The sequence below is a fragment of the Aegilops tauschii genome, chromosome 5 (assembly GCF_002575655.3).
Source record: "Aegilops tauschii subsp. strangulata cultivar AL8/78 chromosome 5, Aet v6.0, whole genome shotgun sequence".
NCBI lineage: Eukaryota > Viridiplantae > Streptophyta > Magnoliopsida > Poales > Poaceae > Aegilops > Aegilops tauschii.
Window position 1 is genome coordinate 355064707 of NC_053039.3, and position 72089 is coordinate 355136795.

Sequence of the window (72089 nt, forward strand, 5' to 3'; positions counted from 1 at the left end):
TATGGTGCGATCTATGATGTCTCTTGCCGTTTTACCACTATCGTTTTGGGGTTATGCATTAGAGACGGCTGCATTCACGTTACATAGGGCACCATCTAAATCCGTTGAGATGACACCGTATGAACTGTGGTTTGGCAAGAAACCTAAGTTGTCGTTTCTTAAAGTTTGGGGTTGCGATGCTTATGTGAAAAAGCTTCAACCTGATAAGCTCGAATCCAAATTGGAGAAGTGTGTCTTCATAGGATACCCAAAAGGAACTCTTGGGTACACCTTCTATCATAGATCTGAAGGCAAGATCTTTGTTGCTAAAAATGGATCCTTTTTAGAGAAGGAGTTTCTCTTGAAAGAAGTGAGTGGGAGGAAAGTAGAACATGATGAGGTAATTGTACCTTCTCTCGAATTGGAAAGTAGCTCATCACAGAAAACCGTTCCCGTGATGCCTACACCAATTAGTGAGGAAGCTAATGATGATGATCATGAAACTTCAGATCAAGTTACTACCGAACCTCGTAGGTCAACCAGAGTACATTCCGCACTAGAGTGGTACGGTAATCCTATTCTGGAAGCCATGTTACTAGACCATGGTGAACCTATGAACTATGAGGAAGCGATGATGAGCCCAGATTCCGTGAAATGGCTTGAGGCCATGAAATCTGAGATCGGATCCATGTATGAGAACAAAGTATGGACTTTGGTTGACTTGCCTGATTATTGGCAAGCCATTGATAATAAATGGATCTTCAAGAAGAAGACTGACGCTGATGGTAATATTACTGTCTACAAAGCTCGACTTGTTGCAAAAGGTTTTCGACAAGTTCAAGGAGTTGACTACGATGAGACATTCTCACCCGTAGCGATGCTTAAGTCTTTCTGAATCATGTTAGCAATTGCCGCATTTTATGATTATGAAATCTGGCAAATGGACGTCAAAACTGCATTCCTTAATGGATTTCTTAAAGAAGAGTTGTATATGATGCAACCAGAAGGTTTTATCGACCCTAAAGGTGCTAACAAAGTGTGCAAGCTCCAGTGATCCATTTATGGACTGGTGCAAGCATCTCGGAGTTGGAATATACGATTTGATGAAGTGATCAAAGCATATGGTTTTATACAGACTTTTGGAGAAGCCTGTATTTACAAGAAAGTGAGTGGGAGATCTGTAGCATTTCTAATATTATATGTGGATGACATATTGTTGATTGGAAATAATATAGAATTTCTGGATAGCATAAAAGGATACTTGAATAAGAGTTTTTCAACGAAAGACCTCGGTGAAGCTGCTTATATATTGGGCATCAAGATCTATAGAGATAGATCAAGACGCTTAATTGGACTTTCACAAAGCACATACCTTGATAAAGTTTTGAAGAAGTTCAAAATGGATCAGTCAAAGAAAGGGTTCTTGCCTGTGTTACAAGGTGTGAAGTTGAGTCAGACTCAATGCCCGAACACTGCAGAAGATAGAGAGAAAATGAAAGTCATTCCCTATGCCTCAGCCATAGGTTCTATCATGTATGCAATGTTGTGTACCAGACCTGATGTGTGCCTTGCTATAAGTCTAGCAGGGAGGTACCAAAGTAATCCAGGAGTGGATCACTGGACAGCGGTCAAGAACATCCTGAAGTACCTGAAAAGGACTAAGGATATGTTTCTCGTTTATGGAGGTGGCAAAGAGCTCGTTGTAAATGGTTACGTCGATGCTAGCTTTGACACTGATCCAGATGACTCTAAGGTGCAAACCGGATAAGTATTTATATTGAATGGTGGAGCTATCAGTTGGTGCAGTTCCAAGCAAAGCGTCGTGGCAGGATCTACGTGTGAAGCGGAGTATATAGCTGCTTCGGAAGCAGCAAATGAAGGAGTCTGGATGAAGGCGTTCATATCCGATCTAGGTGTTATACCTAGTGCATCGGGTCTAATGAAAATCTTTTGTCGTAATGCTGGAACAATTGCCTTGGCGAAGGAATCCAGATTTCACAAGAGAACCAAACACATCAAGAGACGCTTCAACTCCATCCGTGATCAAGTCAAGGAGGGAGACATAGAGATTTGAAAAATACATATGGATCTGAATGTGGCAGACCCGTTGACTAAGCCTCTTCCACGAGCAAAACATGATCAGCACCAAGACTCCATGGGTGTTAGAATCATTACAATATAATCTAGATTATTGACTCTAGTGCAAGTGGGAGACTGAAGGAAATATGCCCTAGAGGCAATAATAAAGTTGTTATTTATATTTCCTTATTTCGTGATAAATGTTTATTATTCATGCTAGAATTGTATTAACCGGAAACTTGATACATGTGTGGATACATAGACAAAGCACGGCGTCCCTAGTATGCCTCTACTAGACTAGCTCGTTAATCAAAGATGGTTAAGTTTCCTAACCATAGACATGTGTTGTCATTTGATGAACGGGATCACATCATTAGGAGAATGATGTGATGGACAAGACCCATCCATTAGCTTAGCATAATGATCATTAAGTCTTATTGCTATTGCTTTCTTCATGACTTATACATATTCCTTTGACTATGAGATTATGCAACTCCCGGATACCGGAGGAATACCTTGTGTGCTATCAAACGTCACAACGTAACTGGGTGATTATAAAGATGCTCTACAGGTATCTCCAAAGGTGTTTGTTAGGTTGGCATAGATCAAGATTAGGATTTGTCACTCCGAGTATCGGAGAGGTATCTCTGGGCCCTCTCGGTAATGCACATCATGATAAGCCTTGCAAGCAATGTGACTAAGGAGTTAGTTGTGGGATGATGCATTACGGAACGAGTAAATAGACTTGCCGATAATGAGATTGAACTAGGTATGAAGATACCGACGATCAAATCTCGGGCAAGTAACATACCGATGACAAAGGGAATGACGTATGTTGTCATTACGGTTTGACCGATAAAGATCTTTGTAGAATATGTAGGAACCAATATGAGAATCCAGATTCCGCTATTGGTTATTGACTGGAGAGGTGTCTCGGTCATGTCTAAATAGTTCTCGGACCCGTAGGGTCCGCTCGCTTAACGTTCGATGACGATTTGTATTATGAGTTATGTGTTTTGGTGACCGAAGATTGTTCGGAGTCCCGGATGAGATCACGGACATGACGAGGAGTATCGAAATGGTCGAGAGGTAAAGATTTATATATTGGACGATAGTATTCGGACACCGGAAGTGTTTCGGAATGTATCGGGTACATATCGGAGTACCGGGGGGTTACTGGAACCCCCCGGGGGAAGATATGGGCCATATGGGCCATAGGAGGGAGGCAACCCAGCCCACAAGGGGTCCCCCCCAAGGGAGGAGTCCGAATTGGACAGGGGGAGGGGTGGCGCCCCCCTTTCCTTCTCCTCCTCTCTCTTCTTCCCCCTTTCCCCTTCCGGTAAAAGGAAAGGGGGGCGAATTGGACTAGGAGCCCAAGTGGGACTCCTCCCACTTGGGGCGCGCCGAAGCCGGCCTCCTCCCCTCTCCCTCCTTTATATACGGGGGCTGGGGCGCCTCTAACACACATCAATTGTACCAAGTCGTGTGCGGCGCCCCCTCCACATTTTACTCCTCCGGTCATATTCACGTAGTGCTTAGGCGAAGCCCTGCGCGGATCACTTCACCATCACCGTCACCACGCCGTCGTGCTGACGGAACTCTCCCTAGATGTTTTGCTGGATCAAGAGTTCGAGGGACGTCATCGAGCTAAACATGTGCTGAATTCGGAGGTGACGTATGTTCGGTACTTGATCGATTGAATCGCGAAGACGTTCGACTACATCAACCGTGTTAAACTGACGCTTCCGCTTTCAGTCTACAAGGGTACGTAGACACACTCTCCCCCTCCCGTTGCTATGCATCGTCTAGATAGATCTTGCGTGAGCGTAGGAAATTTTTTGAAATTGCATGCTACATTCTCCAACACAAGGTAGACAATAGGTCTGGTATACAGCATGGTATACTTTATAGAACCTATGGCTGAGGCATAGGGAATGACTTTCATTCTCTCTCTATCTTCTGCCGTGGTCGGGTTTTGAGTCTTACTCAACTTCATACCTTACAATTCAGGCAAGAACTCCTTTGACTGGTCCATTTTGAACTCCTTCAAAATCTTATCAAGGTATGTACTCATCAAAAGTCTTATCAAGCATCTTGATCTATCTCTATAGATCTTGATGCCCAATATTTAAGCAGGTTCACCAAGGTCTTTCTTTGAAAAACTCCTTTCACACACTCCTTTATGCTTTCAAGAAAATTCTACATCATTTTCGATCAACAATATGCCATTCACATATACTTATCAGAAAGGTTGTAGTGCTCCCACTCACTTTCTTGTAAATACAGGCTTCACCGCAAGTCTGTATAAAACTATATGCTTTGATCAACTCATGAAAGCGTATATTCCAACTCCGAGATGCTTGCACCAGTCCATAGATGGATCGATAGAGCTTGCACATTTTGTTAGCACCTTTAGGATTGACAAAACCTTCTGGTTGCATCATATACAACTCTTCTTTAATAAATCAATTAAGGAATGCAGTTTTGATATCCATTTTCCAGATTTCATAAAATGCGGCAATTGCTAACTTGATTCGGACAGACTTAAGCATCGATACGAGTGAGAAAATCTCATTGTAGTCAACACCTTGAACTTGTCGAAAAACTTTTGCGACAATTCGAGCTTTGTAGATAGTAGCACTACCATCAGCGTCCGTCTTCCTCTTGAACATCCATTTATTCTAAATGGCTTGCCGATCATCGGGCAAGTCCACCAAAGTCCACACTTTGTTCTTGTATATGGATCCTATCTCAGATTTCATGGCCTCAAGCCATTTATCGGAATCTGGGCTCATCATAGCTTCTTCATAGTTCGTAGGTTCGCCTTGGTCTAGTAACATGACTTCCAAGATAGGATTACCGTACCACTCAGGTCCGGATCGTGCTCTGGTTGACCTACGAGGTTCAGTAGTAACTTGATCTGAAATTTCATGATCATCATCATTAGCTTCCTCTCTAGTTGGTGTAGGCATCACGGGAACAGTTTTCTGTGATGAGCTACTTTCCACTCCGAGAGAAGGTACAATTACCTCATCAAGTTCTACTTTCCTCCCACTCACTTCTTTCGAGAGAAACTCCTTCTCTAGAGAGTTTCCATTCTTGGCAACAAAGATCTTGCCTTCAGATCTGTGGTAGAAGGTGTACCCAATTGTTTCCTTAGGGTATCCTATGAAGACGCACTTCTCCGATTTGGGTTCGAGCTTATCAGGCTAAAGCCTTTTGACATAAGTGTCGCAACCCCAAACTTTAAGAAACGACAACTTAGGTTTCTTGCCAAACCACAGTTCATACGGTGTCGTCTGAACGGATTTAGACGGTGCCCTATTTAACGTGAATGCAGCTGTCTCTAATGCATAACCCCAAAATGATAGTGGTAAACGGTAAGAGACATCATAGATCGCACCATATCTAATAAAGTACAGTTACAATATTCGGACACGCCATTACGCTGTGGTGTTCCATGTGGCGTGAGGTTTGAAACTATTCCACATTGTTTTAAATGAATGCCAAACCCGTAACTCAAATATTCGCCTCCGCGATCAGATCGTAGAAACTTTGTTTTCTTGTTATGATGATTCTCCACTTCACTCTGAAATTCTTTTAATTTTTCAAATGTTTCAGACTTGTATTTCATTAAGTAGATATACCCATATCTGCTCAAATCATCTGTGAAGGTTAGAAAATAATGATACCCGCCGCGTGCCTCAACACTCATTGGACCGCATACATCGGTATGTATTATTTCCAATAAGTCATTGGCTCGCTCCATTGTTCCGGAGAACGGAGTTTTAGTCATCTTGCCCATGAGGCATGGTTCGCAAGTACCAAATGATTCATAATCAAGTAATTTCAAAAATCCATCCGTATGGAGTTTCTTCATGTGCTTTACACCAATATGACCTAAACGGCAGTGCCACAAATATGTTGCACTATCATTATCAACTTTGCATCTTTTGGCATCAATATTATGAATATGTGTATCACTTACGGTCGAGATTCAATAAACCATTTACATTGGGTGTATGACCATAGAAGGTTTTATTCATGTAAACAGAACAACAATTATTCTCTGACTTAAATGAATAACTGTGTCACAATAAACATGATCCAATCATATTCATGCTCAGCGCAAACACAAAATAACATTTATTTAGGTCCAACACTAATACCGAAGATAGAGGGAGTATGCGATGGTGATCTTATCAACCTTGGAATCACTTCCAACACACATCGTCACCTCGCCCTTAACTAGTCTCTGTTCATTTTGCAACTCCTGTTTTAAGTTGCTAATCTTAGCAACTGAATCGGTATCAAATACCATGGGGTTACTATGAACACTAGTAAAGTACCTTTGTTCACTTTGCCATCCTTCTTATCCGCCAAGTATTTGGGGTAGTTCCGCTTCCAGTGACCATTCCCTTTGCAGTAGAAGCACTCAGTTTAAGGCTTAGGTCTAGCTTTGGGCTTCTTCACGGGAGTGGCAACTTGCTTGTCATTCTTCTTGAAGTCCCCTTTCTTTTCCTTTGCCCTTTTTCTTGAAACTAGTGGTCTTGTTAACCATCAACACTTGATGCTCTTTCTTGATTTCTACCTTCGCCGATTTCAGCATCGCGAAGAGCTCGAGAATATTTTACATTATCCCTTGCACATTATAGTTCATCACGAAGCTATAGTAGCTTGGTGATAGTGACTAGAGAACTCTGTCAATCACTATCTTATCTGGAAGATTAACTCCCACTTGATTCAAGTGATTGTAGTACCCCAGACATTCTGAGCACATGCTCACTGGTTGAGCTATTCTCCTCCATCTTGTAGGCAAAGTACTTGTCAGAGGTCCCATACCTCTCGACATGGGCATAAGTCTGAAATACCAATTTCAACTCTTGGAACATCTCATATGCTCCGTGGCGTTCAAAATGTTTTTGAAGTCCCGGCTCTAAGTCGTAAAGTATGGCGCATTAAACTATCAAGTAGTCATCATAGAGCTTGCCAAACGTTCGTAATGTCTGCATCTGCTCCTGCAATAGGTCTGTCACCTAGCGGTGCATCAAAGACATAATTCTTCTGTGCAGCAATGAGGATAATCCTCAGATCACGGACCCAGTCCGCATCATTGCTACTATCATATTTCAACTTAGTTTTCTCTAGGAACATATCAAAAACATAGGGGAGCTATAACGCGAGCTACTGATCTACAACATAGATATGAAAATACTATCAGGACTAAGTTCATGATAAATTAAGTTCAATTAATCAAATTACTTAAGAACTCCCACTTAGATAGACATCCCTCAAGTCATCTAAGTGATACGTGATCCAAATCAACTAAACCATGTCCAATCACCATGTGAGATGGAGTAGTCATCAATGGTGAACATCTCTATGTTGGTCATATCTACTATATGATTCACGTTCGACCTTTCAGTCTCCAGTGTTCTGAGGCCATGTCTGTACATGCCAGGCTGATACATCCATTTTGCATCATGTTTTCTTACTATTATTTATAATGTTTTTATCCATAATAATGCTTTTTGGAGTAATTCTAATGCCTTTTCTCTCATAATTTGCAAGGTGCACACCAAGAGGGAGAATTCCGGCAGCTGGAAATCTGGACCTGAAAAAGCTACGTCAGGCCACCTATTCTGCACAACTCCAAATGAGCTGAAACTCCACAAGGATTTTTTATGGAATATTTAAGAAATACTGGAGCCAATAAACACCAGAGGGGGGCACCAGGTGGGCACAACCCACCTGGGCGTGCCAGGCCCCCCTGGCGCGCCCTGGTGGGTTGTGGCCTCCTCGGCCCACCTCCGGTGCCCATATTTTGGTATATAAGTCATTTTGATCTAGAAAAAAATAAGAGGAAGGCTTTCGGGACGAAGCGCCGCCGTCTCGAGGCGGAACTTGGGCAGGAGCACTTTTGCCCTCCGGCGGAGCGATTCTGCCGGGGGAACTTCCCTCCCGGAGGGGGAAATCATCGTCATCATCATCACCAACAAATCTCCCATCTTGGGGAGGGCAACTCCATGAACATCTTCACCAGTACCATCTCATCTCAAACCCTAGTTCATCTCTTGTATTCAATCTTGTTACCGAAACTATAGATTGTTGCTAGGGGGTGACTAGTAGTGTTGATTACATGCATCTTGTAGTTGATTACTATATGGTTTATTTGGTGGAAGATTATATGTTCAGATCCATTATGCATATTAATACCCCTCTGACCATGAGCATGTTTATCGTTTGTGAGTAGTTACTTTTGTTCTTGAGGTCACGGGAGAAACCATGTTGCAAATAATCATGTGAACTTGATATGTGTTCAATATTTTGCTGGTATGAATGTTGTGATTCCCTTAGTGATGTCATGTGAACGTCGACTACATGACACTTCACCATATTTGGGCCTAAGGGAATGCATTGTGGAGTAGTAAATAGATGGTGGGTTGCGAGAGTGACAGAAACTTAAACCCCAGTTTATGCACTACTTCGTAAGGGACCGATTGGATCCTAGAGTTTAATTCTATGGCTAGAATTTATTCTTAATACTTTTCTCGTAGTTGTGGATGCTTGCGGGAGGGTTAATCATAATTAGGAGGTTTGTTCAAGTAAGAACAGCACCTAAGCACCGGTCCACCCACATATCAAATCATCAAAGTAGCGAACACAAATCAAACCAACATGATGAAAGTGACTAGATGAAATTTCCATGTACCCTCAAGAACGCTTTGCTCAATGGGGCTACCTTGCTGCATACTTGTTACTATTATCGTTACTTGCTCGTTACAAATTATCTTGCTATCAAATTACTCGCTACTTACAATTTCAGCACTTGCAGACAATACCTTACTGAAAACTACTTGTCATTTCCTTCCGCTCCTCGTTGGGTTCGACACTCTTACTTATCGAAAAGAGCTACAATTGATCCCCTATACTTGTGGTTCATCACAGGCTCGTCAAGTTTAACCCGAGTATTCTGCATGTGCAAAACTGTTTTGCACCCGTTGTATGTGAACGTAGAGTCTATCACACCCGATCATCACGTGGTGTCTCGAAACGAAGAACTGTAGCAACGGCGCATACTCATGGAGAACACTTCTACCTTGAAATTTAGTGAAGGGATCATCTTATAATGCTACCGCCGTACTAAGCAAAATAAGATGTAAATAAGATAAACATCACATGCAATCAAAATATGTGACATGATATGGCCATCATCATCTTGTGCTTTTGATCTCCATCTCCAAAGCATCGTCATGATCTCCATCATCACCGGATCGACACATTGATCTCTATCATAGCGTCGTGGTCACCTCGCCAACTATTGCTTCTACAACTATCGCTAACTCATAATGATAAAGTAAAGCAATTACATGGTGTTCGCATTTCATACAATAAAGAGACAACCATAAGGCTCCTATCGGTTGCCGATAACTTATACAAAACATGATCATCTCATACAACAACGTATATCACATCATGTTTTGACCATATCACATCACAACAAGCCCTGCAAAAACAAGTTAGACGTCCTCTACTTTGTTGTTGCAAGTTTTGCGTGGCTGATACGGGCTTCTAGCAAGAACCATTCTTATCTACGCATCAAAACAACAACGGTGATTTATCAAGTTTGTTGTTTTAACCTTCAACAAGGACCGGCCGCAGTCAAATTCGATTCAACTAAAGTAGGAGAAACAAACACCCGCCACCCACCTTTATGCAAAACTAGGTGCATGTCTGTCGGTGGAACCAGTCTCATGAACGTGGTCATGTAAGGTTGGTCCGGGCCGCTTCATCCAACAATACCGCCGAATCAAAATAAGACATTGGTGGTAAGCAGTATGACTATCACCGCACACAACTCTTTGTGTTCTATGTTGGAAATATGCCCTAGAGGCAATAATAAATGGTTATTATTATATTTCTTTGTTCATGATAATTGTCTATTATTCATGCTATAATTGTGTTATCCGGAAATCGTAATACATGTGTGACTACATAGACCACAACGTGTCCCTAGTAAGCCTCTAGTTGACTAGCTCGTTGATCAACAGATAGTCATGGTTTCCTGACTATGGACATTGGATGTCATTGATAACGGGATCACATCATTGGGAGAATGATGTGATGGACAAGACCCAATCCTAAGCATAGCTCGAAGATCGTGTAGTTCGTTTGCTAGAGCTTTTCCAATGTCAAGTATCTTTTCCTTAGACCATGAGATCGTGCAACTCCCGGATACCGTAGGAGTGCTTTGGGTGTGCCAAACGTCACAACGTAACTGGGTGACTATAAAGGTACACTACGGGTATCTCTGAAACTGTCTGCTGGGTTGGCACGGATCGAGACTGGGATTTGTCACTCCGTGTGACGGAGAGGTATCTCTGGGCCCACTCGGTAGTGCATCATCATAATTAGCTCAATGTGACTAAGGAGTTAGTCACGGGATCATGCATTACGGTACGAGTAAAGAGACTTGCCGGTAACGAGATTGAACAAGGTATTGGGATACCGACGATCGAATCTCGGGCAAGTAACATACCGATTGACAAAGGGAATTGTATACGGGATTGATTGAATCCTCGACATCGTGGTTCATCCGATGAGATCATCGTGGAACATGTGGGAGCCAACATGGGTATCTAGATCCCGCTGTTGGTTATTGACCGGAGAGGCGTCTCGGTCATGTCTGCATGTCTCCCGAACCCGTAGGGTCTACACACTTAAGGTTCGGTGACGCTATGGTTGTAGAGATATGAGTATGCGGAAACCCGAAAGTTTTTCAGAGTCCCGGATGAGATCCCGGATGTCACGAGGTGTTCCGGAATGGTCCGGAGGTGAAGAATTATATATAGGAAGTCCAGTTTCGGCCACCGGGAAAGTTTTGGGGGTTATCGGTATTGTACCGGGACCACCGGAAGGGTCCCAGGGGTCCACCGGGTGGGGCCACCTATCCCAGAGGGCCCCATGGGCTGAAAGGGGAAGGGAACCAGCCCTTAGTGGGCTGGGGCGCCCCCCTTGGGCCTCCCCCTGCGCCTAGGGTTGGAAACCCTGGGGTGGGGGCGCCCCACTTGACTTGGGGGGGAAGCCACCCCCCTTCCCCCTTGGCCGCCGCCCCCCCTTGGAGATCCCATCTCCCAGGGCCGGCGCCCCCCCCCCCAGGGGTCCTATAAATAGTGGGGGGAGGGAGGGCAGCAGCACCATAGCCCCTGGCGCCTCCCTCTCCCCCTGCAACACCTCTTCCTCCCGCTAGTGCTTGGCGAAGCCCTGCCGGGATCCCGCTACATCCACCACCACGCCGTCGTGCTGCTGGATCTCCATCAACCTCTCCTTCCCCCTTGCTGGATCAAGAAGGAGGATACATCGCTGCTCCGTACGTGTGTTGAACGCGGAGGTGTCGTCCGTTCGGCACTCGGTCATCGGTGATTTGGATCACGGCGAGTACGACTCCATCAACCCCGTTCATTGGAACGCTTCCGCTCGCGATCTACAAGGGTATGTAGATGCACTCCTTTCCCCTCGTTGCTAGTATACTCCATAGATGGATCTTGGTGATGCGTAGGAAATTTTAAAATTCTGCTACGATCCCCAACATTCTACTCGTGCATATCATCTACGCATAGACCTGGCTCGGATACCACTGTTCAGAAACGTAGCATGCAATTTCAAAAAATTCCTACGCTCACGCAAGATATATCTAGGAGATGCATAGCAACGATGGGGGAAGAGTGTGTCCACGTACCCTCGTAGACCGAAAGCAGAAGCGTTTGACAACGCAGTTGATGTAGTCGAACTTCTTCTAGCTCCGACCAATCAAGCATCGAACGTACGGCACCTCCGAGTTATGCACACATTCAGTGCGATGACGTCCCTCGGCCTCTTGATCCAGCAAGGTGTCGAGGAAGTAGATGAGTTCCGTCAGCACAACGGCGTGGTGACGGTGATGGTGATGTGATCCGCGCAGGGCTTCGCCTAAGCACTACGAAGATATGACCGGAGGTGTAAACTATGGAGGGGGGTACCACACACGGCTAGGAATAGATGTTGTGTGTTCTAGCGGTGCCCCCCCCCCCCCACACACACACATATATATATATATGTAGGTTGGAGGGGAGGAGAGGCACCAATGGGGCGCCCCAAGTAGGAGGAAAGAGGGGTGAGGGAAGGAAGTGGGAATCCTAATTCACACTTTCATTTCCCTTCTCCCCTTTCCTTCTCCTCCTCCTATAGCCTTATAGGGCGCACCAGCCCCTTGTGGGCTGGTGTGTTCCTTCACAAGGCCCATATGGCCCATAGGATTGCCAGGGGTACCCGAAACACCTCCCGGTGACCTGATAAGTACTCGATACCCTCCGGAACACTTCCGGTGTCCGAATACCATCGCCTTGTATATTAATATTTACCTCTCGACCATTTCGAGACTCCTCGTCATGTCCATGATCTCATCCGGGACTCCGAGCAACATTGGTCAACAAATCACATAACTCATATAATACTATATCGCCATCGAACGTTAAGCGTGTGGACCCTACGGGTTCGAGAACTATGTAGACATGACCGAGACACCTCTTCGGTCAATAACCAATAGCGGAACCTAGATGCTCATATTGGCTCCTACATATTCTACGGAGATATTTATCAGTCGAACCGTTTATGACAGCATACGTTATTCCCTTTGTCATCGGTATGTTACTTGCCCGAGATTCGATCCTCAGTATCTTCATACCTAGTTCAATCTCATTACCGGCAAGTCTCTTTACTCGTTCCGTAATACATCATCCTGCAACTAACTCATTAGTCACTTTGCTTGCAAGGCTTCTTATGATGTGTATTACCGAGAGGGCCTAGAGATACCTCTCCGAAACTCGGAGTGACAAAACCTAATCTCGATCTATGCCAACTCAACAAACACCTTCGGAGATACCTATAGAGCATCTTTATAATCACCTAGTTATGTTGTGACATTTGATAGCACACAAGGTATTCCTCCAGTATCCGGGAGTTGCATAATCTGATAGTCGAAGGAATATATATTTGACATGAAGAAAGCAATAGCAATAAAACTGAACGATCATAATGCTTAGCTAACGGATGGGTCTTGTCCATCACATCATTCTCCTAATGATTTGATCCCGTTCATCAAATGACAACACATGTCTATAGTTAGGAAACTTAACCATCTTTGATTAACGAGCTAGTCTAGTAGAGGCTTACTAGGGACATGGTGTTTTCTCTATGTATCCACACATGTATCAAGTTTCCGGTTAATACAATTCTAGCGTGAATAATAAACATTTATCATCATATAAGGAAATATAAAATAACGACTTTATTATTGCCTCTAGGGCATATTTCCTTCATCATATTGCATCATATGAAATGATTGCATCATTTACTTTGTTCAAATTGTGTAGGACAAAATTGCCCAACAAAGATACAAAGACATGGAAGCTTCGGAGGGCAAATTCTTCAAACTAGAGCATTGTTGGGACTTGCTCAAAGAGTGCGAGAAGTGGAAGTTGATTGACAAAGAATCCCCACCGAAGAGAGGTTCACTTACAAACATGGATGAAGATGAGGATGGCCCAAGAAACTTGAACAAGCCCGATGGCGACAAGAAGACTAAGGAGAAGATAAAGAGAGAGCACGAAGCGTCGAGCTTGCAGGAGAAGATTGATGTCATGGTGCAATCAAATGAGTTGATGTTAGCGAAGACGTTGGAGATTAAGAAAGAGTTGGCCGAGAAGAAGGCACGGGAGAAGCAAGGAAAATGGCAAATGCTCAAGGAAGAGGGGTTGCGCAAAGCGGCCATTGAGGAGAGAAGAGCACGTGTCGCTGAAAACAAAGCCATGTCCAAGTTGCTCGCCGAAGAGAACAAGATCATGACAATGAACCACAATGACATGGACGACCTCACCAAAGAATGGCATGATATGGCAAGAAGAGAAATCTTGAAGAGGGGAATGGTTGCGTCGGCCAGCGCGTGTTACAGTGTCGGAGATGTTTTCTCAGCGGGGTTTGGAACCAGTGTCGTCGATGCGTTCAGTGCACCAGCCGATGATTTCGGTGCGGGAGTTGAAACAAGCGCCGGAGGTGGATTCGGTGGTTCCGATGAACTCCATGGACTCGATGGCGTGGAGTGAAGATCGGCCAAGATGATGCCGGACATGGTCGTCACTTTTGCAAGACCCTCTTTTGCGTTTGTCCTACAAAACTTAAGCTTTTATTTGCGCGTGAACTGTGTTCTATTGTTTGAATTTGAACTTATTTGTTGGAATCAATGTCAAATTCGATAATTGGGCGTCTCCGGTTTGCAGGTCGAAGCAGACCCCGCGTAGCCGACCCGTAAAAGAGCATATTCACCGAATATCATTTTTTACGGGTCCGTTTTGCAGGGTCTGAGTCTGACCTCGCCTGCGCCGGCCTGCATATACCCTTTTCCGCGAACTGCAAAAGTCATATGCGGGTCAGGATTTTGCGGGTCTGCTAGAGATGCTTTTAGTAGGTCGCCTTGCAGGAGTTTCCGCCCCAAGTGTTTAACAACGGACATGGAAATAGAATTACATTAGTATGGTCGCTAGATTTAACACCTTGAACACATGAATTGTTGTGTTTTTCAAATATAGTCTTGAAAATAGTAGCCCCTATCATGACTGTCTTACGATCTCTATCTGTGAAAGCGGGAAACTAGCTGCTAGCTACAAAGATCGGCAAAATTGCTAAGCTTCTTGTTAATCCGTGCGGAAACACTAGCTAAGTTTCTTCAAAGATTAATGCGAGGGTCTTCCGGAATGTATCCACCATGCCAAACATCATCATGAATTTAGCTAGGTTTTCCAGAGTATTATGACACCAAAAGATTTAGTTAGGGGTTCAGCAACAACGGAAGCGCTCAAAAAGGGATGGCGTCCCTCCTTATGCTTACCTCGTGAGAAATATGAATGAGCGAAATGTGAGGATCTTGCGGAATGTACCCGCCATGCCAACCATCATCGCGGGTAAGATTAGGTCGAAAGCTGCTTTGTGGGGGTGGCAGAGGCTAAATGTTTGAGTTAATTGATGCCATGAAAGTGGACTATTGAGTGTGTTGTTTCTATACGGCATGTGTACTTCTTTGTAAAACTCTTCTTAATTAAAGAATGAAGGCAAAGGTTTTGCCCCCTTTTTCATCAAAAGATTCATGTTCCTTCCATACATTTCTTTAAGTTATCTTATCCTTTGGCCGGAGTATGATTCCTAATCACCAGCAGCAGCCAGTAGAAGACCTTGATTCTCAAATGGGTCTTGAGAATCTACGGAAGCTCATACGGGAAAGAAAATATCGAGAAGATAATCGTACAAGGGATTCACGGAAGACAATAAACCTGATTTAGTTAACCTGGTTTGGTATCTGAGTGCAATCAATGGAAGAGGGTGGCACAGGCTACGTACAACAAGTTTGGATAGCGGTTCCTTTGTGTGTAGACATATGTTCTTATTTTTGCCGGTTGTGGCTATTTTTTATTTATTCTTTTACTTTTTTACTGGAGCTTGTTAGTTGGAACTTTTAATAAATAGAATATATGATTGTGTGCATCGTAACAATACATAGGCAGGGGATTAGAGCAACTCCAACGGGCCGACTCAAACGGACGGCGCTTTTGTCTGTTTTTGTACGTTTAGGTTAGCCGTCCGCCCGGCGTCCGCCCTCTTTTAGATTTGGGTCGGCAGTGCGCCCAGCACGCCGAAGATCATGCCAGCGGCCATGTCGTCACCCTGGTTTTGGCGCTCCAGCGCACGGGAAAGGTTCGCACGTGCGGGCGAAAATCGGGCTAGCGCGTGCTGGTTTTGGCGCTCCAGCGCGCGGGCCGCGGCCGGCGCTCGTTATAAGAAGGCGCTCCCTCCACACTCTGTCTGCCGCCCACTCGTGTCGCCCCCTCTCACTAGCCTGCCGCCTCTGCGCCACCATGTCAATTCGCCGCCTGGGCGCTTCGGATTTTCGCGGAGTCCGCGAGCGCCGCTCCGGCGCCTTCTCCTCCGAGATCTGGTTTGACGAGAAACGCCTCATCCTCGGTACCTTCGACACCGCAGAGGAGGCGGCCCGCGCGCACGACGCGGCGGCGTGGCGCCTCCTGAGGCCTCGTGGGGAGATGAATTTTCCCGACGTGTCGAGCCAGCGGGCGCAGGATCTCGCGCCTCTCCCGCGGCTTTTCACCGACGAGGATCGTCGTGTCCACCGGAGGCGGCAGCGTCACCTCGCCATCGCCGAGATGGACGTGGAAGCAATGGTGGTGTGGCGCGAACGCTTCCCGCAGGACATCGTCGACGAGCGCCTGTTCTACAAGCAAAGGAGGACGGAGAGGGAGGCAAGGAGGACGGAGCGAGCCACCTATCGGGAGGACAAGCGTGCGCGGAAGCAGGCCGTTCAATTGAAACTGAAGCTACGAGAAACGTCGGGGTGGTACTTCGAGGACGAGCAGTATGCTGACGCCTACATTCAGACGTCGGAGGAGGACATTACCGAGTCGGAGTCGGAAAGCGGCGACGAGTAGTTGGTCTTTTCTTTTATCTGTGTACGCTAGAACTATCTATGTATCCTTTTTCTATCGGAAAAAATGGCCGGCGGCGTCGGTGACGAAGCAGGCGGGCGAGGGTGTGCTGTTGGATGTGGAGAGGTCAATGTGCCACCGACCAGCGGGCCCGTGAAGGAGAGAGGGCGAGCGTGCGCGCGTCCGTCTCGTGTCCGTGCCGACGCAAATCCGGCTCAAAAATGGGCCGAAAATGGGTCGGTAGGCGGACGAAAGCGGACGCGCGTTCGTTTGGGTCGGCGCATTGAGCCGACTTTTATATCCGCGTCGACCCAAACGGACGACGGCGGACGAAATGGATCGTCCATTGGAGTTGCTCTTACTCTCCTAATTTTTTTAAAGAAGTTAACATCCACTTAACTCCGTGAAGCTCGTCTGGTCATGCCTTTGTAATCCGTCTGATACCCACAACCCTGTGTGTGATAAGATTGAGCATGAGTCATGGAGGCGGACGTTTGGAACCTGGGTGTAGATGCACCTGTTTTCTTAAGAAAAATAGAAATTGTGAAATAGTCAAACATTCATGATATTTTTTAGCAAAAAAGGATCAAGTATTCTTATGTAAAAAAATCGCCAAGAAATTACTTTGATGTTAATGTGGGCGAAAAAATAAAGCCAACATTCTTTTTGCGGGAAAAAAAGCCAGCACTATATTGAGGTTATTATTCACACTTTTTGTCCTTCAAAATTTCTTTTTCTCAAAAGTCGACGGTAGTTATTCATCCATGAAATTTTTTATATATGGGTACAACATAAAGTCGAGTTTATTGCCAAGAATTTCTGGACTCCTTTCACAATTTACAAAAACAAAATTGTCATGCCAAGTGGCTATGCACCCGAGAGCCAAGCCGCATTTTCTGATGAGTCACACGCTATTTTGTTGTCCCGCACCATGTGGTTAGAGCATCTCTAGCAGACCCCGCAAAAAGCCCCGACCCGCAAAATAACCGCCAAAATGCAGGTCGGGACGGAAAATCCCGCCCGAACACACATGGCAAACACGGCTGGCCCGCAAAAAAATTTGAGGGGCGCGGCAAAATCTTGAACCCGCGAATACGCGGGTTCCAACCCCTCCCCCCCCCCCCCCCCCCCCCCGTCCCTCGGTGCCCTGCATATAGCGGGAGCGGTTGGTGGGGAGGACATTTTCAGCCCGCGCTTTTCCCCACCAACCACCTCCCCTCTCCCCCTCGCCCCGCCGCCCAAGATTCCGGAAGTAGTTGGCGGGAGCACGCCGAAAAGCCACCACACGCACGAGGTTGCCCTCCGCCACCCCCCTCCTACATCGGCGGGCCAGACAGTTGCGGATCTGCGGCCCTTTGTCGCGGGCGGCCGGATTTGGCTTTTCCGGCCGCCGGTGGCTGCGCCAAGTGATGGAATGGTCGGGGAGCATCTCGCGCAGCCGCGGCAAAATCGCATCTCCGCATGAAGGTACGGGTTCGTCCTGTCGCCACCGCCGACGGTTTGCGGGCATGGATACGGCCGGCCGGCCGGCGGGCTCGGCGCTCGCGCAGAGGCTCTATGGCTCACCGATGCCGCTCATACAGTGCGACGACTGCACACGGACAGTGCTGCGGCTAACTTCGGGCACGCCGAAGCACCCCGGATGGGTGTTCTTCAAATGCGAAAACGACGGGGTACGTGTTGTTTTCATTCGGCTCATTTCGATTGCTCAATCTTTGGTTCAATTGCGATAGCTCATTTCTAACATCATTATGTGTATAGGAAGATGGATGCTCATTTTGTTTTTGGGAAGGCGAATACATTGATTTATTGATAGAAAGAAACTTAATAGACGTTCGTGCACTCCTTAGTAGAATCGAAGGCAATGATGCGGCTGCATGTGCAACTAGAGGAGAAGCAACGTCTACTTTTTTTGAACCAAAGATGAAGAATGAAGAATGCAAAATCAAAAATCCACATATCAACAATGAATGCATGGAGAAGATATTGACCCAACTAGTGGGAGCAGTTATGGAAGTTGAAAATCTTCTAAAATGCATACTTATGGTTCTTGTTTTCTTTGGTCTTACTATTCTAGCAAAGATTTGGTGATGTCCTATGTATTCAATATTTGTTGAAAAAGCAAAAAAAATGCATTATGTTGTGTCAAATTGAGGTGCAAATTTAGGTTTTGCGGGCCGGGAAGAGCGGCGCCAGACCAGACCCCGCAAAGCCGGCCCGTAAAAAAGCATATTTCACGAATATCCTTTTATACGGGTCTGTTTTGCAGGGTCTGCCTCTGCATCCGTCCGCGCCGGTCTGTAAAACCATTTTTCCACAAACTGCAAACGCGTTTTGCGGGTCGGCGGGATGCGGGGTTTGCTAGAGATACTCTTACCAATAATGTGATGCTGAGTGGCAAATTTGACCTGTGGACGAAATCAAATCACAGAATGAACTGTCCGTGAAACTATTTCACACGGCTGACTTTTTGTGTGACGCCCGACACGAAGGCGCCACACTACACTGTGCAACGCCTCACACATAGGCGCTACACGTCTGGCCAGCGTTGCACCCCAGACTGCCTAAAAATTGCTAAGTCATTGTGCAGAGCCTAAGAGCTAGGCGCTACACTGTATAGTGTGGTGCCTAGCTCTCAGGCGCTGCACACTGACTTAATAATTTTCGGATCACACGGATGCGATGCTGGCCAGACGTGTAGTGCCTATCTGTGAGGCGTTGCACAGTGTAGTGTGGCGCCTTCGTGTCGGACGTCACACAAAAAGATCAGCCGCGTGAAATAGTTTCACGGGCAGTTCATTCTGTGATTTGATTTCATCCATAGATCAAATTTGTTAATTTTGCCATGCTGAGTTGCTGGCAAGAAAAAACGCCTCGTGGTATCACGTCCCATGGTACGGCACGGTTCCCATTGTGCGCTGGCTTTGGCTGTACTGGCTGAGGTGAGGTGAGGTGCCGTCCCGTCCTTCACTTCTCTCGGACGAACCATGTTCTGTCGTTTCTTTCTCTTTTCTGAGAGGAGCGGAGTCCTGTTTAGGGCAAGCATGCAGCTCGTTGAAACCTCAACGGGGCAGGCCAGCGAGTGCGTGGCCAGGTCAGGTTTGTGGGACGGACACTCGGGCAGAAGAACAGTTCGTCCACGGACGGACGGAGCTATCCACCAGTGACCCGTCGTGGATCCCGGACATTCGTGTGGGGAGCCTTTACGGCCCCTCGCCCGCGATGATTACGATCTTGACGTACGTAACAGATCTCGTGCGTGTGTTGGACGATGAAATGATTCGTCTATGGACTATGCATGCAGGTGAACTAGGTCATGGCAAACGGTCATGATATATTATTATTATCTTGACGGGACAACGGAACTGAATTATTGGAATTCGCATCGTGTGCATCATTGTCCAATGAGCATCCCCTTTGCTATCGTCTGTCCTATCTGGCCTATCTGGAAGAAAGATGTGAGCGAGATGCATGCACTAGCAGCTACGAGCGCGATCTAGATCGGATGCCCGAGGTTAGGAATGGGACATCTCCGTGGGTGCTCGGGCACGATGCCAGACATAACTTGCTGCTCTTGCAAGTAAACCAAGTTTTAGCTCCAGCACTGAACTTCATGCCCTATTGGCATGTTCCCGGAAAACAAAGAATAAAGGGGGAAATTAGCCAGGGAGAGAACAGAATGTCTTTCTCTCAACCAAAAAAAAAAAAAGCCATTTGTTGTCGTTAACACGCGTAATATTTGTCCAGTCTCCAAAACCAACGAGTAAGAATTGCCCCCCCCCCCCCCCCCCCCCACCACACACACACACACACACACAAAATACCCGATCGTTTGCAATGACCTCATATTAATACTGGCATCAAAGGTAGATATGGCTCACAAATCCGCCCGGGACGGCATTTTTCAACCATCTATGATGCCTTTTTTTATCAACATGTAGGCAATATAGTAAGGAATGCATCTTGGACTTGGTAGACCCGTGGAGGTAATAAAGCTCTTCATATATTCAACCTGATAGGTCACAGTCGCAATATCTATTGAGTATCACACCCACGTGCTTTTCTTTTACCCTACAAAGTAAGCACCTCATATCTGATGCCGCCATGACGTGGAAAACTTTGTTATGCACAAACCAATTGCCAATATTTTAAACCAGGCAACGTTTATCTTTAGAATATGAAATGGCCCAAAATCACGCGATCGTCTGCAATGACCTCATATTATCCCTACAAAAATTATTATCACACCGACTATTAAAGCCAGACAACATCTCAAAAACCATATGCGATAACATTTTCTAATCATCTATGATGGCTTTTTGTCGATACAAATAACAATATGATAATAGGTGTTGGGCCTGATAGGTTACATTCACAATATCTGTTGAGCATCACACTCACTTGATTCTTTTTACAAATAAATTAAATTAAATTGCAACCAATATGCTAGAAGAGGTTCTGATTTTTTAGCAATGAAAGCCAACAACAACTTCAAGAAAAAGCTAGCCAACGAGGTAACAAAATGTCATTTGTTTCTTAATCCTTTGTCTTTGTTAAACCAATTAATGTTTACTTAGTCACGCACAATTAATGAGTAAAAAATGGCCCAAAAGTTCAAGACCGTCTGCAAAACCTCGTATCATTATTGACTATTAAAGGCAGACGGCTGAAAAACCCAAACCCATTTGTGACAACATTTTTTTATCATCTGTGATGACTTTTTAGCGACACAAAATGACAATATAATACTCCTTCCATTTCAAAATGTGGTGCATATAAAGTTTTGCATAAGTCAAACATATCTATGTTTAACCAACTTTATAGAAGAAACTATCGACATCAGGAGTATTAAAAAAAGTCAGCATCTACAATATTAAATAATTAAAATATAAAAGTGCATTTCATTATGGATCCAATAATACTAATCTTGTATTGTGGATGTTGGTTTTTAAATATAAATTTGGTCAACCTTTGACATGTTTAATTTTAAAAAAAAAACTAATACACAGTACATTTTGTAACGGAAGTAGTATGTACTCCCATTATTTCTTTTTACTCTATATATAAAATTTGTCTCGAGTCAAACTTCGTAAAGTTTGACCAAATTTATATTAAAAATTATCAACGTTACAATACTAAAGATATACAACATAAAAGTTAATTATATGGTGCATACAATGATACTGGTTTGATATTCTGAATGTTTATTTATTTTTTCTCTAGTCTTAGTCAAACTTGATGAAGTTTGACTTTAGAGTAAAAAAAGAAACGAAGGGAATATTGGACATGATAGGTTGGTGAAGGTAATAAAGCTCTTTGTATATTCGACCTGATAGGTCACGGTCACAATAATACTCTTAGTATCACACTCATGTAATTCTTTTTACCATACAAAAAGTAAGCAGCTCATATCAGCTGTTGCCACGAGGTAAAGAACTTTGTTATCCGCAAACTGATTGCCGATATTTTAAACTGAGCAAGTGGCATCAGTCATAGATCGTAGTTACATGGTGCGTTCTACCAGGAGCACGTCGGCAAGGTATACAAGTTCTGTTAGCGAAACCCACCGAGAAACATTTATTGGCATCTGCGAATCGATCTACATTGGGCCCATCTTCAAAAGACAGAACTTAATGTTACACCTAACACAGAAAGAGACAGAAAATAAAATATCAGCCACGTCACAATAAATCGTCGAAACAGCGAAGAAAATACAGTTAAAAAACACCGCAAAAAGCTTAGGAACTAAAGTGTAAGCACATGCGTGGTACAGTAGAAGATCAACTTGCATGGAAATACCAAGCACTAAATTACTGCAACAAAGACTCGCCCTATATTCTGATTCACCCTTTTTCATGCTAGTTGAGGAGTTACTATTTCAGTTTCCTATGAGCCACAGAAGTAATCATACGTGCAATCTATCTTGATCAATGGTTTTCAAGTCTAAATATTTAAAATGATATTGGAAATCAAAGCTTTAACAGAATGACTGAAGGTATGTCTAAAACTTCACTTATTGTGTGAGCTGGGAGGAGCAACAGCGAACATGTAATCACGTCCTCACCACGAAGAAGAAAACTGGAGGAGGTAAATCGCCCACATAATAATACTTACTTGTTTAGGATAAGCAACAAACTCTTGCATTTATTCAGTTCCTAAATCCACCATTTCTCTCTTCCTGCACCTACATTCACAGTTAGCCTGTCAGGAAGCTTGGCTATCCAAGAAATTATGCACTGCAGTAAAGCCATTTAAGATATGTTTTATGTCCTGATTAAGTAAAAAAAAAGGTCAGTTTTAGGAGTAAGTAGGAACATACCATTAACTTATATTGAACCTTTGGTCTGGCCTGTTGTCTGAAGCTATGAATGGTAATGAAGGCTTGCCAGCATAATCTTCAAAAGAATCACAAAAGACAGTAATATTACCTGCAATCTAATTCAGTAAGAAAGCAACCTAAAGCATAGGCACTCAGGCGGCATATCAATCTGCATTTTATTTCTGGATGTAACAGTAGATATGCAGCATCTTTGCACTAAAACATATGCATCGACTCTTTATACTACTCAGAACTGCACATTGTGGAATTGGAGCAGGAGCACCGAACATTTAGCATGCACATAGTGGAATGGAGCAGGAACACCAAGAGGTTCTCCCATCCATTGTTCCATTAAGCTCCCCACAGGAAGAAAATATCTCTTCTAAAATTGCCAAAAAAAAAAAACTCTTCTAAATATATTCTTGAGTAGAAAATGTTCAGATCGTTCAGGTAACAGCACAGTAAAGTTACGGAAGAAATAACCGTACATAACAAAAACAACAAAGCAATGGGGTTACTGGTAATAAAGCAAACATTCAGAAGTTGCAGCATGAGCAACATTACAGAAACTAAAGCAATAATATTTCTTGACAATACATCCTTCAATTAACCAGAGTAACTTCATGCCGAATGACGAATGAAATTAAATTACAAAACTGTTACAACAATATACTGCTGCCAATCAACCTTGATTGCTTCATTGGTACCCCGGAGGAGAGTAGGCCATTTTTGTTCGCACCTGATGACTCCATATCTCAATTCCTGGACGCCAGCTTCAAAGGTGGATCCCAGAATTCCCCGTGTTAGAATATGTTCTTCACGATGCGGCCGTCTGGTTTCCGCCAACCCAATACTGCTTCACAGCATACAAGACCTTCTCGCGCACTAAGGGGCCGTCCTCGTGGTCAACTAGCTTCGTGTTCCATCTCATGCCCCGAGCAAGTTTGTTCACCTTTGTCAAGACATCGACATCGTCACGCATTATAACAGCACCTTCAGGCCTCAAGATGCGGTCCATCTCAAGGAGGATGTCTTCCATGCTGCACCTGTTTGGTTTTAACATACAGAATGAATCAGCATTGGCAATCTTACTAATTGTTACACAAGGTGACAGAACTGATGCCGCAGGACAAGAGCAGCTTACTTATTGCTATACAAGGTGAAAAGGCCACTAGCGTGGATAAGATCATAGGTCCTTGGATAAGTAGAGAAAGCTTCACACCTGACATGAAATTGTGAGACGTGTCAGTAAGTTCATGACAACAACTTTACTGGGACGAGATTCAGGCATAACAAGCCATACCAGTCATGGTAAATGCCAATCAATCCTCGCTCATAAACAGCCCCCAGGGTTGCAATCTTTGCAATGGTTGGCACCACATTCATCACCCAAGATTTTGGGGACTCGATCGCCGCAGCAAAGCCCCCAAAACCTGCATTCATGTCCATGATGTTTCTGTACCTACCAGTAAGTAGATACTTGTTCACATTGCTATAAGCCTTCACATGCTTCTTCCACATTTTGTTGTCTTTCTGATATGCCTCAGATGAAACCCCTGGAATTAACCCATTAGAAATTTTTGGAGGAACTGCGTTGAGCCTGCTTGGGAAGGGCTTGATTGCTCCCCCGGCAACTTCACTTGGATTTTGTACATCAGGAAGAGGTGTAACACATGCCTTCATCTTCTTGTACCTGGTGTTGCAAGAATAAGTGAAAATTAGGATAGGAGAGAGGTTATATAAATTATTAACCAGAACTCCTAAGAACTTGTTAATGCATCAGCACATCTAAGTAGGCAAAGCAAAAATAATGCATTGACCGGACAGTATACCTATTGATGCTGGACTATCGTAATATATACTCTGAATCCAGCTAAAGGATATTAAGCTAAAGTTAGCAATTCTGTCCAATAGATTGTTTCACAAAACTACAGTAGAAACATACCAGACATCATCTGCATTTGTTGATTCACACATCTGCACAGTGGATTCTTCTAGCCTAGATGGACAGGACTCAGTATTTACTCTTTTCCTCCATATTGCCGTCTCACCCTTCTCCGAGACTTTCTCCCAACATAGAAGCTCAGCCATTTCCTCTATCTTGTTCTGCTCTGCTTCAAGATCCTCCTTTGTACGTTGCCAACCCTTGTAGTTCGCCTTCCAGTTAATTGGAGGACCTGACAGCACCCAGTATCCGCCAGGTCTTAGAACCCTATCAACTTCCATCATATAGAGTCCATCTGCATATCAGCAAATACAGAAAAAAAAATGAGAAGTAGAACAAGAACTGCATCAAAATGGCACAAGGTATTTACGCAATAACAAAATGTATCAAGCCCATATATTGGATGCACAGTATAGAAGGACACATGATTAGAGGCTCACCATTCATTCCCCATGGAATCAAGCACCTAGAACAATGGGCCATATCAAAGGCTCTTGATGGATAAGGGAGTTTAATTGTGCCAAGAACACCGATAACAGCTGGGACACCTCTCTCCAGAGCAAACTGTACTTGGGCTTCGTGTGAATCTCTGGGTGCAAACGACATGGCTAAAACATTCCTCTTTAACAAGTAAGCTCCCCAGCTAGCCACCTGAAAAAATTCAGAATTTTAGGACATGAACAAAGTCAGAAGAAGCTCGCGAAGTAGCAGTAAGCAATATACAGTTTGATATTTCCGCTTACCCCGCAACCAGTGTCCAATGCAGTCCTGACGGTTCCGTTGGCAATCGGTATAACTGACGCCAGTTGATCAATGTACTTATCAGCACCTTGAGGGAACTGTGTCCCTCCACCAGGGAATCTGAAGACGTTGCCCTCGTACTGCACCCAGTTCTGTATGGCTTTCTCGACCGTCAAGCTCTTATAGGGGCAATTCGCGAAAGGAACATAGTCCCGACTTTTGGGCCATGGGAATGGAGCAACATATCCCTTAGGGGGTGGTACCAGGCAGTGCAGCTTTTCTTTCTGCGGTGGGCAGTGCCGCTCTCTGTAATTCATGTTCTCCCGAGGAAATTTCATAGCTCTGTTTTGATCTTGGCAAGGTGTATAGTCCGTGAAGCGGTCCGGGCATGGCTTAAACTTCTTCACCGGCGAAACAAGATCGCCGGAGCTGCCTTGTTTGGAATGGTGTGTATCGAAGCTGAGGTTGGGTAAGATGGTGCAATCGGTCCGCTTCGTGATCTCCAGGGCAATGCTGTCCCCCTTTCCGAAGCCACTCTTCTGCCACGCCCCGAGGATGTAGAAGAAGCAGCACAAGCCAATCACTATGCATATAGACACGATGCTTCTAGTCCTGTTGTCCGCAGGACCCCCCTTGACGGCCATGGTTTATCCTGAGAATTGCACACTGAATAAGATTGTCTTTTTTTACTAATTATGGTCCATTACATATAATTTTTCCTAAATCTGCTGCAGCCGCAATTTCAAGTCTTTTTTTTTTTGCGGGGAACCGCAATTTCACCTGAGGCAATCATAGACGGACGATAATAAACAGGAAAGAAAGCATGTGGCTTTCGTGTATCACATCAGTGTATCCTAACCACCAAACTTCACCAAAATTGTTGAAACAACAGATCTCTAAAATCCCACACATGTCGCCAGCACCCAGCAGAAGGAGTGAAGCGCGAGGCTCACAGGGGCGGATCTTGGCGTCGGGATCAGTGGAGGGGGGGACTAACCACGGGATAAAAACAAAACAAGCTCATACCTCACAACCCAATGGCGAAAGATTGCGATGCCGCGACGGGAGGAAGGACGGAGCTCGGAACTGCGGAAGCTGCCGTAGAGGGCTTGAGGCGTGAGCAGCTGCTCGCGGAGGAGAATGGCTCGCCGGCCGGATCCCGGGTTACCGCCAGCTCCTAGGCGAACGGCAGCTTCTGCAACGGCTGGGAGAGAACCCGGGGCCAAAATCTCGGGGTTTTAGAGCTGCGTTTCCCCCGATTTTCCGAGGGCGGTGGGGATTCGCCCAACCCCGAGCTTGACAGTTCTGCTCCACCTCCACCGACGGGTCGGGGAGAAGCGAGGGAGTATGTTTTCGCCGTTGGATTTCTGGGGAGAATAAAGCGGAAAGGCGATAGAAATCCTGGGCTTTGGGGCCGTCGCTTTCGTGGATACAGATCTGTCTGCTGCCGCCCTACGGGGTTCGCGGATCAAGCACGCCCGTTTACCCGACTGGAAGATTCTCAAAAAAAACGACTGGAAGATACTCTTCTTTTTGCATTAACCATTTAAATTTAAATCTCATACACTTTCTTTTTGTGGGTACTCATACACTTTTTTTAATGCAGTACAGACGCAGGCGCTCATATATACTCGCATACACTAACCGTATGAACGCACACACGCACACCCTACCCCTATGAGCACTTCCGAGAGACTGAGCCAGCATATTATCTTGAGATTTTACGAAGTAACCGTAGACGTCTCGCAGTCGACGGAAACGTCTTCTCCCACTGAACGTGCATCACCGGATATCCTGAAATAAATCCAGAATAAATTCAAGCACCAGGACTTAATTCCACAGCTCGAACCAACCACAAATCTATTAGACCTAAGAAGAAAAAAAACTCAAACACTAATTCTTTGGCAAACAACTTGATAACACTCTTCAGTTACATATAGTTAAAATGAAGGAGACAAGCACAAGCTATCAGGATGGAAAATAATTCAAAACAATGCAAACAAATGTATGAAAATTAATGTGTATATCTAATAATTAAGAGTCAAATTAGACAGGCGGCAACACGCACCATGAATGATCTGAACCTTACAAGTGCTCAACCCCTCCCCCAAGAAAATCAACTTCTCAATAAAAACCATCCCTGGCCGGCCAAAATATCTCATTTTCGTCTCAAAAATAGAACAAGCGTTGAAAGGTTGTAGAGGAGCAAGAGATAGGGGATATTGGAGGCTACCACTCGATGCATGTGCTCCACAAACCGTCGGCGGTCACCAAGATTGCCTCGGCTGCTCCATCGCCGAAAAAGGAGATACGAAGGGAGCAAAAGAGAAGGAAAGAAAGGAGCGGGGGAATGGTTGTACGCAGTTGGACCAGGCGGGGGCGCTCGGCTAGGTGCGGCTCGCCGGGTGGGGGTGCACGTTTGGGTTGGGTGGGTCTCAACTAGGTGGGAGGTGCGGTTGGGCTAAGTGCGCCTGGACGTGGTTGGGTTTCGTTCGATCAACCCAAAACTGAAGCAGGCCATTAAAAAGGCAAAGGGTAAAACTAAATCAACGACCGTGGCAAGCACAGCGAGCATTGGATCAACTATAATAATAATTTGTGCATAAGTTTGTTTGAATTGGATAAAAGTGTGGAAAGGTAATGCTAAATGGGTGGTTGATGTCACGAACATGAATCTAGGAGGTTAAAAAAATGAAATTCACTCAAAAAATCTTATAAATGTGATCAATTTTTGCTAAGTTTGACTTATAAAAAATTAAAAATATGTTTACTATATTTGGGAACGGGTTCGGGTTAGTCAAGGGCCACGCGTTTGTTTAGAGCAACTCTGGCTCTCCGTTTGTAGAGGTACGTACATTTTTTCTTGTATTTTTTAATTCTTTCTTAGGGCACAAGGATCCGGCATCCGTACCAATAATGTGGAGGTAAGAAAAAACTCACATACGCTTTGACTTGCCTGCTCCTGGTCCAGTACAATGAAATTGCACCGTGACCTAACCAAACGCGCCAACGCACGAACTTTTTTTTCTAGAACCAACGCACGAACTTAAATCGTGTGGGGTCCCTGGCCGGTGACCAGCACTTATGGGGTCACGTGCCCACTGGGTACCGAGTGAGTAGTGAGGCAGTGACAGTGAGTGGGTTTGGTTGGCGAGCATGAGCGTGCAGCGCGCCTCGTGAGCACGGTGGGGTTTGAACTGATCGACCGCCGACGTCCGGCGCGGCGCGAGCCCGTCGGTGAGTGCGTTCGTCAACCCGCAAATAAGAAAAACGAGTGCGTCGGTCCAGCTAGCGAAGAATGCCCGAGCAGCAACAGAAAAGGCAGAGGAGGAACTATGTAAAGCTAAATGTGAATGAAGATTTTGACCCAGACTTATTCAAGGGCTTGTATGATGCTGTTATCAGCGACTTTAATGGCAAATTCTTCGCGGCAGAAAACGGAAAATCGATTGGTGTGAAGATGTGCTCATGGCCGAGGCACTGGACTTACGGTTTGGTCTTAATTTGGCAACTACAATCGGGGTATAATTGCATGGAGATGAGCTCCGACAAGATCGAGCTAATAGAGACACTGAAGAACGGAGGTCGCTCTTTCGGCCCGTCAGCGACAATTTTTCATGATATACTAATTGTGCGGCCCATGATTCTCACATATCATCTTGCGTGTGACTTTTCGCATATTATTTTTTAGCATACTTCTAGAGAGGCTAATTTGTGTTGCACATGATTTAGCCAAACTAACTAGAAATAAGATGTGTGCGGGATGGATGAAAGATCCATCCATAGACATTGTTTATACTCTTATATAAGATACTTGTTGGGAAACGTAGTAATTTTAAAAAAATCCTACGCACACGCAAAATCATGGTGATGCATAGCAATGAGAGTGGAGAGTGTTGTCCACATACCCTCGTAGACCGAAAGCGGAAGCGTTATGACAACGCGGTTAATGTAGTCGTACGTCTTCACGATCGACCGATCCTAGCACCGAAGGTACGGCACCTCCGCGGACTGCACACGTTCAACTCGGCGACGTCCCACGAACTCACGATCCAGTAGAGCTTCGAGGGAGAGCTTCGTCAGCACGACGGCGTGATGACGGTGATGATGAAGTTACCGACGCAGGGCTTCGCCTAAGCACCGCTACGATATGACCGAGGTGGATTATGGTGGAGGGGGCACCGCACACGGCTAAAAGATCAACTGATCAACTTGTGTGTCTATGGTGTGCCCCCCTCCCCCGTATATAAAGGAGTGGAGGAGGGGGAGGGGCCGGCCCTCCTAGGCGCGCCCCAAGGGGAGTCCTACTCCCACTGGGAGTAGGATTCCCCTCCTTCCCTAGTTGGACTAGGAGAGAAGGAAGGAGAAGGAGGGAGGAAGGAAAGGGGGGCCGGCCCCCTCCCAATTCGGATTGGGCTTGGGGGGGGGGGGGGGGGTCGCCCCCTCCTTTGCTCCTTTCCCCTCTTTTCCACTAAGGCCCAATTAGGCCCATATACCTTCCGGGGGGTTCCGGTAACCTCCCGGTGCTCCGGTATATTCCCGATCTCATCCAGAACCATTCCGATGCCCAAATATAGTCGTCTGATATATCGATCTTTATGTCTCGACCATTTCGAGACTCCTCGTCATGTCCGTGATCATATCCGGGACTCCGAACTACCTTCGGTACATCAAAACACATAAACTCATAATACCGATCGTCGCCGAACGTTAAGCGTGCGGACCCTACGGGTTCGAAAACTATGTAGACATGACCGAGACACGTCTCCGGTCAATAACCAATAGCGGAACCTGGATGCTCATATTGGTTCCTACATATTCTACGAAGATCTTTATCGGTCAAACCGCATAACAGCATACGTTGTTCCATTTGTCATCAGTATGTTACTTGCCTGAGATTCCACGTCGGTATCTCAATACCTAGCTCAATCTCGTTACCGGCAAATCTCTTTACTCGTTCCGTAATGCATCATCCCGCAACTAACTCATTAGTCACATTGCTTGCAAGGCTTATAGTGATGTGCATTACCGAGAGGGCCTAGAGATACCTCTCCGACAATCGGAGTGACAAATCCTAATCTCGATCTATGCCAACTCAACAAGTACCATCGGAGACACCTGTAGAGCACCTTTATAATCACCCGGTTACGTTGTGATGTTTGGTAGCACACAAAGTGTTCTCCGGTAATCGGGAGTTGCATAATCTCATAGTTATAGGAACATGTATAAGTCATGAAGAAAGCAATAACAGTAAACTAAAACGATCAAGTGCTAAGCTAACGGAATGGGTCAAGTCAATCACATCATTCTCTAATGATGTGATCCCGTTAATCAAATGACAACTCATGTCTATGGCTAGGAAACTTAACCATCTTTGATTCAACGAGCTAGTCAAGTAGAGGCATACTAGTGACACTTTGTTTGTCTATGTATTCACACATGTACTAAGTTTCCGGTTAATACAATTCTAGCATGAATAATAAACATTTATCATGATATAAGGAAATATAAATAACAACTTTATTATTGCCTCTAAGGCATATTTTCTTCAATACTATAGTGATCACCTTGCAATAAAGAATAATGTAAAAAAAAGGTCCAAGCGGGGGCGCGAATTTGTTCCGCCAGCACTTTGCCATGAATCCTATGTGACACACAATGCTTAGAATTGGACACGCTTCGCAAAGGGACAAGCGCATATGGCGAGTAAATAGGCAGGCCCATTTTTGTAGAAGTGCATGCTCTATCCAATACAACCAAAAGACCGATCTTATGGAAAAGACTAGGTGGCACACTATATGTTAACACTCCCCCTCACGTGTGGCTCCCTCAGGCCTAAACGTGGACCGAAAGTGGGCTACAATTTAATTGCGCCAGCCGGGTCTTGAACTCGAGACCTCTTGGCTCTGATACCATGTAGAAGTGCATGCTCTAGCGAATGCAACCAAAAGACCGAACTAATAGAAGAGACTAGGCAACACATTTATACGTCAACACTCCCCTCAGAGGTGGGAAATATATTAAAATAGCCTAGACTTGAGGGGAGCGTTGAAATATATTGCCCGCCTCCCTCCATCAGTTTGGACTTTTGTATGAGTTGGCTGGAGTATGAATTCAACATCCGAGCCAAGAGGTCTTGAGTTCAAGACCCGATTTTCTAGGTTATTTTTTCTCCTTTTCATTTTTCTGTTTATGTTTTTTTAATTTTTCACTTGTTAATTTTATTTATGCTTACAAAAATTTAAATATTTTGCAAAAAAATAAAAAAATATTAATGTTCTTGAATTTTTTTAATTTTTTCGGAAAATGACCTTTTCATACAAATATTCAGAATTTCAAAAAATATTCATGTTCTCGATTTTGCTTCATAGATACAAAAATCTTCATGTTTCCGAAAACTGTTTGGGATTTACTTTAAATGTTTGAATTTTTCAAAGTTTGTTCCCATTCTCAAATTTTGTTCAGAAATACAAACATGTGTGTGTTAAAAAGATATTCAAGAATTTCAAAAACTATTCAGGTTTTCAGAGATTGTTTAGAATTTCAAAAATAGCTCTTGTTTCCAAATTTTGTTTCAAAATTCAAAAAACTTTCATGCTTTTGAATTTTTTGGAATTTTAATAATGTCTGTGTTTTCCAAAAAAAATGTTGAAAACAAGAAAAAAAAAATCCTACTGTGCTTGGTTCAGTAGCTGGACCGTTGTAGTGAACTGGGCGTTACTGTTGTTGGACTGCTGCAGTAAAGACGACAATGCAATGCGAAAAATAATGACTACCCATGGTGCAAAAAAACTCGCTACAGTGTCGTGCGTCGCACTTGCTGATGGTCCAGCCTAGTCGGGGCTTCCCTGTGTGTGTTGTTGTTCTATTTGCCGCAAAATTCGGCAAATTGGAGGTTCCATCGTTGGTTGTGGCATCTCATTTATTCGTTCAATGCAGATCATCAAATTGGTCGGGACTAGTCCGAACATATGAAAGCCCACAAACCTGCTCCAAATCAAGGGAGCCCTATGGAGTCAAGATGTCCACCATGTTGGACTCCAACATCCATGTCCGACACGAATAATTTTAACATGCTTCCTTTTACCCTCTCTTTTCACATGAGAGGTTAGATAAGAATTAATCATACCACTAGTTAATCAAATCAATGGCTTAGATGTATTATGTACTCTTACCTCTCATGTGAAAAAGGAAGGTAAGAGGAACCATGCTAAAATTTGCCTTTTCACGACCCTTTCCTCCTCCGGCGCTATCTATCTCTCACTCTCGAAGTTGCCATTGTACCCCCCCCCCCCCCCTCGAAAGTCATCCGGGTCTTGTCGGAACCTTGTCGGCGAAGCCCCAGCCATTCCGTACGTGGATGTCGTACTCTCCCAGATTCGGCCACTGCTCAGGTACCCTCCACCCCACGGACGCCGCCCATGGCCGACACCGCGCCCAGCAAGTGTTCAGACACATGCCATAAAATATGTCCATGGATTTGAAAAAAAGTTCACGAATTTGGAAAAAGTTCACCAATTTTGAAAGAAAATTGATCAAATTTTCAAAAGTTATTTCTAAAGAAGTTCATCGATTTTGAAAAAAGGTCATCAAATTCAATAAAATTTAAAAACAGTTCAACAATTTTGGAGTTCATCAAATATGAAAAAAAGGTTCATCAGATTTGGAAAAAGGTCATTGAATTTGAAAAGTATCATCAAATTGAAAAGGTTCCATGAATTTGGGAAAACGCTCATTGATTTTTTAAATTCACCGAATTTTTTAAAAAGTTCATCAAATTTTGAAAAAGTGTATCAAACTTTAAAAAATCATAAAAATTGAAAAGATATCATAAATTTAAAAAAACTTCATGCATTTAAGAAAAGAAAAAAGAAAAACAGATACTTAGAAAACATCGGGGGCATTTTCTATAGGTATAAATGTATGAAAGGAAGTTAGTATGCACTTGTGGCAAAGTTGGCCTAGTCGTCATTGTAATTCCCTCGCAGCAACGAGGTTGCGGGTTCAAACACTTTCGCATGCTTCTAAATAGGAAATGCCCAAACTTCTTCTAGTCAGCAGGGAATCCTATCCCCTCTTGTGGGTTGTTGGTTGTGAGCGAGAAAACGCAAATGCGTAATGGACCGGCCCACACGCGCAAACTTCAAACAAAAATAGTGAAAAAAGGGAGCGCCGTGGGGGGATTCAAACTATGGTTGCGAAGATAAATTTCATCGGTGCTAGCCACAAGGCTAAGGTCGGGATTCTGATCACATAATGAAGTGGGACGTAGTTGAGGCGGAGTTAGCCAGAGTTTCATTGTTTTTTTCTATTTTTTCTTTGTGTTTCTTGACAATGTTTTCTTCATTGTTCCTTTGTTTTTTCTATGGCTTTCCTTTCTCTTCTTCATTTTTTTATTTTTTCTTCTCCATTTTTTGTTTGGTTTTCTTTTTTCTTCTCCATTTTTCTTTTTTCTTTTTTTCTTATGTATGTTTTCGTTTTCACTATAAATTTTCGTATATGTTAAAAACAATTTTTCATAAGTGATCAACATTTTTCTATACATGTTCAACATTGTCCGAACGCTTATTAAACATTTTTTAAATACTTGTTCAACATTTTAATACTTAATTCAATATTTTTTAAATATTTGTTTAAAAATTTTCAAATACTCGTCCAACATTTTTAAATACTTACTCCACATTTTCAAATACTTTTTCAACGTTTTTTAAATACTTGTTCAAGATTTTTCAAATAGTCATTCAGTATTTTTTTAATACTTTTTCAACATTTTTTAATTTTTAATACTTTTTCAACATTTTAAAATACTTGTCCAACATTTACAAATACTCACTCAACATTTTCTAAAATGTGTTTTGAAGAGTGTTTTTTGTACTATTATATAAAGAAAAATACAAAAATAAAGCAAAAACCTAGAACAGAATCAGAAAAAACACACACAAAAAGAATTGGCCGTGGCCTCCCGCGCGGCTGGACCGGTCCATCTGGGGCTTCCCTGACGTGAGGGTTGTTTGCCCTCATCTCGCGTAACGCGAGGAACATGCGCGCCCGCAAGCAAATGCGCACCCCTACCCCCTTGCAGAGTAGATGGACCGGCCCAACTTAGGCTTCATCGCTTTTTCGGTTTTCCTATTTCTTGTGCGGGTTTCTTGTGTGTTTTTTTTGCTTTACTAGTTAGATTTTTTTCCTTTTCCTTTTGTTTTGTCTACTTTCTGTTTTGCAAATTCAGGACGATGTTTATAAAATTATGAACATTTTTTACTTTTTGAACATTTTCAAATTTTGACTATGGAAGCTTTGGCCATGAAGAAGGGCCTTTTTTTTTAACCTAAGCAAAGGCTAATTTTGGCGAACTCAATGGGATTTCACGTCATGGAGGCAGAGTCTGATTCTCTGGAAGGCAAATTTTGCACGGGGCTAATTCAGGGATGGGACTCTGCAGCGGCCGTTTTTCACGTAATGCATCAATATAGCTACTATGACCTGGAGGGTCTTGTTTAAACATTGTGGTCGAGAAACTAGTTGTGGACTCATGAGCTAGCTAATTTTTGCTTTACTATAATATAATTCTTGTAACTGGGTTGGTGATCCTTCTGTTTTTCTAGTTGACAAGTTGGTAAACAATGCAAGTGTAGTTTAAATTTTATAGGTTAATAATTCTTGTAACTGGGTTGATGATCCCTCGCCGGCTGACATGTAGAGGGGCCGACGAGGGATGATGGAGTTCCCTGTCGGCGTTTCGGCGGCTACGTGCGCCTCCACGGTGCACCTCCGCACAGGTCCAGTCAGCTGCTAGTTCGGAGTGGCGCGACTGTCGGCGAAAACCGTGCCGACTTCGGTCATGGTGGACGATGATAATGTCGCGGGCGTCATTTCCTTGTCGAAGGCATCATTGTCACCTAGCCCCGTCTGCTCCCAGGGAAACCCTAGTTGTGGGTCTCCCAAATCAGATGATGGCACTGCTTTCAGTGTCGTCCTCCCTCCTGGTGCATCGTTTTGAAGCAGCTGCAGGACGGAGGGCCAAGAGGTGAAGCGGTCTTGCATCTACCGCATCAACGACGGCGGGTCTCGACGGAATGGCGTAGTGGAGTCTCGGCGATGGATGCGTGTTGATGGACGCACGCACGATCGTGGCGTTGTTTGGCATCGACAACGGTTGGGCCTGGCAAGGACAATGTGTTGATCCCTCCCGAAGCTAGGACGACGGAAGATGTTGGCAGCGGATTCTAGAGCGGGGGCATGCGGTGCGCGCTAAGAGTCTGCTAGACCGGTTGGCGCTCTCGGTTCACCGTGAGACGGCTTGGTGAGGCCACCAGATTAGACCATGTGTGTTGGTCTGAGGTCAGGCCAGAGCATCAAATTTATAGGTGTAGCGACAAACACCACTAGAAAGATGACTTTAGGTTAATCGATATGTATTTGCCTTGTCAGACCTTATTGATAAAGATGGATGTGTGCGTCCTTGAATGCAGAGGCGAGGGTTTCAAACATTTTTCTTTTCTTGAAAAGGTCGCTCTTTGAGGGCAGTGCCCACCGGCGCATCTCGTTTCGAGGCGGGGGTTCCGGCAAGTTGCCCTCGTTTCCCTCATGCCCGGGCTCGGTGGACCGGCGTCATCTCGAGTGCAGAGCGCAGAACAACCAACACGACCATCGACCGGCGCCCCACTCAGGTAGGAGTACACGATATACTACGCGCGTTGTGGTGCTACAACACCTGCGTCGGCGTGCCTCCTCCAACATGCAACAAACTGTGATTTACTAACCGTGTTCCAGGCCGTGAATCGAGTGGCGAATCCCACGATACAACCGCGTGCGCCGCCCTCTGGAACCGCAGAGAAGAGGCGGACGCATGCGACATACGTACTACAACAACCCAGAACTCGATCGAGTTCTTACACCGGCGTCGCCAGAAGCGGCCAACCTGCTACTCCATGTAACCGCCCGGCTCCGGCCTGGCCGATCGAGCAATGGCTTCAACGGCGAGGCAGAATCTTCTTGCAACTAGGGGCACTTGGGGCGCCCCTCCTTGGTCTTCCAGTCGTTGTAGCAGGCGCACTCGTCCTTGTGGCCGTAGAAGCCCGACGGCACGCACAGGCAGGTGTCGCAGCACTTGTTGCAGAAGAAGAGGCACGGCTTCCTGTACTTGGTGTCGCTGCACCGGTACTCGCACGCCGGCTTGCACTCTGCAGTTCATGCACCGCAACATCAACAACCCATCACATTTTCATTTCAGGCGAAACCAGCAGATTCAGCTTTTATATAGTGGAGTACTCTACATGACATGCGCTCGGTTTCATGCACTCTCAAGATTTTTGTAGAAATAGAAAGGGTGACGACGACTCACGGTATTGCTGGAGGCTGCCCTGTCCTCCCTGAAGAAACAACTCAGAAAGGAGAAAAGAAAAAAAAAATACGTATCAGCAACAGATCTACCCGCAAAAATCTCTTTAAAAATGTGCATCGCAAGGCGAGGAGGAAATAAGGACCTTGCTCACTCGGTACACATTATCCTCGTGCTCTGCGGCTCCTGAGGCAAACACCTGATCACAGAATATGCAATGTAAGCATCCCAAGCAAGCCGAGCAATCTGGCTTCCCTCACCTTGTGGGTACTGCCCGCCGGATGACCACAACCAGAGATCTCACCTTGTGCTCCGCGATGGAGACGGCGAGAAGCGCGACGGCGAGGAGGACGAGCAGCCTTCCAGCCAGGGCCATTTTGCTGAAGCGAGCTGGGTTGCCAAAAGAGAAGAGAAGTGGTGGTGTGTAGTGAAGCAGCGGCTTGTGGGCTGGGCAGAGTGAGATGGATCTGAGGACGTATTTATAGGCAATAGGTACATTTTATACCGTGAAAATGGTCGAGCTAAAGCTGGATGGAAAAGGCGAGGTATTGCAGAGCCCAACATGCGTCAAAAGCAATGCATCGACATATGCTAGCTAGATACTCATGGCATGTTCATCCCATCTATTAAACCTTTTTTGCTGCATATGAGGCCGGACAGATTCGATCTTGCTTAATCTTCTCTCTCTCTCTCTCTCTCTCTTCCCCACTTGCATGGTGGATTACTAATCTGATCAGAGCTGTGTTTTGATTTTGGGTTTGAGAATTTTTTTCGCCCTAGGCCGAGATGGCTGAATTTCGGCCAAAATTTGACCAGAATTTGACTGAAATTTGACTCAATTTTGATCAAAATTTATCAAATTTGACCAATTTCGGTCAAGGATAGATTTCGCCCCAGGCCGAGATGGCCGAAATTCGGCCGAAATCCGGCCGAAATCCGTTTTTCTCGGCCGAAATTTAAAACACAGGATCAGAGTAGTATAAGGCTAGACTAGGAGTAGTGCTAGCTGTGCAACACACGCAATGCGATGCATGCGACGGCTCTGGCATTGACGGAATTTGACGTCCGGTCCCGGGCACAGATCTGGGCGTTCTCTGACCCCAGAATTGTCTATTATTTTCGCGCCTCAGATCGGCGCAGAATCATATTCTAGCTAATTAGGCCTAGAGCCCCATCCGGATTACGGAGGGCAGCGCTGAAATGCCGGTGCTTTGGGGCGTCGCCTAGCTGCGTGCATGAGTGGGTGCACGTTACACTACACGGCTTGGCGTGAACGCATGTGCTCCTTCACGTGGGGAGCTTGCCCGGAAACGCTAGCAAAAGTCGCGACTGAGCCGAGCTCTCGAGGTAGAATTTGTAGCAGCACTGACTTGGCAAATCCGGTCCCTTAAACGTCCGCGGACGCGTCGTCCGTTCAGATGCGTTCGCGGGCACTGACCGGGCACTTCTCAAATATTGCGCCGCACATTCATATACCATAAATTCTAGTCCTTAAATCCATACAATCCATGCACGTCGATCATACGATACAAACTGTTCGAATGCCAAAGTTCGAAACAAAGCAAAGCAAATCATAGTTCAACAAACCGGACATGACAAAATGAAATCAATGTTCGAGGGTGACGGATGGCTTCGAATCACTGGCTCGGCGCCTGCTCCGAGCGGAATGCGTCCTGCTTCAGGCGGAATGCGTCCTTCTCGTCCTGCTCCGCCTGCATCCGGGCTGCCTGCTCCGCTTGCATCCGGCCGCCTCCTCCGATTGCATCCTAGCCGCAGCTACCCTCGCCGCCTCGTACTTCCTATGGTCGTTTATCTCCATCTTCTTGTCCACAAGCCACTTCTTCGAATGCTCGTCATAGAGGGACTCGTCCGCCAACATGATCCTCGCATCTTCCGCGTCTCATGCGAGTTGCAACCTCTCCTTCTCAAGCTCTATGCCGCCAAATGTCTTGGCCTTCTCGAGCTCCCATTTGATCGCCGCTTGTTGCTTCTCCAACTCGATCTTCTCCCTCTCAATTTCGAGCTTCTTCTCTGCCCTCTTCCGGTCACACTCCATCCTTTCCTTTTGCGCATCCAACATGAGCTTGTACCTTTCCTCCTTGTTCTCCCTCACTGAAAAATGCCCATCCATGTTGATGACATTTTGGTAGCCGCGGCATCACGGGCGGCATGTGCCTTCTCCCACTTATTTCCCATGACTTGGCGGTTGTCCTTTGGCACGGTGGCTTTCCATTCTCCACGACAACGTCGTCCTCTTCATCGTCCAACCCAATTGATTGGTTGGAGCTTGAGTCATCGTTCCTCTTCTTGTCGGACTTGAGGTCGACCACAACTTGGTTCCACTTCAGCTTGCCATTTAATATGACCCAACAATGGCTAAAAGCAAATGGCTTCTTCTCCACCTCGTGATACAAAGTGGCCGCCACCGCCGTCTAGCGAAAAACATATGCATGAGCACGAGAATGCAAACACAAGAAACATATGCAATGGATGACAAGATGAGGCAATCGAGCTTAGGTGAGTTGCGACTCCCATCCCACTTTGAAGGCGTTTGGTCACTTGTGAGTAGTAGCCGACGTACTTGTTCACTTCCCCTTGAATGATCCCCCAACGATGTTGGAGAGATGCCACATTGCGAGTGGTTACGATAGAATGTGGATCCACATACACCTTTTGCTCGTGGTACTCCTTCCAATTCTCCGTCTAATAGGTGTTCCCCTTTTGCTCGGTGCCGCATATTGGACCCATTGTTATGGCCAACCAAGCTTTGACCAACAAGATGTCCTCAAATCTTGAAAATGCCGGACCTCTTGCCTTCGGCGTCTTGGTCTTATTCTTCTTCTTGCTCGAATTGGGATCGGATGTTGTCCCAACTTCAAATGTCATGTGATCATTGCTTCAGAGAGTCTAACGAGGTGGCTGATGCTTTAGCAAAACACTCCTTTCGTTCTAGATGCTCTGAAGTCTGGGAAGAGTCTATTCCTGATTTTATTTCTCCTTTTATTGTAAAGGACCTATCCATTATCTGAGACATAAAGTCTTTTACCTGTCAAAAACTTCAAATGCGGTGGTAGCCTCCAATTCATACTCCATTTCGGTCGGTTCTTCATTGTCTTTGATCATATTCAACAAGAAAACCTCCTGCATGATTCAAATTTGCAAGCATTCATCAAGAGCAAATGAACTAGTGGTCTATGCTAAAATATGATCGGACAAGAGTGAAGAAAACATACAGACTCTTGTTCGGTCATTCCGTCGAACATGTTGAGGGCAGCCCAGGCACTGCCGGAGCCCGTGCTCATCTGCGCCCGACGAGCTACGGCGAGTCACACACGTCGACCGCTGGCATCTTCATGGGTGGAAAGCTCTCCGGAATGGCCCAGTCGGCGCTCGGATCATCCTGTGTCCCAAATGGGGCGAACAGCGTAATCCGCGTAGGCGCTCAGAGGGAAGGGTGCAGGGATCCGGGCGCGGCGGAGGAGACAGCTGCTCCACCACGTCCGAACCTCCCTACGATGCCGCCACCGCCTCCCTTTCTCGTTGACGGCGTCGACGCAACTTGCGGGCGACGTTCTCCGCCTTGCAAGTCGCCAACGATGACACCACACCTCCCACAGACGAGGCGGACTGTGTCTCCGTCGCAGTGATGTGGGTCGAGTTGGACGACATCTCCGGCGGTGGATCGGGAACGGAGGTGAGGATTGGGAGCAAGGGTGCCGGCGAGGGTCCGGGCGCGGGAATGGTTGGAGCCTTGGAGGGCGGTGGGAGGAGGAGGAAGAGTTTGGTGGATTTGGTGCAATTTGGGGTGGGGTTGGGCTATCGGGTCCGACGTGGCGGGCGTGCCCGGGCGCCCCCATATCCGCCCCATATTTGGGCTCGATATGGGGGGTGCCAGTCAGCCCGAGCGTTTGAGGGCCGTTTGAGAGGCACGTCTGGGTCAAAAAATCGTGACTGGGCAGTGACCCGGCGGCCTGCCCGGGCGTTTGAGACGGGTTTGATAGGTCCGGTTGTAGATGCTCTAACGGCATCGCCGACGCATGTAGCGACCAGACCTCAGACGGTCAAGTCTCTGTGCATCAGTGTCATCCCTGGATCAGTAATGCTGACACGCACAGTACTCGAAGGATTTATAACAGAGTAGCAATCACACACTTATTACATCGAATGTCTCAAAAGAGAACTTAATACAATAAATATGGCTTAAGGCCATCTAAAACGATAACAGCGGAAGACTTGGAAGATAAGCGAGACCATCAACTCCAACGGCTTCACTGAGTATAGAACCACGACCTAAGGCACCTTACTCGTCGTCTGAAAAGTCTGTAACATGAAACGTTGCAGCCCGAAAACGGGCCAGCACATGGAATATGCTGGCAATGTAACACATAGAGAGTAATGAACAGAATAATGCTATACTACATGCATATTTGGCTGGTGGAAAGCTCTATGGTTACATTTTTGCGAAAAGCCAATTTTTCCCTACTGCAAAGGAATAAATTTTATTTAACTATCATGGTGGTTGTTAAACATTGAGATGGGTGACACCATCTCAATCCCAATTAAGTTTCAACATTAATCCCAACAAAATTAATTAAAGTAACATGATGAGATTCACATGATAATCCAAGTACTAGATACTCAAGTTGTCCATAACCGGGGACACGGCTAACCATGATTAGTTTATACACTTTGCAGAGGTTTGCGCACTTTTCCCCACAAGACTCGATCTCCTCCGTTGGGATTCTCGCACTACATAATGTTTGAGAAACGGATGACTGAGACATAGTCTTTCAAAAGCGTTTGCACCTTACGATCGGGTAGACAGTACCACCTACAACCCCTACATCTGCTAGTCTACCACTGTAAGAGTTCACACAACTTAATCAACTATGCTAGAGCCCATAATAGCTTGTGGCCGCACACGGAAGTTTCTAGCATGAATAATCTCATGATCCCTTTGAGCCTGGGTGGCGGTCCATAAAAAAACAGGCAATCGCTGGAATACTCAGGTGCCTCAATCCACCCAGATGTGTGTTTAAGTAGCCACCTTAAATTGAACCATTAATTAACAATCTCACATCTGTCATGGATACACTCACCCAATCCACGTTTACTAGCATAGCATAGCAATATAAGCAAACGTAGAAGTAACTCCCAAGGGTTTGATAATAAACAGGGCAATAGGTTCTACCTCATCAGCTACTTCCCAACCCACAATTTAATGAGATCCTAATCATGCAATTGTTTGAGGATTGATCTAATGCAATAAAACTGGGTATGAAAAGAGGTATGATCAAAGTGTTACTTGCCTTGCTGATGATCCGTGAAACCTAGGGATTCGAAGTAGCAAGCGGCGCACTCCGGGTACTCTATCACAAACAAACAAGCATACAATAAGTACTCGTCTAATGCACAGGTAAAACTCAAATAAGAGATCTAACTAGAAAGTTCAACTTAAGAACTCCGGTTTGCAAAAAGAATCAAATCAAACGAAGCAACGAAAGTCAAACGGCGAAAGAAACAAGCTTCATTTACTAATCTAGACCTAAGTCAAATTTTACAGTAGCAAAAACTTGTTTGAGTTGGTTAAACAGAAAGAGGGTTTCGAGACGAAACTCTAGGCGCTTGAATCGCCTGATTCCGACAAATGAGCGAAAAATTAAACCAAAACGAAAATCAGATCGGAAATCGCGATCAGAAATAATCGCGAAAAATCCGAGAAAAAGAAAAATTGACGAACAGTTTAACGAACGGACGTTCGTTAACTGTAACTAAATGATGAACGCGTTCGTTAAAACGAACGAACGAGCGAACGCTCGCTGAATAAGAAAACCGAAAAGAAAACAAAACAAAATCGATCTAAAAAACCGAATCGGTTTTCTTCAGAAAACCGGGCAGCGGGCGGCTACCTCGGCTCGGGGCTCCGGCGAAGTCCGGCGGCTCCGGCGGGGCGACGGGAGGCGGCGTGGGGCGGCGGCGACCTTGGGCGGCGGGGCGGCTCAGCGGTGGGGCTGCGGGTTCGGTGGCGGGGTGAGGGGCGGCGGCGGCTACTTAAGGAAGGGGGGGGGCGGCGCGGCTTGGGGAAGGGGGCGAGGAGGCGTGGTCCTCCCGGACTCGGGCGGCGGCGGCGGTCTCCGATCCGGAGACGGCGGCGGGAGGCGGTGGCGCGGGCGGGCCGGCCTGGTTCGGCCCAGTCGGGCGCGCGGGAGTTTTTTTTTAACAATTCCGCGGAAACTGAGAAAACTTCTAGAAAATAAAATAAAATTCTAAAAATGCCAAAATAAATTTTTCACTGTCTAAATAAAATATTTAGAACAAGATGAACATTTTCTTGGCCCTAAAATGCAATTTTGAAAAATGTGCAATTTTCCTAAATTCAAATAAAATAGCAAAACTCCAAATAAAATAATATTTGATTTTTTTATTAATTCCTCAATATTTCTTATTTTTGGGAAAGTCATTTTATTCCCTCTCTCTTATTTTTATAAATGAAATAATTGAAGATAAAATAAATAAAATCAAATGATCCTATTTTCAAAATTTGAGAAAACCCAAATATGAAAATAACGAAATCCCCAACTCTCTCCATGGGTCCTTGAGTTGCGTAGAATTTCTAGGATCAAACCAAAAATGCAATAAAATATGATATGCAATGATGATCTAATGTATAACATTTCAAATTGAAAATTTGGGATGTTACAAACCTACCCCCCTTAAGATGAATCTCGCCCTCGAGATTCGGGTTGGCTAGAAAATAGGTGAGGGTGGTCCTTCCATAGATCTTCCTCTCGCTCCCAGGTGGCTTCATCCTCGGTATGGTGGCTCCACTGAACTTTGCAAAACTTGATAATCTTGCTGCGGGTGACTCGGCTGGCATACTCAAGAATCTTGACTGGTTTCTCCTCATAAGTCAAATCACTATCCAACTGAATCACCTGCAGTGGCACTGTATCTCTCAGCGGTATATCAGCCATCTCTGCGTGGCACTTCTTCAACTGGGAAACGTGGAACACATCATGAACTCCTGACAATCCTTCGGGTAATTCCAACTTGTAAGCAACTTCTCCCATACGCTCCAAAACTTTGTATGGTCCTACAAAACGTGGCGCTAACTTTCCCTTAACTCCAAAGCGCTTAACTCCCCGAAGTGGAGATACATGAAGATAAACTCTATCTCCGATTTCGTAAATTGTCTCCTTACGTTTTGAATCCCATAGTTCTTCTGTCTGGATTGGGCTACCTTGAGCCTATTGCGAATCAACTTCACCTTCTGTTCAGACTCCTTAATCAAATCTGGTCCAAACAACTGGCAGTCTCCAACTTCGTCCCATAACAATGGTGTTCTACACCTCCTTCCGTACAAAGCTTCGAAAGGGGCCATCTTCAAACTGGATTGATAACTGTTGTTGTAAGAGAACTCTGCATATGGCAAGTTATCATCCCAACTAGATCCATAATCTAGCGCACAAGCTCTCAGCATGTCCTCCAGAATCTGATTGACTCTCTCGGTCTGTCCATCTGTCTGTGGATGAAAGGCTGTACTGAATTCTAGCCTGGTACCCAAAGTTTCATGTAACTGATGCCAGAACTTTGAGGTAAACCGGGTTCCTCTATCTGATAAAATGCTCCTCGAAACTCCATGCAGACATACAATTCTGGTCATGTATATCTTTGCCAACTTAGCACTGGTGTAAGTGGTCTTCACTGGGATGAAATGAGCTACCTTCGTCAAACGATCGACTACAACCCATATTGAGTCATAGCCTGAACGAGTCCTGGCAATCCCGTGATAAAATCCATGCCTAGTTTATCCCACTTCCATTCGGGTATCGACAATGGCTGTAGCAATCCTGCTGGCTTCTGATGCTCTGCCTTCACTCTCTGACATACATCACAAACTGCTACATACTCTGCAATATCCTTCTTCATTCCGGTCCACCAGAAAGTATCCTTCAAATCCAAATACATCTTGGTATTTCCTGGGTGAATCGAATACGACGAGTCATGAGCCTCCTGCAGAATCAACTTCCTGATCTCCGGGTCATTAGGCACATAAACGCGGTCCTCAAACCATAAGGTATCGTGTTCGTCCTCACGAAATCCCTTGGCTTTTCCTTTGCTCATCCTTTCCTTTATTCCGGCAATCTCCTTGTCTGTCTTCTGAGCTTCTCCGATCTTATCCATCAGAGTAGACTGAATCTCCAATGCTGCAACATAGCCTCTCGGAACTATTTCCAAACATAGCTCACGAAGATCCTCGGCTAATTCCTTCGGTAACTCTCCGGTCATGAGTGTGTTGACATGGCTCTTGCGGCTCAACGCATTTGCTACTACGTTAGCCTTTCCGGGGTGATAATGCAATCTCATATCATAATCCTTTATGAGCTCCAAGCATCTCCTTTGCCTGAGATTCAACTCCTTCTGCGCGAAGATGTATTTCAAACTCTTGTGATCCGTGTACACCTCACAGTGGTTTCCGATGAGAAAATGTCTCCATGTCTTCAACGCATGTACTACGGCTGCTAACTCCAAATCATGCGTAGCGTAATTCATCTCATGGGGTTTAAGCTGTCGTGAAGCATATGAAACAACTCTTCCTTCCTGCATAAGCACTGCTCCAAGTCCTCGAAGAGAAGCGTCGCAGTATACTTCATAATCCTTGCGCTGATCTGGCAGAATCAACACTGGTGATGTAACCAAACGTTTCTTCAACTCTTGGAAACTAGCTTCACATTCCTCAGTCCAGTTGAACTTGGTGTCCTTCTTCAACAGCTCCGTCATGGGCTTAGCAATCCTCGAGAAATTCTCAATGAATCTCTGGTAGTATCCTGCAAGTCCAAGAAAACTCCGGATCTCTCCAACCGATGTGGGTGATTCCCAGTTTGTCACAGTGTCGACTTTGGTGGGGTCTACTGCTATTCCTTCTCCGGATATAACATGTCCGAGGAATCCAACTTCCTTCAACCAAAACTCACATTTGCTGAACTTGGCGTATAACTGATGTTCTCTGAGCTTCTCAAGTACCAAACGCAAATGTTCCTTATGCTCCTCTTCATTCTTGGAGTAGACCAAAATATCATCAATGAACACCACGACGAACTTATCCAAAAACTCCATAAACACCTTGTTCATCAGGTTCATGAAATAGGCAGGTGCGTTAGTCAGACCAAATGACATAACAGTATACTCGTACAGCCCATACCTAGTGGTAAAAGCCGTCTTAGGTATATCCTGCTCTCAAATCTTTAACTGATGGTATCCTGATCGCAGATCGATCTTGGAAAATACCTTAGCTCCTTGCAATCGATCAAACAGATCATTGATCATCGGCAGTGGGTACTTGTTTTTTATGGTCACTTCATTCAACCCTCGATAATCAACAACCATCCTTAACGATCCATCCTTCTTCTCCACTAGAAGCACTGGCGATCCCCAAGGTGAAGAACTTGGGCGAATATAGCCTTTATCCAGCAACTCCTTAATCTGCTTCTTAATCTCCTCCAAATCCTTTGCGGGCATCCTGTACGGTCTCTTAGATATTGGCCCTGTGCCTGGCAAAAGCTCAATCAAAAACTCAATGTCTCTATCCGGTGGCATGCCTGGCAACTCCTCTGGAAATACGTTAGGGAAATCCTTCACCACTGGTACTTCCTCCTGTACAACTCCTGATAAAGAATTCACCTGAGTCCTCTTCGGCACATGCCGGGATACATACTTGATCCTTCTTCCTTCTGGGGTGGTAAGCAAAATCGACTTACTAGCGCATTCAATGTTCCCTTCATACTTCGATAACCAATCCATGCCTAATATCACATCCAGTCCTTGCGATTCCAATACTATTAGGTCCGAGGGAAACACGTAGTTACCAATCCATAATGGTAACCGATCACACCATAGACTAGCCATATACTCTGCTCCTGGCGAGGTTACTAACATGGGTGACCTAAGGGCTTGGGTTGGCAATTTATACTTATCCACATATCCCCTTGATATGTATGAATGCGATGCACCAGTATCAAAAAGAACGAGTGCAGTAAATGACTTAACCAAAAACTTACCTATTACTGCATCTGGCTGGGCTTCAACCTCCTCCACGCTAACGTGGTTCACATGTCCTTTGTTGAAAGGGTTGGGCTTCTTCCCAGAGCTTCCATTGCCATTTCCATTCTTAGCTTCAGGACACTCATTAGCATAATGTCCAGTCTTCTGGCACTTGTAGCAAGTGACTTGGCTCAGATCTCTCTTAGCTGGGGTCGATGGGTTGGTACGGTTCTGTCCGTTGCTTCCTCCATTCCCATTACCATTCTTGGGTCCACTATGGTTGTGCGAACCTCCTGCTCCATGGGTATGCTGAAAAGGTCCTCCCGAATTCGGGGTAAAACGTGGCTTCTGATGAGCTCCAGAATTGTACTTCCCTTGTCCATACTTCCTCTTGCGGCTTTCAATCTGCTGCTGTTTCCCTTCAATCATGAGAGCTCTATCTACCAATTCCTGGTAGTTGTTGAAGGTTGCTACCATCAACTGCATGCTCAGCTCATCATTCAGCCCTTCCAGAAACTTCTCATGCTTGGCTGCATCTGTAGCAATGTCATCTGGGGCATAACGTGCTAACTTACTAAAGTCCTCCACATACTGGCCTACGGTGTGTCCTCCTTGGCGTAAGTTGCGAAACTCACGCTTCTTCATGGCCATAGCTCCTGCTGAAACATGGGCAGTACGGAAAGCTTGCTGAAACTGGTCCCATGTGACAGTGTCGATGGGGTGAGTGGCTGTGTAATTCTCCCACCATGATGCTGCGGGTCCATCAAGCTGATGTGCGGCAAAACGCACTCTCTCCGCATCTGTGCATCCTGCAGTGGTCAACTCCCTTCCAACTTTGCGGAGCCAATCATCTGCAACAATCGGCTCGGTGCTACTGGAATACACCGGCGGATTTAGCCTCAAGAAACGGGTCAAATGATCAACAGGTGGTGGTGGTGGTGGGTTGTTGTTGTTGTTGTTGCCTTGGTTCTGCACTAGTGCTTGCATCAAGACATTCTGCTGCTGAATCAACTGAGTGATCTTCGGTGTGAAAACAAATCTGGTGTCGCGTCTCGGTGGCATCTGATGGGTTTAGAAAAGTTGAGAATTTAGAATAGAATGAGGTCTAGAGAGAAAACACTACCCATATGCACATGAGACAAACACAATCAATATCACTCAAATCAATTCAAACAAGGCATACAATCGATCTAACTATCGTCACAAAGTGCTCGGACTATACTATATACATGGGGGAATACTACTACTGAGTATGGTGGTCTACTAGAAATTTTGATCGGTCGAAGACTCCATGATATCTGCTCCAGCTTCATCAACAAAGTCATCTTCACTGGGGTCCGAGTCGGTGTCGTCGATGTTGATGTAGTTATCCGGGCAAGCGCAATCATCGTCTTCTCCTCCTGGTGCTGGGTCTCCCATGAATACTCCGATCTTCTTTATCAGGTCGTCATTCTTCTCCAACAGCGTGGCGATCTCCTCCTCATATCCATCGCGCGTAGACTTGAGTTCTTCCTCCAGCTCCATGATCTTGGTCAATGCCTTCTTCAGATCTATCATGCCTGTACACATTTGGTTCTCCTGGCTACGAATGTGCTGGTTTTGCTCCTGGATGAAAGCTGCAATTGATCTATCCTTCTTGGTGTTGATCATCTCCCATTGCTCATCTCGGCGCCCACAAATCTGGTAAATGGTATCCTTAAGCTCCTTGTGGTAAACTTCTCCAATGCGTCCCATGGTGATGTGGGCTGCCATCCTCTTTCCTAGACTCCAGGTTGGTGCATCAAAGGAAAACTCTATGGGCTCGGTGACGGGCATGAACGTCCTTCCTGGAACTTGAACTTGAATCATCCAACGCTCCTCTTCCGGTAGTGTGGCGTTGTAGGTTCCGGTGAAGCTTGGTATTCCGATGTTTAGGTATCTAGTGACTTCCTTCTAGTGGCGTCCAAAGGGTGTATCTTCATCTGGTTGCTTGAACTTGTTCCTGGCATCTGCCATCCTAAAAGAGTGGAAAATGGAGAGGAGTCAGAAATGAGAAGAGAATAGTGATCTAGGGTTTAAGCTTAGTGGTCGTGTCCTATAGTCAGCGTGTGCTCTGATACCATCTTGTAGCGACCAGACCTCAGACGGTCAAGTCTCTGTGCATCAGTGTCATCCCTGGATCAGTAATGCTGACACGCATAGTACTCGAAGGATTTATAACAGAGTAGCAATCACACACTTATTACATCGAATGTCTGAAAAGAGAACTTAATACAATAAATATGGCTTAAGGCCATCTAAAACGATAACAGCGGAAGACTTGGAAGATAAGCGAGACCATCAACTCCAACGGCATCACTGAGTATAGAACCACGACCTAAGGCACCTTACTCGTCGTCTGAAAAGTCTGCAACATGAAATGTTGCAGCCCGAAAATGGGTCAGCACATGGAATATGCTGGCAATGTAACACATAGAGAGTAATGAACAGAATAATGCTATACTACATGCATATTTGGCTGGTGGAAAGCTCTATGGTTACAGTTTTGCGAAAAACCAATTTTTCCCTACTGCAAAGGAATAAATTTTATTTAACTATCATGGTGGTTGTTAAACAGTGAGATGGGTGACACCATCTCAATCCCAATTAAGTTTCAACATTAATCCCAACAAAATTAATTAAAGTAACATGATGAGATTCACATGATAATCCAAGTACTAGATACTCAAGTTGTCCATAACCGGGGACACGGCTAACCATGATTAGTTTATACACTCTACAGAGGTTTGCACACTTTTCCCCACAAGACTCGATCTCCTCCGTTGGGATTCTCGCACTACATGATGTTTGAGAAACGGATGACCGAGACATAGTCTTTCAGAAGCGTTTGCACCTTACGATCGGGTAGACAGTACCACCTACAACCCCTACATCTGCTAGTCTACCACTGTAAGAGTTCACACAACTTAATCAACTATGCTAGAGCCCATAATAGCTTGTGGCCGCACACGGAAGTTTCTAGCATGAATAATCTCATGATCCCTTTGAGCCTGGGTGGCGGTCCATAAAAAAACAGGCAATCGCTGGAATACCCAGGTGCCTCAATCCACCCAGATGTGTGTTTAAGTAGCCACCTTAAATTGTACCATTAATTAACAATCTCACATCTGTCATGGATACACTCACCCAATCCACGTCTACTAGCATAGCATAGCAATATAAGCAAACATAGAAGTAACTCCCAAGGGTTTGGTAATAAACAGGGCAATAGGTTCTACCTCATCAGCTACTTCCCAACCCACAATTTAATGAGATCCTAATCATGCAATTGTTTGAGGATTGATCTAATGCAATAAAACTGGGTATGAAAAGAGGTATGATCAAAGTGTTACTTGCCTTGCTGATGATCCGTGAAACCTAGGGATTCGAAGTAGCAAGCGGCGCTCTCCGGGTACTCTATCGCAAACAAAAAAGCATACAATAAGTACTCGTCTAATGCACAGGTAAAACTCAAGTAAGAGATCTAACTAGAAAGTTCAACTTAAGAACTCCGGTTTGCAAAAAGAATCAAATCAAACGAAGCAACGAAAGTCAAACGGCGAAAGAAACAAGCTTCATTTACTAATCTGGACCTAAGTCAAATTTTACAGTAGCAAAACCTTGTTTGAGTTGGTTAAATAGAAAGAGGGTTTCGAGACGAAACTCTAGGCGCTTGAATCGCCTGATTCCGACAAACGAGCGAAAAGTTCAACCAAAACGAAAAACAGATCGGAAATCGCGATCAGAAATAATCGCGGAAAATCCGAGAAAAAGAAAAACTGACGAACAGTTTAACGAACGGACGTTCGTTAACTGTAACTAAACGATGAACGCGTTCGTTAAAACGAACGAACGAGCGAACGCTCGCTAAATAAGAAAACCGAAAAGAAAACAAAACAAAACCGATCTAAAAAACCTAGGGTTTTCTAAAAAAACTAATCGGTTTTCTTCAGAAAACCGGGCGGCGGGCGGCTACCTCGGCACGGGGCTCCGGCGAAGTCCGGCGGCTCCGGCGGGGCGACGGGAGGCGGCGTGGGGCGGCGGGGCTGCGGGCGTCGGCGGCGGCGGCTTTCCCGGCGACGGCGGCGACCTTGGGCGGCGGGGCGGCTCGGCGGTGGGGCTGCGGGTTCGGTGGCGGGGTGAGGGGGTGGCGGCGGCTATTTAAGGAGGGGGGGCGGCGCGGCTTGGGGAAGGGGCGAGGAGGCGTGGTCCTCCCGGACTCGGGCGGCGGCGGCGGTCTCCGATCCGGAGACGGCGGCGGGAGGCGGTGGCGCGGGCGGGCCGGCCTGGTTCGGCTGGGCTTCGGCCCAGTCGGGCGCGCGGGAGTTTTTTTTTAAAACAATTCCGGCGAAACTGAGAAAAATTCTAGAAAATAAAATAAAATTCTAAAAATGCCAAAATAAATTTTTCACCGTCTAAATAAAATATTTAGAACAAGATGAACATTTTCTTGGCCCTAAAATGCAATTTTGAAAAACGTGCAATTTTCCTAAATTCAAATAAAATAGCAAAACTCCAAATAAAATAATATTTGATTTTTTTATTAATTCCTCAATATTTCTTATTTTTGGGAAAGTCATTTTATTCCCTCTCTCTTATTTTTATAAATGAAATAATTGAAGATAAAATAAATAAAATCAAATGATCATATTTTCAAAATTTGAGAAACCCAAATATGAAAATAACGAAATCCCCAACTCTCTCCGTGGGTCCTTGAGTTGCGTAGAATTTCTAGGATCAAACAAAAAATGCAATAAAATATGATATGCAATGATGATCTAATGTATAACATTCCAAATTGAAAATTTGGGATGTTACAACGCACACCCTCGGACCGCCAGCTCCGGATGATACGGTGTCGATGTGTTCTATCATCCAACACCGACCTATATCGGTCCACTCGGCGGTTCGGACGCACTTTTCCCTGTAAATTAGAAGCAAATTTTGTGTGGGGGCGTGCAGGAATCTGGACTGCCGCCAAGTAGGATCCCCACCCCTGCCCACTCATAACCCCTTCCGAACCCATTCTCTTCCACTCCGCCCCTTACTACAGGAATTACATAATTTGTCATCAGCCTCCCACAAACGGCAAAGAGCCATTTTGTCGTCAGCTTTTCATCGGGCCGACGGCGAAGTCTTTGTTCTCAGCCAAATAAGTCTTTGTCGTCAGCCGTATATCCAAAGACGGCAAAGAAATTGGTAAATATTAAAAAATGTAGGTTGCCGGTAGCTCCGCCGACCGCCGACTACCACACTAAAGCTCTGCCGCCCTCTCTCTTTCCCTCCTCGTTAGCAGCAGACGGAGATGGGTGGGAGGGCGGCGTCGGAAATCGGCCGGGAGGGGTGGTGCCGGAGATGGCCAGGCGAGGGTGCGGCTCGTCAGGGCAGAGGAGGAGCAGGGGAGGAGAGGGAAGGAGGAGTCCGGGCGAGGTGGTGCGGCCGCGCAGAGAAGGAGAGAAAGAGAGGAGGTAGAGGACACATAGGGTGGGGTCAGGCTGGGGCGTGTGTGGGTGATGGGGGTGGCTGCCCCTGCCATGTCATCGATCTGCATGATCGATCCGCTAGTTGTGTTCTCTCTTTGCCATCTGAAAAAACAGATAGCCATCAACCGTTCATTGCCGTCAGCAGTTGACAACAGCAACTGGTCTTTGCCCTCAGCCCCGACGAAAACTGACGGCAAAGAGCCCCACTGATGGCAAATTAGCTGATTCATGTAGTGTGTGTTCCCCCTTGTTTTGCATCCGCATCCTCCTCCTCCGACGTCGGCGTTGTACCTCTTTGGCTGCCACACATGCATTGTCGGGCGTCCGCAACCAGCACCGATGCGCCCGCTCGGGTTTTATGATGGCGCTGTCCACCCAGGACCCACCCGCAGCCAGGTACACTCCGCCCCCTGTAGACGACGTCAATGGTGGACACAACGCCCGACAGGTCATCGGTCTAATGCCATTGAGCTTATTTCGAGCGCCGTGTCATTTTTTTAGAGTACGGAGGATGCCGGAGTACTTGGAGGATGAGTTGTTGTATGATGCGTTGTTGGCAGTATCCACGGAGTTCGTAGGCAGGAGCATAAGGGAGCTCTTCTAGCAGCGCGTGCATGATTTGTTTCATGCGTGAAAGTACAATGCGTCCTATGACATGCACATCATTCATGATTCCAATGTTAAATCGTTATCGTATCGATGGTACGTCATCCAGAGATCCGTCCCTAAGATTTGTGACGCGGTTGGTCGGCTGGAGGCAAGGTGGCCATTGCACATGACAGAGGTGGAGATCTTAAGTTTTGCTTCTTTTTGCTCAACTTGTTGATTGAATTATTCACTCAATGTTGCTCTACACATTATGTAGCCCATACACGCTGCCGTGATGTACCACAGGTTAGACGGCAGACCATTTACGCACATACACTGTTGGATGAAGCTCAAGGAGCAGTATGTGTGGGACGACATGATTCATTCATGAAAACTTCTTGAACATCTGGTTAATCTAGTTGAATTTAAACAGTTTCTTTTTGAATTTGAACTATTTTTGTACTTGACTTATTTACATGTTGTGTATGGATGATTTATGCTATTTTCTATCCGAACTTTGATGAATTATGCCGGGTTTGATGAATTTTATCCGGTTTAGTTAAAACCCGACTTAAAATGTATATGGGCAGCGTTGAATGGTTGCATCCGTGTCCACGGTCTAGTTCCTTCTGTCCGTGAACGGATGCCGGAGCAAATTTGCGAATCAACGTTGGAGATGCTCTAAGATGCAGGCATGCTTGTCACTCAGAGTGTAATGATAACTGTCACTGAAGGCGGAAATTCACTTTTGGCACATGGGAGCATATGCTTCTGCCATCGAAAAATATATTTCAAGATGTCAAAAAATTCCGAACACAAATTTGACGCGCACATCTCAACATTGTATGTGTGCATGCCAAGTTTAGTGAAAAACCAACATTTTATATGCCTTGTGTAAAAAAGACAAAAAAATGTCTCATGAAAAGCCTTTTTCACACTAATTTTTGTCCTTTTTGCATGTGACACAAAAGTTGTCGGTTTTTCACGAAACAAGTTTGTATGCACGTAGAATGTCGAGATGTACGTGAGAATCATTTTGTCAGAATTTTATGATATTTCAAAATATGTTTAAAACATGTTTTAAAATCTAGGAGCATATGCTCCCATGTGCCAAAACACCTCTCTTGAAGGCGGAAATTCACTTTGGCACATGAGCCGGGCGTTTCTGTAGTGTGTGTTGCATGTCGGAGATGGTTCTGTCGAGATCAGTTCGCTCGCGCGTGCGTACGCATCATTCCGGTCCATCTTGAAGGAAATATGTCCTAGAGGCAATAATAAAGTTGTTATTTATATTTCCTGATATCATGATAAATGTTTATTATTCATGTTAGAATTGTATTAGTCGGAAACTTGATACATGTGTGAATACATAGGCAAAACAAAGTGTCCTTAGTATGCCTCTACTTGACTAGCTCGTTAATCAAAGATGTTTAAGTTTCCTGACCATAGACATGTGTTGTCATTTGATGAACGGGATCACATCATTAGGAGAATGATGTGATGGACAAGACCCATCCGTTAGCTTAGCATAATGATCGTTAAGTTTTATTGCTATTGCTTTCTTCATGACTTATACATATTCCTTTGACTATGAGATTATGCAACTCTCGAATACCGGAGGAACACCCTGTGTGCTATCAAACGTCACAACGTAACTGGGTGATTATAAAGATGCTCTATAGGTGTCTCCGAAGGTATTTGTTGGGTTGGCATAGATCGAGATTAGGATTTGTCACTCCGAGTACCGTAGAGGTATCTCTGGGCCCTCTCGGTAATGCACATCGTGATAAGCCTTGCAAGCAATGTGACTAATGAGTTAGTTACGGGATGATGCATTACAGAACGAGTAAAGAGACTTGCCAGTAACGAGATTGAACTAGGTATGAGGATACCGACGATCGAATCTCGGGCAAGTAACATACCGATGACAAAGGGAATAACGTATGTTGTCATTGCGGTTTGATCGATAAAGATCTTCGTAGAATATGTAGGAACCAATATGACCATCCAGGTTCCGCTGTTGGTTATTGGTCGGAGATGTGTCTCGGTCATGTCTACATAGTTCTCGAACCCTTAGGGTCCGCACACTTAACGTTCGATGATGATTTGTATTATGAGTTATGTGTTTTTGGTGACCGAAGATTGTTCGGAGTCCCGGATGAGATCACGGACATGACGAGGAGTCTCGAAATGGTAGAGAGGTAAAGATTGATATATTGGAAGATGGTATTCGGACACCGGAATGGTTTCGGAGTGGTTCGGGTATATTTCGGAGTACCGAGGGGTTATCGGAACCCCCCGGGGAAGTATTGGGCCTACATGGGCCATAGGGGAGAGAGGAGGCAGCCCACAAGGGGTGGCCGCGCGCTCCCCCATGGGGATTCCGAATAGGACTAGGGGAGGGGGCGGCGCCCCCCTTTCCTTCTCCCCCTCCCTCTCCTTCCCCTTTTCCCCTCCGTAAGAAAGGAAGGGGGCCGAATAGGACTTGGAGTCCTATTCGGTTTCCCCCCATGGCGCGCCCCTAGGGCCGGCGGCCTCCTCCCCTCCTCCTTTATATACGAGGGCAGGGGGGCACCCCAAAAGCACAACAGTTGTCCTCTTAGCCGTGTGCGGTGCCCCCTCCACAGTTTACTCCTCCGGTCATAGCGTCGTAGTGCTTAGGCGAAGCCCTGCGTGGATCACATCACCATCATGGTCACCACGCCGTTGTGCTAACGAAACTCTCCCTCGACCCTCTGCTGGATCAAGAGTTCGAGGGACGTCATCTGAACGTGTGCTGAACTCGGAGGTGCCGTACGTTCAGAACTTGATCAGTTGGATCACGAAGACGTTCGACTACATCAACCGCGTTAACCTAACTCTTCCGCATTCGGTTTACGAGGGTACGTGGACAAACTCTTCCCCTCTCGTTTCTATGCATCTCCTAGATAGATCTTGCGTGATCGTAGGAATTTTTTTGAAATTGCATGCTACGTTCCCCAACAGTGGTATCCGAGCCAGGTCTATGCGTAGATGATATGCACGAGTAGAACACAAAGAGTTGTGGGCGATCATAGTCATACTGCTTACCACCAACGTCTTATTTTGATTCGGCGGTATCGTTGGATGAAGCGGCCCGGACCAATCTTACATGACCACGTCCATGAGACCGGTTCCACCGACAGACATGCAACTTGTTTTGCATACAGGGGGCTGGCGGGTGTCTGTTTCTCCAACTTTAGTTGAATCAAATTTGACTATGGCCGGTCCTTGTTGAAGGTTAAAATAGCACACTTCACAAAAAATCGTTGTGGTTTTGATGCATAGGTAAGAACGGTTCTTACTAGAAGCCCGTAGCAGCCACGTAAAAGTTGCAACAACAAAGTAGAGGACATCTAACTTGTTTTTGCAGGGCATGTTGTGATGTGATATGGTAAAGACATGATGTGATATAATTTATTATATGAGATGATCATGTTTTGTAAAAGTTATCGGCAACTGGCAGGAGCCTTATGGTTGTTGCTTTATTTTATGAAATGCAATCGACATGTAATTGCTTTACTTTATCACTATGCGGTAGCGATAGTTGTAGAAGCAATAGTTGGCGAGACGACAACGACGCTACGATGGAGATCAAGGTGTCAAGCCGGTGACGATGGAGATCATGATGGTGCTTTGGAGATGGAGATCGAAGGCACAAGATGATGATGGCCATATCATGTCACATATTTTGATTGCATGTGATGTTTATCTTTTATGCATCTTATTTTGCTTAGTACGGCGGTAGCATTATAAGATGATCCCTCACTAAATTTCAAGGTATAAGTGTTCTCCCTGAGTATGCACCGTTGCGACAGTTCGTCGTGCCGAGACACCACGTGATGATCGGATATGATAAGCTCTACGTTCACATACAACGGGTGCAAGACAATTTTGCACGTGCAGAATACTCGGGTTAAACTTGACGAGCCTAGCATGTACAGACATGTCCTCGGAACACTGAGACCGAAAGGTCGAACGTGGATCATATAGTAGATATGATCAACATAGAGATGTCCACCATTGAAAACTACTCCATCTAACGTGATGATCGGACATGGTTTAGTTGATATGGATCGCGTGATCATTTAGATGACTCGAGGGATGTCTATCTAAGTGGGAGTTCTTAAGTAATATGATTAATTAAACTTAAATTTATCATGAACTTAGTCCTGATAGTTTTTGCATATCTATGTTGTTGTAGATCAATGGCCCGTGATACCGTTCCCTTGAATTTTAATGCGTTCCTAGAGAAAGCTAAGTTGAAAGATGATGGTAGCAACTACACGGATTGGGTCCATAACTTGAGGAGTATCCTCATTGCTGCACAGAAGAATTATGTCCTTGATGCACCGCTAGGTGAAAAGCCCCCTCCCGCTAATGCAGACGCTTTGAACGTCTGGCAGACGCGGTCTGATGACTACTCTATAGTTCAGTGTGCCATGCTCTACGGCTTAGAATCGGGACTTCAAAGACGTTTTGAACGTCATGGACCATATGAGATTTCCAAGAGTTGAAGTTAATATTTCAAGCAAATGCCCGAGTTGAGAGATATGAAGTCTCCAACAAGTTCTATAGCTGCAAAATGGAGGAGAACAGTTCTGTCAGGGAACACATACTCAGAATGTCTGGGTACCATAACCACTTGACTCAGCTGGGAGTTAATCTTCCGGATGATAGTGTTATTGACAGAGTTCTTCTATCACTGTCACCAAGCTATAAAGGCTTCATGATGAACTATAATATGCAAGGGATGGATAAGACAATTCCCGAGCTCTTCGCTATGCTCAAAGCTACGGAGGTAGAAATCAAGAAAGAGCATCAAGTGTTGATGGTTAACAAGACCACTAGTTTCAAGAAAAAGGGCAAAGGGAAGAAGGGGAACTTCAAGAAGAACAGAAAGCAAGTTGCTGCTCCCGGGAAGAAGCCCAAGTCTGGACCTAAGCCTGAAACTGAGTGCTTCTACTTCAAAGGGACTGGTCACTGGAACCGGAACTGCCCCAAGTATTTGGTGGATAAGAAGGATGGCAAAGTGAAAGGTATATTTGATATACATGTTATTGATGTGTACCTTACTAATGCTCGTAGTAGCGCCTGGGTATTTGATACTGTTTCTGTTGCTCATATTTGCAACTCAAAACAGGGGCTACGGATTAAACGAAGATTTGCTAAGGACGAGGTGACGATGCGCGTCGGAAATGGTTCCAAGGTCGATGTGATCGCCGTCGGCACACTACCTCTACATCTACCTTCGGGATTAGTTTTAGACTTGAATAATTGTTATTTGGTGCCAGCGTTGAGTATGAACATTATATCTGGATCTTGTTTGATGCGAGACGGTTATTCATTTAAATCAGAGAATAATGGTTGTTCTATTTATATGAGTAATATGTTTTATAGTCATGCACCCTTGATGAGTGGTCTATTTTGTTGAATCTCGATCGTAGTGATACACATATTCATAATATTGAAGCCAAAAGATGCAAAGTTAATAATGATAGTGCAACTTATTTGTGGCACTGCCGTTTAGGTCATATTTGTGTAAAGCGCATGAAGAAACTCCATGCTGGTGGGCTTTTGGAATCACTTGATTATGAATCACTTGATGCTTGCGAACCATGCCTCATGGGCAAGATGACTAAGACTCCGTTCTCCGGAACAATGGAGCGAGCCACTGACTTATTGGAAATAATACATACTGATGTATGCGGTCCGATGAGTGTTGAGGCTCGCGGCAGGTATCGTTATTTTCTGACCTTCACAGATGATTTAAGCAGATATGGGTATATCTACTTAATGAAACATAAGTCTGAAACATTTGAAAAGTTCAAAGAATTTCAGAGTGAAGTGGAAAATCATCGTAACAAGAAAATAAAGTTTCCACGATCTGATCGTGGAGGCGAATATTTGAGTTACGAGTTTGGTCTTCGTTTGAAACAATGTGGAATAGTTTCGCAACTCACGCCACCTGGAACACCACAGCGTAATGGTGTGTCCAAACGTCGTAACCGTACTTTGTTAGATATGGTGCGATCTATGATGTCTCTTACCGATTTACACTATTGTTTTGGGGTTATGCATTAGAGACAGCTGCATTCACGTTAAATAGGGCAGCATCTAAATCCGTTGAGACAACACCGTATGAACTATGGTTTGGCAAGAAACCCAAGCTGTCATTTCTTAAAGTTTGGGGTTGCGATGCTTATGTGAAAAAGCTTCACCCTGATAAGCTCGAACCCAAATCGGAGAAGTGCGTCTTCATAGGATACCCAAAAGAAACTGTTGGGTACACCTTCTATCACAGATCCGAAGGCAGGATATTTGTTGCTAAGAATGGATCCTTTCTAGAGAAGGAGTTTCTCTCGAAAGAAGTGAGTGGGAGGAAAGTAGAACTTGATGAGGTAATTGTACCTTCTCTCGAGTTGGAAAGTAGTTCATCACAAAAATCAGTTCCAGTGATGCCTACACCAATTAGTGAGGAAGCTAATGATGATGATCATAAAACTTCATATCAAGTTACTACCGAACCTCGTAGGTCAACCAGATCACGTTCCGCACCAGAGTGGTATGGTAATCCTGTGTTGGAAGTCATGTTACTAGACCATGACGAACCTACGAACTGTGAGGAAGCAATGATGACCCCATATTCCGCGAAATGGCTTGAGGCCATGAAATCTGAGATGGGATCCATGTATGAGAACAAAGTATGGACTTTGGTTGACTTGCCCGATGATCGGCAAGCCATAGAAAATAAATGGATCTTCAAGAAGAAGACTGACGCTAATGGTAATGTTACTGTCTACAAAGCTCGACTTGTTGCGAAAGGTTTTCGACAAGTTCAAGGAGTTGACTACGATGAGACCTTCTCACCCGTAGCGATGCTTAAGTCTGTCCGAATCATGTTAGCAATTGCCGCATTTTATGATTATGAAATTTGGCAAATGGATGTCAAAGCTACATTTCTTAATGGATTTCTTAAAGAAGAGTTGTATATGATGCAACCGGAAGGTTTTGTCGATCCTAAAGGTGCTAACAAAGTGTGCAAGCTCCAGCAATCCATTTATGGACTGGTGCAAGCCTCTCGGAGTTGGAATATACGCTTTGAGAGTGTGATCAAAGCATATGGTTTTATACAGACTTTTGGAGAAGCATGTATTTACAAGAAAGTGAGTGGGAGCTCTGTAGCATTTCTAATATTATATGTGGATGACATATTGTTGATTGGAAATGATATAGAATTTCTGGATAGCATAAAAGGATACTTGAATAAGAATTTTTCAATGAAAGACCTCGGTGAAGCTGCTTATATATTGTGCGTCAAGATCTATAGAGATAGATCAAGACACTTAATTGTACTTTTACAAAGCACATATCTTGATAAAGTTTTGAAGAAGTTCAAAATGGATCAGTCAAAGAAAGGGTTCTTGCCTATGTTACAAGGTGTGAAGTTGAGTCAGACTCAATGCCTGACCACTGCAGAAGATAGAGAGAAAATGAAAGTCATTCCCTCTGCCTCAGCCATAGGTTCTATCATGTATGCAATGCTGTGTACCAGACCTGATGTGTGCCTTGCTATAAGTTTAGCAGAGATGTACCAAAGTAATCCAGGAGTGGATCACCGGACAGCGGTCAAGAACATCCTGAAATACCTAAAGAGAACTAAGGATATGTTTCTCGTTTATGGAGGTGACAAAGAGCTTGTCGTAAATGGTTACGTCGATGCTAGCTTTGACACTGATCCGGATGACTCTAAGTCGCAAACCGGATACGTATTTATATTGAATGATGGAGGTGTCAGTTGGTGCAGTTCCAAACAGAGCGTCGTGGCGGGATCTACGTGTGAAGTGGAGTACATAACTGCTTCGGAAGCAGCAAATGAAGAAGTCTGGATGAAGAAGTTCATATCCGATCTAGGTGTAATACCTAGTGCATCGGGTCCAATGAAAATCTTTTGTGACAATACTGGAGCAATTGCCTTAGCGAAGGAATCCAGATTTCACAAGAGAACCAAACACATCAAGAGACGCTTCAACTCCATCCGAGATCAAGTCAAGGAGGGAGACATAGAGATTTGCAAAATAAATACGGATCTGAATGTTGCAGACCCGTGGACTAAGCCTCTTCCACAAGCAAAACATGATCAACACCAGGACTCCATGGGTGTTAGAATCATTACAGTGTAATCTACATTATTGACTCTAGTGCAAGTGGGAGACTGAAGGAAATATGCCCTAGAGGCAATAATAAAGTTGTTATTTATATTTCCTTATATCATGATGAATGTTTATTATTCATGCTAGAATTGTATTAACCGGGAACATGATACATGTGTGAATACATAGACAAAACAAAGTGTTCCTAGTATGCCTCTACTTGACTAGCTCGTTAATCAAAGATGGTTAAGTTTCCTGACCATAGACATGTGTTGTCATTTGATGAACGGGGTCACATCATTAGGAGAATGATGTGATGGACAAGACCCATACGTTAGCTTAGCATAATGATAGTTAAGTTTTATTGCTATTGCTTTCTTCACGACTTATACATATTCCTTTGACTATGAGATTATGCAACTCCCGAATACCGGAGGAACACCATGTGTGCTATCAAACGACACAACGTAACTGGGTGATTATAAAGATGCTCTACACATGTCTCTGAAGGTATTTGTTGGGTTGGCATAGATCGAGATTAGGATTTGTCACTCCGAGTATCGAAGAGGTATCTCTAGGCCCTCTCGGTAATGCACATCATGATAAGCCTTGCAAGCAATGTGACTAATGAGATAGTTACAGGATGATGCATTACGGAACGAGTAAAGAGACTTGCCAGTAATGAGATTGAACTAGGTATGAGGATACCGATGATCGAATCTCGGGCAAGTAACATACCGATGACAAAGGGAATAACGTATGTTGTCATTGAGGTTTGACCGATAAAGATCTTCATAGAATATGTAGGAACCATTATGAGCATCCAGGTTCCGCTGTTGGTTATTGATCGGAGATGTGTCTCGGTCATGTCTACATAGTTCAAACCCGTAGGGTCCGCACGCTTAACGTTCGATGACGATTTGTATTATGAGTTATGTGTTTTTGGTGACCGAAGATTGTTCGGAGTCCCGGATGAGATCACGGACATGACGAGGAGTCTCGAAATGGTCGAGAGGTAAAGATTGATATATTGGAAGATGGTATTCGGACACCGGAATGGTTTCGGAGCGGTTCGGGTATTTTCGAAGTACCGAGGGGTTACCGGAACCCCCCGGGGAAGTATTGGGCCTACATGGGCCATAGGGGAGAGAGGAGGCAGCCCACAAGGGGTAGCCGCCCCCCATGGGGAGTTCGAATAGGACTAGGGGAGGGGGCCGCGCCCCCTTTCCTTCTCCTCCTCCCACTCCTTCCCCTTTCCCCCTCCGTAAGAAAGGAAGGGGGGCCGAATAGAACTTGGAGTCCTATTCGGTTTCCCCCCGTGGTGCGCCCTAGGGCCGGCAGCCTCCTCCCCTCCTCATTTATATACGGGGGCAGGGGGCACCCCAAAAGCACAACAGTTGTTCTCTTAGCCGTGTGCGGTGCCCCCCCCTCCATAATTTACTCCTCCTGTCATAGCGTCGTAGTGCTTAGGCGAAGCCCTGCGCGGATCACATCACCATCACCGTCACCACGCAGTCGTGCTGACGAAACTCTCCCTCGACCCTCTGCTGGATCAAGAGTTCGAGGGACGTCATCGAGCTGAACGTATGCTAAACTCGAAGGTGCCGTATGTTCAGTACTTGATCAGTTGGATCGCGAAGACGTTCGACTACATCAACCGCGTTAACCTAACGCTTCCGCTTTCGGTCTACGAGGGTACGTGGACACATTCTTCCCCTCTCGTTGCTATGCATCTCCTAGATAGATCTTGCGTGATCGTAGGAATTTTTTTGAAATTGGATGCTACGTTCCCCAACACATCTCACCAGCTCATCACTGCTTTGTTATTATAACTTCGATGCTAGCTAATATTACTGTCCTTAGTATCTTAACCGGTGTGCTGCTTTTTTAGAAACTTTCAATCTATTTATCATCTACTATCATTATAATACAGGGAACGTAAGTAACAAAAATTACAATCAGGTATGTGGATCACCTAGCAACGAGTACAAACACTGGAGCGAGCCGAAGGCATGCCGCCATCATCGCCCCTCCAGCCCTCCCTCGCCGAAGCCAAGCAAACCTTGTTGTGGTAGAAAGTAAAAAAGTCATCGTGATAATCCCCCCCCCCCACAGGACCAACGCGCCAGAACAACAACCGAACAACCCCTGCCGATAACGAGAAGCATAGATCTGACTGATCAAATGTGTGGATAGACAACCAAAGAAGAACAGAGATTGGATCCAAACAGATCACCAAAGGTCAGTCCCGACCGAATCCCATGATATCCGGCGGAGACACACCACCACATGCCCTCCGACAATACTGGGTGCATCATCGAGATGGGGATCAGATGTGGGAGACTTATTCCTACTAGGTAACATCACCGCCGCCACATAGCCTCAATCAAGACATTAAACCAAGCAAGAGTGAGAGCGGAGTTCCTCCCGCCGGTGAGGGGCCAGGGTCCTCCACACCTCCATTGTCCAAAGGTCATCGGAGACGGGGCAGACTGACAACAGAGACACTATTGAGGGTGGGGGGGAGGTGGAGGGCGCTAGATGCCTTGGAGTCGTTTCTTGGGGAGGAGGAAAATGTTTCGTGCAACTGCTTCAAAGGACACTATCTTGATACTGGCTAGAATAGGTTCCGCGTGTCGTTGTCGTGACATTTATAGGAGAATAGTCTCGTGGGTGGAATAAGTGAGAAAAGGGATAATTGGAGGCGTCGTTTAAAAAAATAAAACCATTGTGAGGGTGGAAACATAATCAATAAAGGCTTTAGGCCCGGCCTCGTTTGAAACGCAGAAAATCAAAATGTATGAGTAGAAAAAATGTGTTCATGTACTAAAAAAATGTGGTTTTCATGAACTAAAAAAGTGTTCACATAAAAAATGTTCATGAATTTTAAGAATTTACATGAATTTAAAATTTTCATATTTTTTAAAAAATTGTTCATATTTTTTCAGAAATCTTTGTGGAATAAAAAATGTGTTCATGAATATAAACCAGGAAAAAATGGTGAAAAAAGGAAAAATAAGAAACCTGGTAGAAAGAAAACCTCAAACCACTAAACCCCGCGCGCCGGGGGGGGGGGGGGTGTCAGATGTAGAAAACAAAAAATGAAAATAAATGAATAAATAGATAAATAAATATCAACAAAATGATAAATCAAGACAGAAAGCGGCGTACAGGAAGAAAACCAGAACTTATACGAAAAAAAAGGAAATTGCTGCCGGCAGCCTCATACAAAATCGATTCGGAGCCTGGTACTAAACCGGCCCATTACAGCGAGCGGGTGCGCTGTTTTATATGAATCATATACCCAGTAAGCTCTTCTAAAGAAAACTATAAGCAATAAGCGTAGAATATTATATTCAGAGTCATGTGGTTCCAACATAATCAGGATTGGACCAATGTGAGGTACTGATATGTACTATGCTTTTTTCTATATAAAAAGATGTACTATGCATTTATCTCTAAAAAAACGTGTACTATGCATTTATCTCTAAAAAAGGCATGTACTATGCATTTCAAACATGTCAGACAATTTTTCATGGCTATGCACCCCAAACATAGCAGACTATTTTATGCATCACAGAGTTTCTGGATAGATTTCATTATGCTATATATACGTATACTTTTGAAATCTATTCCAACAACCGTTGGAATGATCATGTATTTCTTAAGCATGTGGTAAGCAATTCAAACAATTCAAAAAGAAATCAACCAGAACACCACGAAGTCGTATAACTGATTAATCAATATGATGTGAAGAATATTTATTGTTAAATAAAAAACTAAAAAACCGATGAAGATTGAAAGGAAAACTGTATTTGTGAAATACACAAAAAGCTCAAAGAATATCAGAAGAAACAAATATAGGAAATAAAAGAACACAAAAGACTAAAAATCCGACCATCCCCAATCCCTATGCCCTGCTCATCGCGGAGCATAAGGAACCGTCGTCTAAAGCTCTTCTCTTTGTGGGCCAGGCCAGGAAACATGTTTCTTATTGTGCTTTCTTCCGGATCTTTTTTCATTTTCAGCCTTTTCTGTTCTTTTTGGTTTTCTTATTGCCATTTTGTTCTTTTTGAATATATGCATGATATTTTGCATACATTTTTCATTTTATGTATTTTTTTAGTTTTTTTTACTTTCTTTCATTGGAAAATATGTGAACACTTTTTTTAACTTGAAAGAACATTTTTCAACATTACGCAAACATATATTTTAACAGTATGAAGAACTATTCTTAAATATAATATCCTTGTAATACATTATTTTAAATTTCAATATGCATGAACATGTTTTTAATATGAAATTGGTATTTTCCTTTAATAGATGTGCTAATTTACATTACATATGGAAAACTATATATATATATATATATATATATATATATATATATATATATATATATATATATATATATATATATATATATATATATATATATATATCTCGCAAGATGTTGCTTAAAGTCGTAGCGCACTAACTCCGACTTAAACCGAGGTATAGGTCCTTCCAGTAATCCTTGTTTGCACTCTGGCAATATTTCAGGATAACCCATAGGGAGATGGAAGACATGCACTTGTGCCTAGCTTGTATTCTATTTTCCTTTTGTTTTCCAATTTATTCAGTTTATTGGTCGAGTTTCATTCTGTTTGCTTGTAATTTTTACTTTTCCAGCTTTCTTAAAAATTTCATTTATTTATTTCCCTTCTTTTGACTTTTCTATTTATTCACTTTTATTCAAGATACATTTTAAGTAACATACAAACAATTTATAAAATTATACAATTTTTTTAAGACAGAGGCACTTTTAAAAATGGACAATTTTTTAATAAATTAATAACATTCAAAATTACATGCGCATTTTAAAGGCTTAAGCACATTTTTAAAATTATATGAACATTTCATAATGTATTCATCTTCTAAATACATGAAGGATTTTTTTAATTATGTGAACAATTTTTAGTTATTATGAATATTTTTTAAATAGGCAATGAACATTTTATAACAGTTTTTTCGAATATTTATAATATTTTTTAAAAATAATTTTAATTTTTTGAAGAAAACTTCTAAGAGCACATTTTCTGAAAATATATGTTTTTTCATAAAAAGAACAAAAAAAAGGGGCCATACTAGCAAAGCTCGCCCAATTTGGAGCGGCTTGTGTGTTTGTCTGTTGTAGGAGCTCTGAAGTCTCTACTAGTAATATCATAGCGGAATAAAGGAATGTCAGGAACCCTTGCTGCCACCGCAAGGAGTTCCCCTAGTCTCCGGACACCATGTTGACGCTAGGAGGCGATGGGGACCTCAGGTATTCAAGAAATTTTGGGTCTTCGTCAGCATCAAGAATTAAGCACCATGGCCTGCAGCAGCGCGAGACCTATATCTCGCACATACCGAGATGGAAGCAGCTCTCGCGCGCAGGATTTCCCTCTCCTGTCTTTGCCGGGCTGCCTGTTTTCGGTGGGTTTTTTTCGATTGATGGCTTCTCATCACTCGATTGTGTGCTTTCGGTTGCTTTTGGACCGGTTTTACTTTTTTACTTTTTCTTTTTTCTTCACGTTTTTCTTTGGTTTTGTGTTTTCATTTTTTCATTTTTGTTCTTCGTTTTATTGGTCTTTTCTTTGTTTCCTATTTTCTTCATTTGTTCTTATATTTTCTAGGTTTTTGTTTCTTTTCTTTGTTTTTCTCTATTTCTTTATCGGTTTTTATTGTTTCCATTCCTTTGCACTGTTTTCATTGGTTTTACTTCATTTTTGTTTCCTTTTCTGTTTTGACTGGTTTTCGCTTTCTCTTTTCGTGAATATTAGGAACATTTTTTATACACTTTTATCTTTTTTATATACATGAAACATTTTTCGTTTACATCTGAAAAATTATTTCTGTTCACAGTGAACATTTTTTCGAATACATTATTAACACTTTTTCCAAACATATAATTCGATCTCAACTTGTTTTCATACACATCGTACATGTTTCGTGTACATGAGAAACATTTTTTATACACGTTTAATAGTTGCCAAATACTCGATTAACATTTGTTATATATATATAGATGTCAATTTTTATACACATTATACAATTTTCGTGTACATTAGAAACATCTTTCTATACACGTTTACCAGTTTTTAAATGCACACTTATAATAGGTATATTTAAAATATTCAAAAATAAGGAAAAGTAAAAAAACAAACTAAAAAATGAATGCAAAAATGTAAAAAGAAGAAGAAAAGAATCGCTGAAGGAATGTGGTCTGCGCTGGACCGGCCCATTTTGATAGGCTGGTTGTCGCGAGGCTGCTCTATGTCTGGCTATAGGCGACCTACAGTTGCCCCCTTTCGGCAGTAATGAAAGATGAGCACAGAAACACGTTTTTTCCAGGATGCTTGCCGTGAATTAGATGTAGTCATAAAAAGTGTTTTTGCACTGTTCGTATTAGTCGTGACTTGGCATGCATGTAGAGGATAAATGTCTTTTTTTTTTCTTTTCTTTGTGGTACTAGTGTAAAGTGGCAATTTGAATAAGAGACATTCGTCATTTTTTTTCTTCGCGAATAGACATTCGTCATTGTAGTACTTAAAAATTGTGTACTTGATATGTAGCTGCCGATTTGTGGGTACATGATTACTAAGTTGAGGAAGTTGTGGGCATTTGAAGTACGGGATTGCTAAGTTTCGATGCTATATTCATGGGATCTTACATCTTGATTTGTGCAAATTTTTTCTTTTTTCTTTTTCTTCTTTCTTTCTTACATATCTGACTTAGACTTGGTTAAGTCTTAGTCGATTGAGACCTAGCCACACCCTTTGAAGTAAGTTTCCATCTTTAAAAAGTTGATTACGTTGGGACGGCACTCCTCTGGCCGTCGAGATCAAAGCACCTTAAGATTATGATTCAATTGTTTTGTTGAGTTTTTTTTAAAAACATGATGAGCCCCACATTTTTTTGTTGAAATTCCCTTTTAATTTTAAATGTTTTAAGGGAGGTATACATAAGCGAGTCTTATTTTTAGGTTAACTAACGGCTGTTTTGTTAATTTATGGTTTATGTGATACAACATCAAAATTATAGATACATATTTTTCAAATAAGATCCTGGTGATGCCAATTTATAGTGGATGGATTGTACTGTTTGATAGATAGATTGTTTATCAAAATTTTGTCTTAGAACGTAAGCGGATTTTCGGAGCATGTGCTCCATTGAGCACATTTTTTAAAAGGCCAAGAAATGGTACTACTGAAAAGTTTGAAAAATAGTTGACTTTTTTAGACGAAAAGATATGGATGTGCTCTAAGTACCAGTTATTTTTTTTACTTTTCATGTACCTTTTGTGTATATCTCGCATACAAGCATGTATATTCATGGACTTTTGCACGGGTATACTAGACTTCAAGATATGCACGTACACAAAAATTTGGAATTTTTTGAGCTGTACAAGTAATTTCTCCTCCAAGGAAAGACGGCCAGGGTTTCTGCCTCCCGTCGGCGGCATCGCCGATCTGCCACGTCTTCGGTGGCCTTAGGGCCATGGGTGTGCCGTGGATCCCGGCCCTTGCCGGCGGGAGGGCTCCGTTTTTAGGTGTTTGTTCAAGTTTTGTTAGGGTTTGTGCCCTGCTAAGGAAGACGAGACAACGGCGACTTCTTGAAGATGGAAAAAGGTTCTCCTCTCATAGCCTATGTTCCGATGGTGTGTCCAGCATCGTCGGAGAGCGTGTGGAGGTGTGTTTGCGGCAGACCTCACAAGATTCGGTCGGTGGTTGTATTTGGTGGATCTGCTCGGATCCGTTGTTTGTTTGTCTTTTTCATGTGTCTTCAGGTTGAATCCTTTCGATCTAAACCTCTCTTCATCGGCGGCGGTTGCCTGTTTTGGTGCATTGGCCCTATGGGGCCTTAGCACGACGACTTCCCAACTGTCTACTACAACAAGTTGTGTCCGGCTCCGGCAAGGGAGGGGGCGATGGCGGGATGCGCCTTCGGCTCGCTTCAGTACGTGTAGTCGTCGCTAGGTGGTCCATGAACTTGGATGTATTTTTTTAATGTTCGTTGTACTGTCATGTCATGGTTGAAAATAGATTGGAAGTTTTCGAAAAAATATTGTTTAAAACTTCAAGAAAAATGGATTGCATTGTATTATATATTTTTAGCAAACGATCCGACTTTATTGATAAATAAATCAGATGAAGTACATCATATCGAATAAAAACCGGCGCGATGTGCCGGTGCTCCAAAGTGACTATTGGCCTCTTAACACGGCGTACAAAATCCAAGGATCGAAGTACAATCTTCGTGAAAGGTCTCTTCTTCTCCTCCCGCCAGGGCGCAGGCAGGGAAACATCAGCACGGCTAAGTAATAGTCCAGCCGAGGCCTGCAAGCTCGTGCCCACCATCCACTGAACCATCCGACAGTGCCGCATGCAGTGTGCACACCACAGCATCCGTATCATCATCGACCCGTCAACTCGCGTCGTCTCGTCGCGGAGGACCCCATCCAGATTGATAGTACCCCTACTACCTGGGTTGAAATCGACCGACCATTCTGACCACCAAACGAAAACCGAACGCTCCCCATCCTGTAGTCGTCTCTGGACGCTGGCACTGCAAAAGCTCAAAAATGCCCCGATCAATTGGGGACTTTTTCACTGTTTTGACCCGTTCGTTAAAGTCTAGCTCGATTTAACCCGCGTTTAAAAGTTTTTTCGGGTCTGATCCATTTCGAGACACCATCAATCATGGCGTCTTGCTTGCGCTGAAGACGCCGCAAACCCCGGCGTCTTGCCCTGGCCCACTTACTGGTCAGCCGATCCCGTGGTCGGCGAGTCAACCCCCCCCCCCCCCCCCCCCCCACCGCGGCACCAGCGTCCACCTCGCCAGACCTCACGACGAGCTGCCTCGGCGTCGTGCTTGGCCTCGCCCCTGCCGTTGACAAAGAAGCCGGCACTCCGGAGGCTTTCATTGGCTGCCATGCGGGCCCAAGTTAGATGGGCGACATTAAATTTGACCGCGGTGATGGTTGGGCAGCTAACAAGTGGGCCCGAGGCGTACACCGAGCGGACGCACGACGTGTCCGTCTGGGCGCAAATTAGGCATAAATTTGCGCCAGAAATGCGTCCAGGCGGACAACACGAACGTGAATAGGGTTTGGGTCGGCGCGTTGGGCCGGTGTTTTTGTCCATTTTGACCCAAACGAACACCCGCGAACGAAATGCGTCAGCGCAAGAGAGATGTCCTTGAGACCCATGCATGATAATCATTAGGGCATCTACAGCCGGACTCTTCAAATTGACCAGGTGGGCGCGGGGACCACTGACCGGACAGGAGAGAGGAGCAAAAAGTAGTAAAAACCTGACCCCTCATGTCTTCCCTATATGTCCGGTCTGTCCGCGAACTCTCATATTCATCTCAAATATGGGGAGGATATGAGGACTCGTGGAGACGCCCGGGCACACCCGGTCAGTCCGCCACATAAGACGCGGCCCCATCCTGAATCATCTTTTCTCTTTCTTTATTCATTATTTTCTTTCTCTCTCTTCATCTCCACCAATCACGTGCAAGTGACCGGACATATGAGGAAGAAAATGAGGATTGTGGCTGCACGGATGAAAAAATAGAGGCTCAAAATGGACATGTCCGGTGAGCGTGTCTGCAGACGTTTAAGGGATCAAATTAGAAATACGTGGCTAAAGATGCTCTAAGTAGGCTTTTTCTATGCTAACCAAGGAGGTGACGAGCTACTACACTTCTTAGCCCATGCCCACGTACACTTGCATGCATCGATGCGTGGATGTACGTAGCCTGCCCGCTAGCTCGTAGTTAGGTGCATTTTCTTGCATCGTAGACGAGCGAGCTCTTGTACTGCACTATACTACCATATGAAACAACCATATAAGACAGTAGATGCCTATGTAGGCCGTGCTGATAAGTCTCGCTGCAAGGTTATTTGCCTCTTTGCTGGACTTTGGTACGCACCTGTCATCTGCTCTGGTTAAAAATCATATATGCATGCATAGTACTACAAATGAATGCAGGTAGCTAGGTAGACGCCATGGTCCTTGGCGTTTAAGGTCGGGGTGAAATTTGCCATGTTGGACGGTCAACTGGGCTGACCAGGAGGTGGGCCAGGGCCAGACGCCGGGGTTCGCGGCGTCTTCAGTGGATGCAAAACGCCATGGTTGTTGGCGTCTCGAAATGGCTTATATCTGAAAAAACTTTCAAACACGGGTTAAATCGTGCTAAATTTTAGCAAATGGGTTAGAACAGTGAAAAAGTCCTCAATTGGCACTGCTAACCAGCGATTTACGCCATGGGATGGGAAGCAATCCGCCGCCCTTGTTATTAGCTCGCAGTCGATCGACGAGCATGTAGTACGAAGGTACACCGAGTGATGCCACTAGTTCTGCAATCGCCAGATCAGTTGGTACTACGGGCGTCGGATGGTCTTGGTGGAGATGGAGTAGGTGCTGGGTTAATCGTGCAAGTGCTACGCGCACCGGATCGAGGACAGCCGCATTAACCAAGGCACATTGCGCGTGCAGGCGGCGGCTCGCATCTAATTCACCCTCCTCCGCGGGCCGGCGTATCGCGTGCGTGCTGTCAGTGGCGATAACTTCGCCCATTGATTGCCCCGCGACCGGATGACAGGCTGCCAGCTAAGGATGACACGAGTGTCAAGCCCATCGCGCAAATCCGTGGGCGCCGTACGTACAAACCTAAAACTTGTGCGTGAGGAATTTTAAATTTATGAAGCGGGCCCGATGGTCCACTTTTTTTTTTCCAACCAAGGCTTCCCGCTCAATGGAAATAACAGCCAGTCTTGTGTTTTGTTCACAATCTAGTCTCCCAGGTGAAAGCCTCAACTTTGTTGGGCG

General features: G+C 44.6%; 3 protein-coding genes across 3 annotated transcripts; 1 reads left to right on the forward strand and 2 right to left on the reverse strand.

Annotated features, from left to right (window-relative positions):
- Positions 1 to 16001: 16001 nt before the first annotated feature.
- On the forward strand, positions 16002 to 16586 carry LOC109731859 (uncharacterized). The gene has a single exon (XM_020291037.1). The coding sequence runs from the start codon at positions 16002 to 16004 to the stop codon at positions 16584 to 16586; it is 585 nt and encodes a 194-aa protein (XP_020146626.1).
- A 6805-nt stretch (positions 16587 to 23391) lies between these two features.
- LOC109731885 (probable methyltransferase PMT2) lies at positions 23392 to 26977 on the reverse strand. The gene is made up of 7 exons (XM_020291061.4): positions 26615 to 26977; positions 25591 to 26240; positions 25288 to 25498; positions 24848 to 25142; positions 24206 to 24595; positions 24047 to 24124; positions 23392 to 23948 (listed from the first exon to the last, which is right to left on the reverse strand). Exons 2-7 carry the CDS (start codon positions 26230 to 26232, stop codon positions 23720 to 23722), a joined length of 1845 nt encoding a protein of 614 aa, XP_020146650.1. The 5' UTR covers positions 26233 to 26240; positions 26615 to 26977; the 3' UTR covers positions 23392 to 23719.
- Positions 26978 to 36327: 9350 nt separating this feature from the next.
- Positions 36328 to 37399, reverse strand: LOC141022391 (gibberellin-regulated protein 12-like). Its single transcript, XM_073498631.1, has 4 exons — positions 37234 to 37399; positions 37075 to 37128; positions 36933 to 36960; positions 36328 to 36771 (listed from the first exon to the last, which is right to left on the reverse strand). Exons 1-4 carry the CDS (start codon positions 37303 to 37305, stop codon positions 36590 to 36592), a joined length of 336 nt encoding a protein of 111 aa, XP_073354732.1. The 5' UTR covers positions 37306 to 37399; the 3' UTR covers positions 36328 to 36589.
- Between the last annotated feature and the right edge of the window lie 34690 nt (positions 37400 to 72089).

What these genes read in the sequence shown, in the direction of transcription:
- LOC109731859 (XM_020291037.1), top strand. Translation starts at nt 16,002, where the DNA reads ATGTCAATTCGCCGCCTGGGCGCTTCGGATTTTCGCGGAGTCCGCGAG.
- LOC109731885 (XM_020291061.4), bottom strand. Translation starts at nt 26,232, where the DNA reads ATGGCCGTCAAGGGGGGTCCTGCGGACAACAGGACTAGAAGCATCGTG. An exon ending in ACAAATGCAGATGATGTCTG is followed by an intron (nt 24,596 to 24,847) that starts GTATGTTTCTAC and finishes TTGCAACACCAG; the next exon opens with GTACAAGAAGATGAAGGCAT. An exon ending in ATTGGCATTTACCATGACTG is followed by an intron (nt 24,125 to 24,205) that starts GTATGGCTTGTT and finishes ATTTCATGTCAG; the next exon opens with GTGTGAAGCTTTCTCTACTT.
- LOC141022391 (XM_073498631.1), bottom strand. Translation starts at nt 37,305, where the DNA reads ATGGCCCTGGCTGGAAGGCTGCTCGTCCTCCTCGCCGTCGCGCTTCTC. An exon ending in TCTCCATCGCGGAGCACAAG is followed by an intron (nt 37,129 to 37,233) that starts GTGAGATCTCTG and finishes TTCTGTGATCAG; the next exon opens with GTGTTTGCCTCAGGAGCCGC. An exon ending in ATGTGTACCGAGTGAGCAAG is followed by an intron (nt 36,961 to 37,074) that starts GTCCTTATTTCC and finishes TTGTTTCTTCAG; the next exon opens with GGAGGACAGGGCAGCCTCCA.